Source organism: Phoenix dactylifera, unplaced genomic scaffold, assembly GCF_009389715.1.
Source record: "Phoenix dactylifera cultivar Barhee BC4 unplaced genomic scaffold, palm_55x_up_171113_PBpolish2nd_filt_p 000026F, whole genome shotgun sequence".
NCBI lineage: Eukaryota > Viridiplantae > Streptophyta > Magnoliopsida > Arecales > Arecaceae > Phoenix > Phoenix dactylifera.
The window spans coordinates 2,007,512-2,067,006 of NW_024067667.1; the positions used below are offsets into that span (position 1 = coordinate 2,007,512).

General features: G+C 37.5%; 1 protein-coding gene across 1 annotated transcript; it reads left to right on the plus strand.

Moving 5' to 3' along the window:
• Window positions 1-2,312: 2,312 nt before the first annotated feature.
• On the plus strand, window positions 2,313-56,157 carry LOC103712323 (exocyst complex component SEC8). The gene is made up of 27 exons (XM_039115888.1): window positions 2,313-2,694; window positions 2,937-3,009; window positions 4,215-4,427; window positions 4,522-4,695; window positions 7,120-7,224; window positions 12,449-12,558; window positions 12,929-13,099; window positions 16,831-16,999; window positions 17,107-17,213; window positions 18,665-18,969; window positions 19,065-19,231; window positions 19,387-19,502; window positions 25,441-25,508; window positions 30,377-30,495; window positions 30,587-30,636; window positions 36,880-36,980; window positions 37,600-37,712; window positions 37,794-37,901; window positions 39,828-40,025; window positions 41,184-41,269; window positions 53,012-53,210; window positions 53,304-53,381; window positions 54,735-54,836; window positions 54,933-55,007; window positions 55,417-55,512; window positions 55,591-55,640; window positions 55,717-56,157. Exons 2-27 carry the CDS (start codon window positions 2,947-2,949, stop codon window positions 55,802-55,804), a joined length of 3,231 nt encoding a protein of 1,076 aa, XP_038971816.1. The 5' UTR covers window positions 2,313-2,694; window positions 2,937-2,946; the 3' UTR covers window positions 55,805-56,157.
• The last annotated feature ends 3,338 nt before the right edge of the window (window positions 56,158-59,495 follow it).

The following is a 59,495-nucleotide window of genomic DNA, read 5'->3' on the forward strand; positions in this document are numbered from 1 at the left end:
CCCGTTTAATAAATAGGTTATGTGGGTTAAGTTAGGTTACATGTTTAACAAACAATTCGGATTCAGATCTAAATTTTGTATCAATTTAATGAATATGTTGGTTAATGAATTTTTAACTCGACCCAACCTGATTGCCAACTTCACATATTTAGGTTCCTTGGTTCTACATAAGTATCTAAAATCTATTTAGTGCATAGCTGATGTAGGATTAACTGTGTGTCTGTGTGGGTACTCATATTTGTGTTGAAACAAAAAAGAAAAGAAACTAAGTATTGTAAACTTATTGAATATGATCATTATGGCTCGTATAGTAAAACTTGATAACAATTGTAACATATATAATAATTATGAATCTACATATCATTTCATATGTGTATATGATAAAGGTGGCAAAATATTTGTAGTAATTGTCGCAATATCATGACATTATATTATGAATCTCTTTCATGCAGAAATAAGTCTAGCTCAATTGCTAATCCATCACCTAATCTCATTCACTTTGCAAAATGATCCACCTCTCTCTCTCCCTCTCTCTCTCTCTGTGTGTAAAAAATCCAATCTCCCTTTCCTCCTCACATGTACTGTTATCATCTACTAGTATGAGCTAGTAATACCTTGTAAAAATTAGTCTCCATCTAATGAGTTAGAGAAATAACTATTATTAAATGTTCTTTTATTATCAATGATCCTTATGGATGGTATAGTCCTACATGCTGCATTCCCGACAACTTGCTTTAAACTACAAGTATGAGCAGTAGTCCAATTAGTAGGCTTTTAGGGCTCGTTTGGTTCGCAGGAAAAGGAGGGGGGGAAAGTGTGGTCAACGGGAAAGTAATGAAATGCCTCTTGTTTGGTTGGAGTTTTCAAAGGAGAGAGATGGGAAAGTTGTATTCCCATGGGAATATGATTCCCACATTTTATGGGAAAGTCTTTCCCATGAGAAACATGGGAAAGTTACTTTCCCATGAGGTGGGAATCACTCCTTTTTTATTTTTTCCCAAAAAGACCCTTCAGCATTAAAGAAGCATTAAAGAGGCATTAAAGACCTAATTTTTATTAAGGGCATAATAGGAATTATACTTAACTTTCCTAGGAAAGTGGATGGTCAACCAAACATAAGCACTTTGGAAATTTGTCACTTTCCCATGGTTAACCAAACATGCCAAAAGTACTTTCCTAGGTATCCTCTTCCTAGGAATCTGATTCCCAGGAATCATATTCCTAGAAGGGAAAATACTTTCCGCGAACCAAACGAGCCCTTAATGCCTTAAACCTTTGCCAGAGAATTATGAACGTTCCGGGTGGTGGAAATATTAATGCAGCGGTAAAAACAATGGTGTTTTAGCAAATGCTTTTAAACATAAATTTTACTGACCATCATTTTTGTCATCAATTTATTCAATTACATAAACAAGTTGTAGTCTTTAGATGTCAGTCAAAACATAAGCTTCTTTGCAATTACCTTCAAGTAAAGGAGATTTAGCATTGTATTAGAGTATGTAACTGAAAGATCTCTGTGTAGCTAATGACTGACCTTTGATATGTTTCTGCATAAAAGCTATATGTTTTACTACTTTGAGTGGTGCATCTATTTGGTTTCACTTATGTAGAGTTCGAATTTTCTATTATTTCATTAAGATTTATCACTCCATGATGATAAAATTTTGTATTAGTGATTGGCTTGTTATTTTTTTCTTAAAGCCCCTACGCCCTATTTTGTGGTAAAGCTAAACTATATTTACTTGGCATATCATGCGATGATATAATATATATGCAACTACACATATATGTATGTATATATGTATTTACCTATCTATCAAGTATATATATATAATATATATCACACTTTAGACTATTACATGTTATATTTGTCTTTTTATAATTAGTCCTACTTCTCCGGCACGGCTAGAATGGCACTGTTTTTTTTTTTTTTTTTTTGATGCACCGCCATCTCACGGTATACAGATATGAGTACGTCATGAGAAATAAAAATACAAAATATAGGCTAGTTCCTGCAGAATAGAGCCAGTGCCATTTCAAGAGAAGGCTCCGGAATGATGTGCTGCAAAGAAAGCGATTTGAGCATTATTTGAGGTGGTTAGGATGATTGGTTTCGATTATTTTATTACCCTTTTCGGTTATTCTTGGTACATTTTTTTTTATTTTATTTTTCCGTGGTGCAGCAGCGGTTCGGGCCAAGCTGGGTCGTAGGCTGCCGCTGACTGGATTGGTTTGCTGTAAGAAAAATGACAACTCATCACATAAAAAACTACTAAAAACACGCCACGTAAGTTATTTTTACGCATCTTGATTCACAGGTACGAGGGGAGAAAAGGAAACCAACAGGGCTCTGCCATTTCCACGAGCAGCCGTCGCTCGCCTTCTCTATCCTCCTCCTGGGCCGTCGCCGTGCTGCCGGCGTCACCACTCCGTCGAGAAATCTTGCCTCCCTCCTACGCCCTAGAGCGGCCATCGCCACCATCTCCCAACCCCACTCCTAATTGATTCGGGCCGGATCTAAGTCGGGAACGGGACGATCGCCCTAATTTCCAAACCCTTCTTTCCCTCTTGGTGGATCTCGCGACCCTGCCGCCATTTTTACCTCCCAATCTTGAGCTCGCTCGCTTGGTCGATCGATCTTGGAATTCTCTCTGTCCTCTGGATGAGCTTGCTGGCCATCGACTAGATCTTGAGGTACCCTCGTGGGGTGTTGAATTCCATTTCTTACCCTCTCTCTCTTCTGATATGGATTTCTCGGTTCGTAATTAGCTTGTTTGGAGGCTGAGATCTCGGTTATGAGTGGTCTTTTTCTTGACAAATTTCTCGAACACGATGGAGTGTTTGCTCTCTCATGGAACCTGATTCTTATAGATTGATGAATTGCGCGTTCTTGAAGAATTTTTCTTTTGAGTGAGAATTAATGCGACTTATTTCAGGCTGGTCAACATGATGAGTTCCGGACGGAGTAAAGGTATTTTTGATGGGCTGCCCATTCCTGCTGATAAGTCTGTAAGTTCCAAATGCTGAGCAGTACTCTTACCCTATTGCTTTTCTTCATCGAGTTTTTAAATAACTTTCCATCATTTTATGGTCAAATTCTCATCCAGAATGTGGGTGATATAATTTGTGTGAATTCTTGTCAAGAAAGTCATTCTCTTATTGTATATAAGAGAATGTTACATGAACAAACAAAAGGGAACCAGTGAATTAACAGCTAATTCCAATAACAAAAGCAAGAGAGTGAACAAACTAATGGGCAAAGCACAAGGTCCCTGGTTTTATTGTTCATTAAGAGGGTTGGAACCTGTTGGTTCATTTTGGACCGTGGTTGCTTCGGCAGGGTTAGCACACACCCCCCAAAAAAGAGAAGAAGCCGGGCATCCTGTTACTGGGCTGACTGTGTGTTGATGTGGCATATAGGGAATAATTAAATTTGATCTATGGTTATTTACTTAAATATTTTAAGAATAATATCATTTTGATAAAAGCTTTTTTTGAAATGGTCATAATTGTTTAAATAGGAATTAGTTATGTATTCTCGAAAAGTGGAGGGTCTGGCAGAAAAAAATGATATACATAATCAAAATGAAATAATCTCTAAATTCAAAATTGTTGTTTTTGAAGATAGTATAGATTTGTTTATACATCCCTAGTCCTAGTTTTTGAGGTTGTGTTGTTGAATTCTTCTGGATCTTTATCATGTGTCCTGGTAATACTGGCCCATCTATCATGCATTTTGTATTGCCACTATCATATATTTACTTTTATCATATATTTTTTAAATCTTCTAGATGCATGCATAATCTTATAAAAGCTATCTACTATGTGCAAAATTTAAGACATAACCTATGAAGTTTATGTAACTATAGGATGCATATCAGCTACCATGGACTATATCTATTTTAATAATTTGTAATATGGATTTTTTTTTTTAAATTTCCACTTCGCATCCTACCACCCCCTCTTAGAAAAAATTGCTCTTCAAACGTCTTGAAGATTTCTGCATCCAATTCATGGGTGGATTCATATATTCAAATCTATGGCAAGATGTATCGTTCATACTTGCTTTTTTGGTCCTATTGGCTAGTATGTTTTAGCTTGAAATTATAATCATCATCATCAATACTAATTATAAGTCAGTTATGTAAGAAATCAGTACAGTGTTTATGAACATCATCCATTTCTTATCCTGGCTTCTGTCTTCAACTGTGCAGTATTTGAGAGAAGGGCTTTCTCAAACAGATGAAAGTTGGGCAGCTGCACGTTTTGATTCTCTGCCTCATGTTGTGCATATTTTAACATCGAAGGATCGCGAAGGTGAAATCCAGTTCTTGAAGGAACAAAGCGATCTCATCGAGGATGTTGTTGATGAAGTTGTACATTCATATCATCATGGTTTCAATAAAGCAATTCAAAACTACTCCCAAGTTAGTCAAAGGCTTTTCTTTTGGATAGCTAACCATTGGCACTTTTTTGAATTAAAACCATCAATACCAATATGCTTCTTTCTGCCTTCCCCAGATCCTGCGTTTGTTTAGTGAATCTGCTGAAAGCATTTCTGTGCTAAAGATCGATATGGCAGAGGCAAAGAAACTTCTAGGTTCTCGAAGCAAGCAGTTGCGTCAATTGTGGTATCGATCGCTTACACTACGTCACATTCTATCTCTGCTGGATCAAATCGAGGGTGTGGCCAAGGTCTGTATCTCTTGCATCCATTCCATCAGTTACAACAAATTATGCATGCAATTATAGAGAAATTACTAAGAATTGTTTTACAATCTGCAGGTCGATGTCAGAGCATGCATGCTAGTATATCTCTATTTACATTAAAGAGTGCTCTTAACTTTTGTGTGTGATGCTGCCCTTTTTGCTTCACGTAGTAGCTAGAATCTTCTATCTAGGATGCTTTACCCACTTCAAAACCTTAAATTTGCTCATGCACTCATGCTTATCCATCTTAAATCAGCAATCTCAAATTGCTACAACTTTTATGGATGCACAGTTTATTGTTCTTTAATCTTTTTGAATGTTTGAGTTGTGTATATTCCTTTAAACATTAACTAATACATATAATTTTTTTTCATAATAATATTTCCTAAGTTCTTTCTTATGTGAACTCTTTAGGACTTCACTTCCTTGCTATGGCACCCAGCTTCATTCCCACACCCATTCCCAATATAGGTAGCTATAATATTTCTTCTGTGTTCTGACATTGTGCTGTCATTTCCTTTGATATTGTTATGCATTGGTTCATATCTTAGCTCCCTTCTTCCAAGGATAGACTGTTGTAGTCTGAAGGGACATGGAGTCCGAGTATCACACAATGTAGTGGGTGTTTTGGAATTTGAGCTATCGAAGGGGTGCTAATTGAAGTTTTAGTGTCGAGAAGGTCCACAGATTTCATATCTTACGTAAAAGGAAGGTTTTGTTTTAGCCGTCTAGGAGTCCAATTCGGAGGTGCTAATTCTTTCTACTTTTTTCCTTTCTGTATTTTGAATTTTCATCTTGTAATCTTGTGTGAACTAACTAATTCTTGGGTTTCAAGTTCCTATATGCTGTCTGATTTTCCAAGGGCACTTTGTTTTCCTAGGATAAGAAATTTTGTATTTTTGTTTTCAATCCATCTTTTAGAATCTAGTAAAGTGGCAAATCAATATATCCTAAGTTCTTTCTTATCTGAACTCCTTAGGACTTCACTTCCTTGCTGTGGCACCCGGCTTCATTCCCACACCCATTCCCAATATAGGTAACTATAATATTTCTTCTGTGTTCTGACATTGTGCTGTCATTTCCTTTGATATTGTTATGCATTGGTTCATACTCCCTTTTTCCAAGGATAGACTGTTGTAGTCTGAAGGGACATGGAGTATCACACAATGTAGTGGGTGTTTTGGAATTTGAGCTATCGAAGGGGTGCTAATTGGAGTTTTAGTGTCGAGAAGGTCCACAGATTTCATATCTTACGTAAAAGGAAGGTTTTGGTTTAGCCGTCTAGGAGTCCAATTCGGCGGTGCTAATTCTTTCTACTTTTTTCCTTTCTATTTTTTGAATTTTCATCTTGTAATCTTGTGTGAAGGGCGTGCTAACTAATTCTCGGGTTTCAAGTTCCTATATGCTGTCTGATTTTCCAAAGACACTTTGTTTTCCTAGGATGAGAAATTTTGTATTTTCGTTTTCAATCCATCTTTTAGAATCTAATAAAGTGGAAAATCATTATTGATATTGATTTTTATTGGTTGGATTCTTTCCTTTCCATTTTGTTATTACCAATATTAGATTAGCTTTGGTCTATTTTAGTCTCTAGGTGGCTGAATGTATTTTAATATTTGAAACAACCTTGTGCAAAATGTTGATCCTCCATAAAACAATCACTTCTTCTTTGGGGGCATGCATCTCATTTCGAGTAAGCTCATACAAGAGTTAGATATATGCATCTCATCATGCGCATACATTGTCACTCCTTTGTAACTTTATGATATTTGGATTTCCAGTAGTTGAATGTTAGACTAATATTCTCTCTGTATATTAAAGATTCATTTCTCCTTCCACACACGTAGAGCTAGAATGAACTGAAAGGCTTCATGGCATACTGATATAACTGGAGCTACGAACAGAAATACAATTATATTGTGATCGCGAATGACAGTTTAATGACTGATCTCGAGGCCTTGGAGAAATTTTAAACAGACTCCAGATAACCCTTCCACTTCACCTTTAGCAGTCAGTCTGTCAACAATCAGGTCATTTGATTTTGGTGATAGTGTGCTACTTCTTCTGGCAAAGGCATTGTTATGAAGAGGAGACCAACCAGACACATCGACAGGTGGTTGTTTAATTCTCAGAAAACAAGTCTGTGAAGTTGGTTCTCTGTGTACTGCACCTCATGTGCAGCAGACAGATATATATGGACATATAATATTACTACATATACTCAATAAAACTGTTTACAATCATATGTATGTTAGTTTCTCTAATAGTTACACTGTCGTCTGAAAGAAACAAATCTTTTATTTGGGGCATTCAGATGTTTTCTTTCCATCTTGTCTATATCGAACACATAAGAACTGGTTGATGTAGCTATAGATACAGTGTACTTATTGCATATATGAATGTTCACAGGTTCCTGGTCGCATCGAGAAGCTGATCATAGAAAAACAGTTATATGCTGCTGTTCAGTTGCTTGTCCAGTCAACATTGATGCTAGAGAGGGAGGGCCTTCAAGTGGTTAGTTTCAACACTCTTAAAACAACCAATTGTTTGTCATCAGAATTTCATAATATGCTGGCCTAGCTTTACCTAAACCACAGTATACATATTCTCTAGCATGTGCTGATAAAAGTTATACTATCATGCTGACAAATAAAACAGGGGTCATCTCGTATCCTAATTTAAAAACTTTCAAGTGCAATTGCCTCTTGTTTTTGAGCAAGCATTAAAAACTATGAGAAGGTTGTCACTCCTTGAACTCAGAGCGTAATAGATACCGTATACCTGCAGGGTGGACCATACAAGCATGCAAGGCTACTGATCAAAGAGCAATAATAATAATTCTTCAATTCTTGTAAAATCAATTTAAGAAAGATCCAATCAAATTTTTCTCATAACTAAATATCCCAAAGTAGCATGAGTCATAATGTTTCAACCAATTGTTATCATTCAAACCGAATAAAATATCTAAAACTAAATTGAATTAAGCTAAACTAAACTATGCTAGAAGTCCGGATGACTCAAGTATCTCCAAGCAATCTAGCATACTCCCCCAAGTTTTGAGATGATTCAGGATCTGAAAATAAAACAAGAAAGAATAATGAGCTACATTAGCCAAGTGAGTAACATAACACATCAAAGTGGGATCGAAGCATGCCAAACAAACATATAATCAATTATTATAACACTAATTGGATGGAAATCAAATCTCGAATAATACATATTTTTTTCAAAATTTATTCTTTTTATAAAGTGATACTAGACCCAGCATCAAGCTATGATCACACAACCCAGTGGCATGGATCAGATAATAGATACAGGGTGCAGTCAGTGCTAGATAACGGATACCATTATTCTAATTAACAGTGGCTTGATGTTGAAATTAGTTTCTTAAATTACAAGTCGGCAAGACTAATGTATAATCTTCATTGGTAGGGCCAGATTATAGCCATGCTGAGAATATATATATAAAACGAATTTCATAAATTATCCTATCAAATTTTCCAAAATTCATCTTATAAGAATATCAAAATGCATAACATATTTCAAAACAATTATGACAGTAATAATAGTATGCTTAATTCACTTAATCAAATATAAACATAGATCATAACCAAATTTTATAAACTAATTGTAATTTTTCAATGGTTATGTAGAAATCAAACTTTGATGCACTAGGTTACTTACCTTTTCTTGCTTCGAAATTCTATTTCAGTTAGACGGGTCAATTTCTCCTATTCAATGTCATTAAAATAATAATTAATTTATTATTGTTTTAGAAGCCAAGTGAAGTTAAAAATTGAGGTACTACGGGGAATACAACTTCATGCCCGATAAGGATAAAAAAGGACAAGGCTAGTCGGGCGGGTTGGTCTGGTCAAGTTCATTCTATCCAATCAAAGGTCAAACCAGAGTACAGGTGATTCACAGTAATCGAGGATGGCCAGATCTAGTGGAATCCAACAAGGATTAAGGTGGAGCTAGTGCGCTACTTGGCGGCCAAGGGTCAGGACCGTTCTACCAAGAATAGTGTGTGTTATATGAGAGGAACCCCTTAGGGTCACACTAACTAGAGAGAGAAAAAGCTTGGGAAGAGAGAAAAGGAGAAATAGGAGAGAGAATGAGAGAGAACAAGAAAGAAGAAGAAGAAGAAGAAGAGTAAGAAGAAGAGGATGCGGCCAGGTGGCCGTGGTGGTGCTTGACAGCCCTCGACGACTGGCAATGGAAAAAGAGAAAGCAAACAAGGGGAATGACCAAAAACAGGGGTTTGGGTCCTTTTCTTCATATTTCCATGGTTCTTGGATGCTGGGTGTCGACGGTCTCGAACCATCACAAGGGATGGGTCCTGATCTCTTGCGACAAGTGTCGACAACAAAGAAGGCCGAGACAAAGGAACAAGGTTGATTTTCATATTTGAGAATAGAGGATTAAATAGAGCCAATTTTTCTTGCCTGATTCTTGCGTTTCATAGTGAGATCCTGGTTGGTGATGGCTACATGAGGCAGAGACAGGAGAGAGGGTGCTGGCGAGGTGATGATGCCTTGTCTCTGGCAAGGCTTTTGCGATTGCACGATGAGCCCAATAATTGGGCACGAGAAAAGAGAGAGAGAGAAGAGAGAGACGATGAAGAAAGAGAGAGGGCTCGGGTCATTAAATAGAGCGGAGGCTAGGGGTTTTCTAGCCTCTAGCGAAGTCCGAGGTGGAGGGGGATTCTTCCTTCTCCATCCAAGTTCGATTAGGGCTTTGCCTTGTTCGGTTTAGTGAAATGGCCTTCGGGCCTTGCTTGCTATAGGGCCAGGGCTAACAAAGGTTTTACATGACGGCTTTACAATGTACCCTGATGTTAATATTTTTAGGCAACTTAATGTTTTAATGAATTTTGCTTTTATATTATGACATTATATTGCACCTATAATTTATATTTGTTTGGATCATTTCTTCTTGTTTATTTTTTTGTGAACAATAATTTATTGCTTGAATTCTTTCATCATCATGATCATCATCATCATCATCGATTTAGATGGAACAAGTTGGGCACTCTTGTTTGATGAATTGTTTTAATAACAAAGAGGCTATTTCACGGAGAGCTAGAAGAACTTGAGTACTAAACCAACTTACAAAAGATTTATTGGAAGATCAATCCCATTATCACACAATTCTCTGCTTTAAAGCAGCAGCGTAGAACTTAAGAACTAAGAAGTAAATTTAAAAGGTGCAAGGAGTGCAATCTCCAGAAATATATAAAAAATAAAAATGATAGATTTATTTTGAGGAAGTAAATATGACGGAGTATTGATTATTTTTAGAGTAGTTCAAGCTGTTGACAATAATTACATTGACTTCTATGTTCATAGTTGAGGTTTAAACTGTGTGCAATTTGACGTTATCAATGGAGGCCAATTTTCACCACTGTCACTATAAGGACCCAAGTATGGAGGTTTGGGGAAGGTCAAAGAAATGAGAGGACAAGTAGGAGAGCTGTGCAAATTCAGAAATAGTGATGGAGAATTGGTTGAGATGATTTGAGCATTTACAGTGAAAATAGGAGGGGGCACATGTAAAGAGTAGTACTTCATAATTTTTATTGAAGGATGTAGAAAGAGTAGGGAATGACCTCATGTAACATGGAGGGAAGTTGTGAAAAAGGATGTAAAAAAAGTTTGAAATAACATCAGTTGTAGCCATAGATAAGAATTCTTAGCGAATGAGGTAAGGCCAGCCCCAAGCAGCTGGGAGAAGGTTTAATTGATTTAATTACGATTTTATTACTATTGCCATGGGGGTACTGATACCATAAGACACTTGTTGATGATTAGACCTCTTAATAGGATGGGCCGAGCTTTACCTAAAGGTCAACACTATTTGCCTGGCCTGGCCTGGCTTTCGGGCCTACCTTCCAGGCCCAAGCTTGGCCTTTGCTCAGGCTTGGGCATTTGGGTTGGGCCTCGGGCTTCATGGCCCTTTTTTTAATTTTTTTAAAATTGCCAAAAATGCTTAAAAATATTTTTAAAAATACTAAATATGAATAATTAAATATTTCCATCCAAGGTTCTTAAGTCCTGGTTGGATGAGGGGTGTCTTGGTTGTCCCATCTCCGAAACCCATACATATGGAGAAAGAAGGAAAAAAGAAACAAAGAAAGGAAGGAAAGATGAAGAAAAGGAAAAGTGAAAGGAAAGAGGAAGAAAGAGGAAAGAAAGAAAGGAAGGGAGAATAAAAAGAATGAAAGGAATGAAGGAAGAGAGGAAAGAGAAAGAAGAAGAAAAGGGAAAGAGAGAAGCAACGGAACGGATAAGGAAAAAAAGAAGAAAAAGGAAAGAAAGGTAAGGAAAAAGAGAGAAGAAGGAAGAAAGGAAAGATATGTAGTTTTTCTTTCCTTTCTCCAAGCATGAGCCAGGTCCCTAATACATACTTTCTAACAGCATAGGTTTTTCTTGGCTTACTGGTGTAACGACCTAGGACGCCACTTAAGAAGGTTAGTTGGAAGGTGTTATTTGAGTTTCTTGATCGTGTACAAGTATCCAAGATATTTCTTGTGCAAAATTAATGCATGACTCAATACATGCCCATATGGGTCCTCACATATTTTCTCTATTTAAGTCTTAGTATCCTCGCCAAGATAAGGGTCCAAATTTAGTTCAATCGACTCGTGGTGAAGCCCCAAAAAGGCCCATATTGCATTATCCCCTAGTTCACAAATGGGTCATGGGCTGAGTTCACTCTAATACCATTTAACCCAAGACCTCACCCGAAAAGGCTAGCTAGAAGCCTTGGCTCTGTTTAAGTATGAAAGATCTCCCCCAGCGCACAACTAATTTGGGACTAAACACATGCTTGCACGAGCTCTCACAATTGGAGTTAGAACCCAAGTATATTCATTTTTCACACAATTATTGATATATATTTTGGATTCTTAAGATGCATTATTAAGTGTGTGTCTTGGCACAACGATAAGGTTATTCCATTTGTGAACTTGGTGTCACAAGTCTAAAACATGGAAATAGCCTCTCCACGTGCGGGGTAAGAATGCATATATCTGACCCTCCTCAGACCCTATAGCAATAAGAGCCTTATGCACCGGGCCACCCTTTTTTTTAAAACGCATTGTTATGATTTATTTATCTTATAAAAGGTTTATTTTCCTACTATTGAGAGACCCTTCTCCTTTTCTTTTCTTTGTGTTTGGGTGGGAGGAGGGTGCTTACTTTCTTGAAATAGTTGGAAATTAGCTTTAACTCCAGTTAACCTGACCTATTCATAGCGTATCTTTATTCCCATCTTTTCTATTTCATGAATTTTGTTTCCTTTCCAAGTCTCAATTAGACGAAATAGATCATTACTATCTTTATCTTAATGACTTAACCTGACCCCTCCAAAAATATACAGCCGCATCTAGTATATGTCCGTATTTCTTTTCGCATTCGATTTCTTTCTACTGTGGTAACACATGAGTGGGCTGAGTGTTTGATGATGAATGGTCACAAAGTGCTCTTTATATATGTAATAATAGATATAGGTATGCATATGCATTATTGTGTGTAAAATCCATGAATTCTCACATGTTTCTACTTCTGATCATTTTGTAGTTTTTGATTACTAGTTCTAATTTTTCCTGGGTGCGTATGCCTGTGAATTTATCATGTATCTGCTATCTATTTGTGATCATTTTCTAGTTCTTCAAAACTAGTACTAGATATGGAAGTTAGCTAGATATCATTCATGTCTGATTAAAATTTTGCAGGTTGGTGCTCTTCAAGATGTTCGATCTGAATTAACAAAGTTGCGTGGGGTTTTGTTCTATAAAGTTCTTGAAGATTTGCACAATCATCTTTACAATAAGGGTGAATACAGGTAATTCTTCCCATACTTTTTATTGTGACATTGATTTAAATCTTAGTTTCTTCATTTGTTCTTTGGAGGACAGTCAATTCGTGGCTGCATTCCTGTCAGAATAAGGAACATGCTTACTTGTTTTTGTCTCCCTCTTGCCCTTCTGATGACTTGTTCATGGAGGAATGCATCATAGTTAAATGACAACTATTTTTGTTAGAGACATTTGTTTACATCTACATAAAATACATGTAATATTATATGAACTCATTTTTTCTTTCTTCAATTCACTGTGAATTTTGATATATGAGTTTTCTTACTTCTACCTTCTTGGTCATGCTTCGTTAGTTGTAATTAATTATATCATTTCCATGCTGATGGTTTTGTGCAGCTCAACTACATTGAGCATTCCTGAGAGAGATGATGAAATACCAACTACCACTGCCGTTGGGCTCTCAGTAAGCAGTTCACAGCCTCTATCTAGGAGAACCAGATCATTGAAAGGCGATAATCACATTGGTGGACCTGATGGATCTTACAGGCCAGGGTCTGTTGATGCCGGGTAGGACTTGAAATCTGCATTTTTTTTTCAATCGCTTACATTTTTTTTCTCCAAATCCATACCTTCTTCCTGAAAATTTGCTGCCAACTGTTGTAATTTTTCAAGCATGAGCCAGGTTCCAAAAGAAATTCTTCATGATCTCTTCTCCAAGAATCAGCGATGATTCTGAAGCCTAATTATTATACTATTTGAGCTCCCTGAATCATATCCCCTGCTTCATATTATCTTGAGAGTGTGATATTTTGTGCCCACCAGGATCGCCAAGCTAGTTTTCTAGATTCCAACTTACTAGGAAGGCAAAATTTGGAGGCCCCATTTTCACTAGGGATCCCTAGCATCCTATTTAGTAAATGTCTATTAAATACAAGAAAAAGATTCCATGACCTGAAACTTTGCTGCAAATTGCTGGAGTCAAATCTCAGTGAAGTAGGATATATGCAAGGTTCATATCTTCCTTGGTGCTTAAATCTCATTTATCGTTGAAAATTTGTCACTCTTCTCGGTGAAAGTCCAGCATGAGGAACAACTTCTGGGGCGTGATAGTCCTAACTCCTAAGTCCTGTACCTTGTGTGAAACTAAAATCTCTAGTTCTTCAAGGTGCGGGCTACACCTCTAATATGAGATTGAGATGAACACTACTCCCCCCTCCAAATTCTGTGGTCAACTTTCTTATATAAGAGAGTGGATCATGAGGAGAAAATGACGGAATGAAGAACCCTCTTCAATTCTTTGCCCTCATGCCCTGTCCAACTTAGGGCTCCTCATCTTGTTCCTGCTCTCTGGTCTTTATCCTAACCCAGTACCATCTCCAGAAGATTCAAGTCAAACTCGAGTAATTTGAGGATAAACAAAGGAACGACACACTCTCTGCATTAAAAATCAGTTTGAAAGCCTATCATATTACTATTTCTAACAAAACCGATTGCTTATATCTCATTTCACGCAAACAAGGTTCTTCCATAATTCAAGAACTGCAGAAAAAGCTGTCTAATTCCAGTTCCTTTGGATTATTTTTGTTTAATAGGTTATCTGCGTTTTCCTAACTTAGGCTGGGTCAAACACACTCAGACATAGACTTATAGTACAACTGAGAGTCGGAAATCATCACTTTCACAAAGCAAGCATACCTCCCCACCGACACAATTTGCTCTTCTGATTGTCAAGCTGTTTTTGAACGTTTAATCCACATCAATCATGATCATTCAGCTTCCATGATTAAGAGGCATAAGGAAATACTCGATAGATCATTCATTTACCTTTAACCCACGAGCTCCTCATGAAGCTCAAGTTTATTCTAGATCAAACGGACACCTAGGACTGCGTTCATGCTGAAGTGGGAACTTAAGCCTGATATCCATTCAAACAATCTTGGATTTCCAATATAATCACTTATTTATTTAGGTTACCTTGAAAGAGAGGAACAAAGGGTATAATTTATAAATGACAAAATGGACGGGATTCAAAAATCAATCTCTACTTAAAATCATTAATCAACCCTTCAAAAAATGAAGTATTCATATGGAATCCAAGACAGGAACTAGACGTTTTGAAAAATTTCTTTAGCCAACTTGAGCATGCTTGTAATTGATGAGGCAGATAAACTTCTAGATTTTGTAAAATGTGTACTGACTTGTTTATCTCTATGGTTATTTTTAAGGCTATTTAGAATCATCTATTTGTTATTTTATTGGGTTTTTTGCATGTATACCCTCCTAAATATATGAAATTGCATGAATATTCTCTTAAACTTACTATTTGCATGTATATCCTTCTTCTTTTTTGGCATATGTACCCGTACCATTTAACGTCGTTAAAAAATAAACAACTTAAAATTAAAATGATTGAAATACCCTTATGGGTAGATATGCAAATAAAGTTATAAGGGCATGCACGCAAATAGTAATTTTATGAGAGTATTCATGCAATTTCTCATAGTTAGAAGGATATACATTCAAAAAATTTATTTAAAAAATCAAATCTTGCCTAAAATTTGCTAAGGCTTTTATGATTCAGTTGGATCGATAAATCAAAAAAGATCGAATTACATTGTCAATTTTCTTTTTTAAGATCTCGACTTGGTCAAGTTGGAGTATTAGGTGATTATTTTGGTAATACTATTCTCCATTTGACTTTGATATAATTATCATTATTGAATTTATGACATTTATATATTCTTCATTCTTTTTAAAGATTAAAGCACATCGAATTTAAATTAATTATAGATGCTTAGATTTGTAAAATATTTTTTAGTGATTTGTAAATGTTGAGTTGTTTATTTTTGAGGCAAAAATTTTGTAAAAGCAACATGATTTATATTATATGAGTTGATGTTTACATGATTTAATCTTTTTTGTTATCTTTTTTTATTAATGAATTATCTTTACTAGATTTTGGTCATTTTTATTGAATTTTTTTAAAGTGTATAGTGTATACCCTCCTAAATATGCGTAATATGAATATCCTTGCGAAGTTGCTATTTGCATGTACATCCATATAAAGTTTTCTTTTTGCATGCCTACCTGTAAGGGTATTTCAATCATTTCAATTTTAAATTGTTTATTTTTTAACGACGTTAGATGGTATGGGTACATATATTAAAAAAAAGTAAAAGAAGGTACACATGCAAAATAAGTATTTTATGCGGGTATACATGTAAATAGCAATTTTACGAAGGTATTCATATAATTTTATAAATTTTGGAGGGTATACATGCAAAAAAAATTTATTTTATTTGGTTGTGCTTTTAGGCTTGACTAATTTGAGCAAAGACCGCCGTACCGCTCTGAATCGTCTAGTTTGGGGTGTATCGAGGGCTGAGCAGTACGATTCTGCCCTTAGTTCGAGAAACCAGCGAGGAAAGGGGAGAGGGAGAAGGAAAGAGAGAGAAAGAGAGAGAGGGAGGGAGGGAGGGAGTGGGAGGGGAGCGAGAGAGATGTTGGGAGAGGGTGAGAGAGGGGGCTCGGAGGCCCTCCTCTCCTCCGCTTGTCCACAGAACAAAACAAGGGCTCGACCCTGATTTTTATTTTTTCATCATTTCTTTAAGTGAAGTAGGCATAGAGGTTGCTTGTTTTTAATTTTTAATTTTTTTTCTCTTCTTTAAGTGAAGTCGGCAAACTCTGTGCCGACTTCACCTAAAAAAATGAAAAAAATTAAAAATCAGGGCCAGGCCTCTGTTTCGTTCGAAACATGGGCTCTACCAGTGCCCTTGTGGACGAGTGGAGGAGAGGAGGGCCTCCGAGCTCCCTCTCTCACCTTCTCCCGGCAGCTCTCATGCTCCCCTCCCTCCCTCCGTCCCTCTCTCTCTCTCTTCACCTAGAGCTCTTGTTCGAACGAAACAAGGGATCTACCTAGCAGCCCGAGCAGAGGAAGAGAGGAGGGCTTCGGAGTCCCCTCTCTCTCCCACTCCCAGCATCTCTCTCCCCCTCCCTCTCCCTCTTTGTTTTTCCTTTGTTGTTGCATGAGGGAACGGCATGGTACGGCATCGTACCGTACTGTACTGCTGGCCTACTGGCACGAGTGCTGGTTCCGGTACCGCGAACCTTGATTTTGACCTTCTTGGAAAATACATGCCTATACTAATGCATGATTTGCATGATCAACTTGTGGAACTTGCTTGTAGTTAGACAATATATAAATAGATACAGACATACACACTCATTACACACACACACACTTCATCCATTTTGGTCTTTTAAGCTGTAGCTTTACTAACCTGAGTGCACTTTTTTAGCTCTTCATTTGATGGTCACGATGATGAGAGTAGTATGGAGTTACTTGATGGTGGTGCCTCTGATGGTGTTCTTCAATCAGTGAAGGCCCATGCTGGTGATGGACATGTTAAGAGTATTTCTCGTCATATTCCAACATGGCTTTCATATGCCACACCAGATGAATTTCTTGTATGACTACGTATCTGAAAGAAAGAAATTGTTGCAATATTGTATAGTTTTAGTTTTCGTTTTTTCACTAATAGAACTGAACGTTTCAGGGTTACTTTTGATTGCAGGAATCAATGAAAAAGAGCAATGCCCCTACCCACGTGAAATATTTACATACGTTGGTAGAGTGCCTGTGTATGCTTGGCAAAGTTGCAGCTGCTGGTGCTATAATATGGTACTGTCTGTCAATTTATCATGCTGTATCTCCTATAAAGTAGGATTGTTGATCATGGGTTAAGTTCCTTCTAGATTTAGGCTTTGTTTCTTTTGGTGGTTGCCTAGATCATTTTTTGCCTTTTCCCGGTCATATTATCTACACTATAGTATGCTCTTGTTTAAAAAGAATAAGAAAGGAAAAGATTAATGAACTAGGGGAATATCACATGGTTTTTGATGATCTGTACCCCTTACACACACACACTTGGGCAGGGCTACATCATAAACTGGTGAATGGGAGTGTTTTATGCTCAATTGTCTAGTTTCCTGATTACTCTTGCTTTTATTCCCATTAGTTCATAGGGCAAAGATACTCTTGCAACTTAGCTGTGCACTGAATACGTCAAAAGGACTCATTGCATGTGGTCACAAGGTGATGTGACATATTTATTGCCCAATTAAATTGCAACAATAATTTATTCTTGTTAAAGTGCGTAGGAATGGAGGAAGGGAAATAAGGTGTTTTGGCCATGGGAGTAAACCTTTTGCATCTCTCCTGTTTTTGTTATAACCTTGTCCATACCAAGTGATATGCTTAGGTGGTCATTTACTGAGGCAAGATGACTAATAACCGCTCAATAAGCAGCACACTCCATTGTTCATTTAGAAAAGATTAACCCAGCATAGAATAAAGAATGTCAAATCATTCCTAGGTTGAAATAGTTGGACTGATGCTGATAATCAAGAATATTTCATCAGAGACTGCTAACCAATTTGCTGTCTTTGCATGAAGTGTCACTTTCTGTTACTTTGCTTCGTTGCCTGTAACAGAACCACAATTCATACCTCTATGCTTTGTCTTCTGCTGGAAAACATCAGTGGTTTCTATGTAACAAGTGGATGGTTGCTACGTGTTTTCTTTGGTTCTCATCTAATGGCTATCTAAATTTTGATGACAATTGCTCAACTGTAACCAGCACCTTGTAGCCACTTCATTGAGAAATAATGTGGTATGAATTGTGATTGTATACAGGAATTAATTGTTTGGGATTTAAACTTCTGTATGTTCATTAAACAGAAATAATTGGCATGGCAGCTATCTGTGCTTACTAATGGAATTAAATTAATGATTTTAGTAGTTTCCATTATCATCGGACTTTTTTGTCCTTGAAGAAAATTGAGATGCTTTGAACAATTTGTAACATAAAATGTTGATGTGAACTGGTTAGCACCGTATTGCTCTGGTAGATCTTTTCTTATACTTGATTTTTATTTTGTTTTGCTTATATTTAAATATCAGGACGTGTATTTAGGAATACTCCAGCAGACTGCTCATTATGTATAACATTCTGATTCTAATAAACTCTGCAAATTTTCATTTCTGATTTAGGTTATCATTTTTTAATTCTATTTCCAAATACTTATAATTATCTTGTTGATGATATTTACTTCCTCATAAATGTGAAACAGTCAAAGACTGCGTTCTACCATTCATGATGTGATTACTTCAAAAATAAAAGAACATGCAGTACAAAATTCATCGAGGTCATGCACGAGTCAGGTTACCAGAACAGCTACTTCTGACTCGTATTATTCTAAAGGATTGTTAGATAGCTACCATGTGCTGAAACAGAAGCATAGGAATGGGGCATCATCTGTGGGGACACAAATGGCTATTAGTCCAGTCTCTCCAGCAATGACACCTATGGGCACAGCACAGTCAGCAGCCAGCGAACTTCTTAGCTTGATATTAGATTCTGTCATTCGTATACTTGGTGAGATACTCTGAGAGTACTGGTTATATATTTTTCTCTGTTCGCTTAGACGTCTTTTCCAGGCTTGCTTAATCTTGGCTCTATAATACAATCAGAGAACCATATTATTGTTGGCGAGCTTCTGGAATCAAAATCATCTCAACAAGGTGACAGTATAAACACACCTAAATCCATAAGTGGTGACCCAAGCTGGAATCCAGATTCTGAATCTTCTCAAGTTACTGGAGGCTTTACTGTGGGCTTTTCCTTGACAGTCATACAGGTAGCTTATTAGCAGCTTATCTTTGTTGACTTAGGCAAAGGATTTTGATCATAAATTGTTTTAGTAAGTGGTTGATCGTAGTCATGCTTCAAATGGCAAGATTAGTTCACAATTATGTTTTTGGTTTCTTTTTTTCTTTTTCTTTGCGGAGAAAGAGTGAATGCCAACAACTCATATGTGAAGTTTTAAGGGCAACCCCGGAAGCTGCAACTGCAGATGCTGCTGTTCAAACAGCTAGACTTGCAAACAAGGCCCCTGTAAAGGAAAAAAGGCAAGCAAAAATGCATGCATATATACACAGATAGATGCATATGTACATACATTTTATGCACATACAGATACACAATTTATCAAGTGCCAGGACAGTTTTGATGGATTTTAGCATTAACTTCATTTATCAAGTTATTTAAGCTTATACAAGCAAACTTTAACACCCCCTCCACACACACACACACACACACACACAGAGAGAGAGAGAGAGAGAGAGAGAGAGAGAGAGAGAGTCTAATGAACATCTTTGTGCTAAAGAACAACAATTTTTTGTGTTGTTGCAATGGATAACACCGTATCAAACCATTAGATGCTAACTCCTTGAATATTGAAGCTGTTGTGTTACCCATGATAATATTTAAAAATCATTATTCTCACAAATTAATATTGCATCCTTCATATGTGACATTTAGCATTATCATATTGTATGAAAAATTAATGTATATATTTATGTTTCACCTTTACTTTCTCTGGCATGGACCATTGATTGATGACCTGTCAGATCGCTAATTGGTCACTTTAGCTGTCAGGCCTGTCACATGAGATTGTGGATTCTTTGACAAAATGCGGATAGGATTAAATTAACTTTGAATCCTGATAAACTTAAATTATCTAATCATTACCCTACTGTTTAATAAAAGAAACATACTTTCATTCAAAACAACAAAATTGATAAAAAAAGTCCCACTGGAGTGCAGCTCAGGATCTCAAAGTAACACAGATTAGTCTACTAGAGAAAACAAATTACAATGAACAATGGAATAAGATGACTGAGAAGTTCATGTTGATGGTGAGCTGGCTGATGCCTTCCTCCCTTCTTCAATCTGGCTTGAATAGCCTTCTCAATTGGCAACTGCCCATGCTGATACCAAAGACTCATGAACAGTTACACCAATGCTTCTCGCTTCTGCTTTCATGGTTACTTCCCAGGATGGGGCCCTTCTGTGGCCTTTGGAATTCGTGTGCCTAGCCAGTCCTGTGATCTGTGTGCTTAGTTCCCTTTTATCCAAACTTTTCTCATGTGACCGAGGGTGCTGTTTGCCTCAAGCATTATGGTACCACTTGAGGTAGCTTCCCTGTTCGCTCAAATCCTCTTCCACATGACTTGTTCTCATTGGCACCAGGGCTCTCCTACAGATGCTCAACTTTTAGCTGTCAACAATTTAAAATATTGATGTGGTCAGCTTCCATGGATATCTTACATTCTAATTACATGATAGGTTCCATGACTTTTTTTGATTTCAGCCTTTGCTTAGGTCTGAAACTCCATTCCTCGTGCTTAGCAGTGTCTAAATGTAGATATCAATATGGATTGCACTTGGGATAATATTGCAAAAAATGGTGCAAAAGGATTTAGAATTGGACTGGAACCGTATATTTGATTTTAGGGTTCGGATTTGAATTCTTCATTTCTAGATCTGAGAGTTTCATGTCAGTTTGCTGAATAATTTAGTAAGTGGGAAATGTCTGCACTCTAGAGGTGTCTTGTCAAGCCTCTAGTGGGAAAAAAACAACAGAAATTGTGAAGAAAGGGGAAATAGAGCTACATAAGAGCTATATCCAAACCGACCCACTTGCAGCCTACTTTCAAGTGCATCAGTTTATTTTCTTTTCGAACTATAATCTGAAAATCTTGATAGATCACTTGTACTTGAATATTATGTCTTCAACTTTTACTCATCATGTTTTAGTAGCTATTATATGTTGGTAAGGATGTAATAGAACTGGAGTGGGAATAGTAGTGGATCAACGAATGATAAAAAAATTGTACATGCAAATAGGAAAGTCATGGACAATGTTGGGGGAACCGGTACTAGTTGTCCAGTAGGATGAGTCGGTACGGGCCTGGTACGACACGGTGCAGGCCCGTATTGACATAGTAGAAAAGACGGAGGAGAGGGAGAACGAGAGAGGAAAAGAGAGAGCGGGGGAGGGAGGGAGAGGGAGAGGAAGGAAGAGAGGCCGGCTAGGGCCGGTTGGCGGAGGCCGGGGCGACGCGGAGGGGGGCTCCGCCTCCGGTCCTTTGTTTTGTTCGAAATAGGGGCCCGAAGGGGGCCCTTTTTATTTTTACATTTTTTAAGTTGTAGTCAGCAAATCCATTGCTAACTTCACTTAATTAAGGGGTTGACTTCAACTTAAAAAGGGCAAAAATTAAAGAGGCCCCCTCCGGGCCCCTGTTTCAAACAAAACAGGGGATCGGAGGCGGAGTCCCGCCTCCGCGTCTCCCTGGCCTCCGCCTCCTCCGCGCGGAGGCTCTCGAAGGCGGAGCCTCGCCTCGCGTCATCCCGTACTCTGCCTCCTCTGCGTGGAGGCTCCCCGGCCTCCGCCGGACAGCCTTTCTTCGTTCTTTTCCCTCTCCCTCGCGTTACTGCTTTCTCTCTCTTTTCTTTTTTTTCTTCTCCTTCTCTTCCGGCGACGACGTCTCGGTTTTAATGCTGGAACCGCCCCAGTCCGCTGCTGATACGGCCGGGACGCCTCGAACCGGACAGTTTGGGATGCTTCTGCAGACTTTGGTGACTAGTGATCTAAATAGGCATAGGAGATGAGTGAGTACTTAGGGGGTTTGATTTTGGAGATGAGAGCTAATGGAAGATTAGATCTTTAAATTCGCAGTAGCTTATGTTTCAGCAATTGCAAATATATAATTTAAGAAAAGAGATGAGCACTTAATAACCTTTAAGCACATATCAAATTTGTTACAAATAGGTTACTTTTTCACTGAGAGAAAAGAAAGATCAACATGTAACAATGATAAGGCAATACCACCTGAGAGTTTAACCACACAACATGGGTTGCTAGTTTTAGATGTTTAAGTGCAAGAAGAAAGGAAAAGAAATTAATAAACATTCAAACATAAGATAGTGGAATTTAAAAGGGGAAAATGTTATACCTTTCAGGGATAAATTATTAAGGGAGGAAAGTTAGAATTTAAGGACTAGACTGAACAAAATTTGGGACCAAATGGCCAACTATATTAAGAGGTAGCTAAAGATGTTTTACGAGAGTCAAAAGGGAAAAAGATGTATGCATAAAGAAACTTGGTGGTGGAATCATGGTTCGTTGAAATAGTATCGGGAGTTCGGGACCGATATTGGTCGGTGAGTGGTACGATACAATAGAGGTCCGTATCCGGCACTTTACGAGCTCTTTTTTTTATTTTCAAATTTGAACTGAAGTTGATAGACTGTTTGCCAGGTTCACTAAAGAAAAGTCGGCATGTACTTTGTTGGCTTCAATTCAAAATTTGAAACTAAAAAGAGTTCGAAACAAAGGATCGTGATTAAAAGTGAGGATAAAAATAGCTAAAACTAGAAAAGGAAAAGTAAAAATTTTGATCAAGCTAGATGTATTAAAAGTGAGGATAAAAGGTAATAAGAAAATTAGGAAATTAAAGAAAGATGGAGGCATTATTTAAAAAAAAATATTAAATGAGGATTCTACTAAAAATTTATTGAAAAAAATATAGTAAGGAAGAAGTCAAGGTTCTATTTGTACAATTCATAAAAGCAAAGTGTAGATAGCTTTGAAAAGATGCAAAAATATAAGGCATTGGGGCCAAATGAAATTCTTATCGGGGTTTAAAAAATCATGGGAGATATTGAGTAAAATTCACTTACTAACCTATTTAATAAAATTATGAAAACCAAGAAGATGCTATATGATTGGAGAAGTATTATAATAGCAATCTATAACAAGGTTCACTGAACTGGTATCGGAGGGTGTATCCGTTGGTGACAGATTTGGCGTGGTATAGATCCGTACTGTGCCGTTTCAAGTATACCAAAACAGAGAGAGCTAGAGACGAAGAGGGAGAGGTTGAAGGAGAGAGCAAAAGAGGGAGGGGGGAGAGAAGTCGAGAGAGAGGGAGAGGGCTGAGAGGCCATCATGGTCGAACGGGGGAGAGCCGGAGGGAGAGGGAGTGGGATAGGGAGGAAGGGAAGGAGAGAGGGAGAGGGAGGGAGAGGCCGTCGTTGTTGAGGAGGGAGAGAGAAAGGAGAGGAGAGAGAGACTTACCGAGGGAAACTTGTCGTTTGTGATGCTGTTATCATTGAGTGCCGAAGACGGAGGCCATTAAGGTTTCGAAGGAGGGGAATAGGTGAAGCCATGATTGAACGAAAAAACGAATGCATAGAGGGGCTGGGGCTAGAGTGAGCGAATATATACTAAACCAATATTATCGAAAGTGGGCCAGTAGCCGACTGGTCCAGTTTGATTGCCCCGAGTCGACCGGTTTGGCAAACCATAGTCTATAAGGATAAAGATGATATATGAAACTTTTCTAATTATCAAGGAATTGAGCTTGTGAGTCACTCTATAAAATTATGGGAAATGGTAATTGAACGAAGATTAAGAAAAATAATAACTGTTTCAGATAACCAATTTAGATTTGTGCCTAAAAGATCAACAATGGAGGTGGCCTTTTTACCTGGTCAAGTGATAAAAAATATAAAGAAAAAGGAAAAAGTCTGTATATGGTCTTTATTGATTTAACGAAAGATTATGATAAGATGCCAAGAAAAGTGATTTGGTGAGCTTTAAGGACGGATGTACATAAATGGTATATTGAAATAATCAGGGACATGTATGTGGGCTATCAACGAGTGTTTTTCTAGTCATATTAGACTTACATCAAGAATTAGCACTAGGCCCATATCATTTTGTATTATTATGGATGAACTCACATCTAATATTCAGGAAGATGTAACATGGTGTATAGTATTTGCAAATGATGTTATTGATTGACAGAAAGAAAACTAGTTTAAATACCAAATTGGAATTATAGAGGAAAACTTTAAAGGGTAAGGACTTAAAAAATAAGTAGAACAAAGACAATATATGGAATGCAAATTTAATAAGAATGGAAATGAAGTCGTAATATCAACTAAGTTTCATGAACAAGAGATACCACAAAGTGATCGATTTTGTTATTTAGAATCTATTATACAAAATAATCGGGGAACTGATGAAGATGTCAGTAATAGAATTAGAGCTGGTTGGACGAACTGAAGAGGTGTATATGGAATATTATGTTATAGACGCATACATGGGAGACTTAAGGAAAAATTTTATAAAACAACAATAAGGCTTGCAATATTGTATGACTCAGAATGCTGGGCAATAAAGAAAGCACATGAAAATAGTTCGAGTGTGACAAAAATAAGAATGTTAAGATGAATGTGTGGTACAACTAAAAAGGATCGAAATAGAATGCACATATTAGAGTTGTTGGAGTTGCTCAGGTTAAAGGCAAAGTGATGAAAAATTGATTGAGATGGTGTAGACATGTACAACGAAGATTTGAGGAAGCTCTTGTAAGGAAAGGTAGGTACTTTACTTTGTATATGAATATATTATAGTTGTCAAAGTTGCTCAGATTAAGGACAAAGTGATGAAAAACTGATTGAGATGGCATAGATAGTACAACAGAGATATGAGGAAGCTCCTATAAGGAATGATACATACTTTAGTTTGTATTGTAGGTTGTAAGAAAAAAAGAGGAATACCTAAATTAACATCGATGGAGGTTATCAGGAAGGCTAAGAAGAAACTAGGCATAACATCAGAGGTGGCCTTAGATAAGTTGGTGAATGAGGATCCATAAAGCCAGACTCAAGTAGCTGTGAAAAGGCTAGATGATTATGATGATTTTTTTTTTTTTTGAAGCAACATGATTTTTGGTACTTACAAGGTCGATAATCAATCTCCATTGTCCTTTTGAATTTTAGATCCTTGTACATTAAAGTATTCCAGTAATTTTTACTAATTTTAGGTGGTACATAAGTCAAACCATATTTCATTTAAAGTCATTCACATGTGAACACCTATTTCATGTAAACGCTATGCATGCTTATGGTATACATCTTTGATTACCTTATATACAGTTAGCTAGTTATTCTTATCAACGAGTTCATCTCAATATAGTTACTATTTGGTTATAGGGATGGATCAGAAGGCCTTTCTTTTGCCTTTCGATTTACAGATGCAGCTGTATCAATGCCTAACCAAGGTATACATCTAATCTACTCATGATTGGATGAGGCTATTTTTTTCTTTGTATTGGTAGCTGAAAATTTAATCTCAAGTGAATGCAATCTGTTTTTGAAGGCATGGTTGTATTAATTCTTATTTGTAGTAGTATTTGTTGTATTTGGGTCTTCGTAGTATTCGTTCGTCACGAAATCTGTTTATTGTTTCACTAGACTTTTGCTGAGTTATTGCACAAAATGTTGGTTGCTTTTTCACTGAGTTGCCAATTTATTACATAGGAGATATTCACATTGTTCTTCCAGAATTGTTTCTATTTTCTAAACTTGTTTCATTAAGTCCTACTTGTGCATGACCACTTACCACTTATCCTTTTCAATTATGGCAACCAACATCCTCAAAAAAATGCAATTTGATCTCAATCCTAATCCCAAGGGCACAGTCTTAGCAACATCCAAAGTAAACAAAAGCCACCCTCTCAATGTCCTAGCAATTATATTGCAACATATCAAAATATAACCTGGTTGAATTGCTAGAATTTACAAAATCCATTCTTGGTCTACAAAGAATTCATCGGAATGATAATAAAACCCAAAAACTGATTTTCAATATTTATTGGATCATTTATATTTCAAAGCAAAGCATGTGATTTGCGGTTTATAAGCTGAACTAATTTGAAGGTTTTCGCTATCCATGATTTTTTTTTTGCTAGAGTCTATCCATGATTTTTTTTTTGCTAGAGTCTATCCATGATTTTTAATTAGTTAAAATAGTTAAAATACATTAGATGCAAAGTATACTATTCAGAAATTTAGTTTGCTGTACTTTTATTGTACATAAATTAATATGTAGAATTCTTTATCTGCATAAACTAAGTTATAGAAGTATAATTTACAGAAATTTAATAACCAGATTTTGCTTTTCTGTTATTTCTGCATAGAAATTAAGAAATTTCTGTTTAAGAAACTGAGTTTTAGAAATAAATGTATGTGAAATTCAGGGGACTGTTATTTATTACGCAGAAATTTCTGCAGATTTTTTATTTTATTTTACAGAAAATTATGTTACAGAATTTTAGTATATCCAAATATAATATGCACAAATTTAAAACTAGGATGCAGCATTCAGAAAATTAATTTGCAGAAGGTCAGACTTCATTTTTTTGGAATGTAACTTTTGAGAATTTATTTTATGCAAATTTAGTTCTTGAAATGTAATATACAGAAATTTAATTTTCAGATGATCTAACATCCAGAAATTTTAAAACCAGAAAATTCTCAGAAAATTAAAACAGGTTTTGTATCAGAAATTACAGTATAGAGAATTTTTTAACTCTGAATATATATGCAGAAAATTAACTATATATATTTAGGATAAGAATAGAGAAAGAAGAAATTTAGGATATTAAATTATTAATAAATATTTATTTTATTAGAAACAGAAGCCTTGACTCTATACTGTTCACTTTTGCCAAGTCTCGGGACTTCCTCGTTGCTATCAAACTCCACATCATGGATGCCCACACTGAAGTACTTTGGATGCCAGACAAAAGCACTACTTATGTATAGACTTTTATGGTTATAGACTCTCTAGGACTCATGTCCTAGTTGTACCAGTATTAAAAGCCAATGTATGGGCTCCACCATCCTCTCAAAGTGAAAGTAGGAAATAACTTTTAACTCTAAGAGAAAATGTCCCAAGGTTTGGGAGTGCTCTATAAGTTTGTTTCCAAGTCGTATACCAATTTGAGCACTTCAGTATACTAATAATTGCAATCATGGTTTGCCGAACTGGACCGAATTGGCCGGTTTACCCCGTTCCAAACCGAATCGGCACGATTTGGCGTTGTTTTTCAGAAAATAGCATGAACTGCTCTGAATCGGACAGTTCGAAGCAGAATCGAGCGGTTCGCACCTGTTTGAACCGGTGGCCCTCCTTTTATAATATCTCAAAAGGCTTGAATTATGGTTCGTCGAACTGAGGTGAACCGAGCGAGGTGAACTGCCCAGTTCACCCCATACCAAACATGGTAATCGACCAGTACAAGACTCAGTACCGGTTCGGCTAATCTTGATCTCAGTCACTTCATAAGTTTTCATGTTGCTATGATAAATAGAAATCTTATTAGGAAATTATTATTAGGATCAAAATAAATCAAATAAGCATTGTCAACTTCCTAATATGATTGGGGATCAAACAAGGCCATGACAATAATTCCTAAAAATGGTATGGCACATAGGCTCTCATTTCTAGCTGATTATGGATTGTCAGTTCTCTTCCATGTCAAGCTGTGTGTGTGTGTTTTTTTTAAAATAAAAACCTGAATTCTTATAAATCTAATGATATTAAACTACTAGGATTGGTCTTAATATAATTTTGAATTCAATAAAATAAACATTGATCAAAACTTAACTTGAAAACTGTTACAAAATGACTAACAACAAGAGATTTTGATATAACTAAACTAAGCCCAATTCAAACTATTTACTACGCCAAAGATAATTAATTTTTCAAAATTTTCTCAATAACAAAGGCTTGGAGTATTACTTGTCAGAGATCTCAACTGACCTCTGGGAGCTTGTGGCGCAACAACCCCACCACCTAGCTTTGCCCTACTTGAATATTTTTATGTCAAGAAAGTGCATGTATTTGAACCAATGATTGCTGAACTGAGCTAAACCGCCCGGTTTAGCCCGAACCGAGCCGACCCGGTCTCCAACTGGATCAGTTCTCCAATGAAAAATGGTTCCAGCCTCCTAGGGGCCGAAACCTGATTGGATGTGGCCGGAACCGGCCAAAAATTGACGGAATTGGTCGGTTTCGTCCGATTCAAACTGGTACCGAACCGGTACCAAACCATACCGGTCGCCGACTGGTACAGGTCTCGGTACCAGTTCGATGAACTTTGATTTGAACCAATTGGATTATATTGATTCAAGGATTGCCGAACCGATATCGGGTACCGTACCGATCGTCCTCCGGTCCGGTTCGGTACTGGTTCTGACCGAATCGAACCGATACGGGACCAGATGGCTTGGTTCGGCAATTCTTGGCCTGGTTCATGCATCCACACGCCATATTTTTCATTTTTTTGGAAGTTCTCTCTCTTGTCGAACTTTTTTTTATGAATTTAAGTCTAATTTGATTTTTTTTATTTTCTTGATGTTTTTTTATGTTTTCTAATGTTTCGGTGGCAAAATTGACCGGACTCTGTGCAAACCGACTGGTTCGCATCGAGTCCTGACCGAATCGGATGGAACTGTCTGGTTCGCTCTTGTTCCAGCTGGAATTACTGTGGTTTTGGCCCCTTCTGTCCGGTTCCGTCTGGTTCGCTCTTGTTGCGGCTGGAATTACTGTAGCTCCGGCTCCGTAGGGGCCGGAACCGTTTTCGATGCACGAACCGACCCGATCAGAGACCGGATCGGCTTGGTTTGGTCCGAATCGGGCGGTATGACCCGGTTCGGTAATTGGTAGTCCGATTAGAGAACAATTTGTCTATTGATGAATTTGTTAGGTACTTTTATGAGATTAGTATATGGATATTGTATGAATGCTTTACATCAATTTTTGTGTTTTTATACTTAAACCTATCTATGCAAATAATGCTCTCTACGTGTTCTTGATCTAGTAGAATTCAATGAACTTTACAATGCTGACCTTTTGAGTTTAATGTGGATTAAACATGTTGAAAATATTACAGAAGCTTTTAAAGCATGATTTACATAATAACACTACTGAAGCCCTAAGTCAGCATGTTACTTTTTGAAACAAACCTGTTATATGGCTCAGATTGTACACAAGTATGTGACAGGAAAAATGCTGATATCGTAGAAGATTGAACTTCGAGAAAAATGATAGAGTCTAGATAAGTGACAGCCAGTTCCACTGCCTTCTTATATTTACTAGTTTCCTTTTTGGGATAAAATAAAAGTTTCCTCCTTTGTTGTGATTTCGTTGCATAAATATGATATCCTTGGCATATAAAATTACCATTTTGATCATAAATCATAATCACCAGGAAAACATGATGTAGCATGGAAACTCTCAGAATAATAAGAAAACTTAATCTGCATGACATAATTTGTCCAGACGATGTTACCCAACATCATTACAACTGAAGACAGTTAAGCATTAGACACGTTCTGGCATATTGGGAACAATACTTTTGTTAGTGTAAATATTAGTGGCTTTGAAATAATATTGCACACTTGGTCAGGATTTTGTCTGATCAGGTTCCTGTTTGACATGGACCTAGTCAGTGGATGTGTTCCTTGCTGGGTTGTCTTGTTTGACTTCAAAATGTTTACAGAAATAATGACTGCATAATAATGCCCTCAAGTGTAAGAATAAAGTACAATGCATGTGTATATGAACCTGCAACAATTTGGCCGTGGAACAATTCACTATGAATTACACCCACGTGTCAGCTGGAGTCATCACTCTGCTGCTTGGAGGTAGGCCCAGATGTATCAGACAACAGTCAATGGTGAATGTTTCTGGTGTAAAAGAAATAGTGCTCTTACTATGAACTGCCCAAGGGTGAAGACTTGTTCATCCAAAAATTACTGTCTGTTAGAGCCATCTTCCAACACCTTATCAATGTGTGACACACTCCTAGTTATGTAAATGCTCAGAATTGAACAAACACATTATGTTCAAATGTTCCTCATAACTGATAGGGTTTGTACAGAATATCTCTAATTCTGAAATTCTATTATTTCCACATGTTTTTGAATTTCTGATCTAAATAAGTAATTGTTCACTTCAAATTGATGAATAAAAGTCAAGTTTATTGTTTAGATGAATTGTTGTTCTTCTAAAATTTCATTATGCTGTTGATTTATTTATTATTATGACTTAATCATTTGTCGAGTTTCTTCAAAATTTTAGGTGCTGGTCAAGGATGGCGGAGGGGTTCAAATGTGCAACAAGAAGGATATGGAACTGCAGCTGTTCTTCCTGATCAGGGAATTTATCTAGCAGCATCAGTTTATCGCCCAGTTCTCCAGGTTACATGTGTACATAAGCTTTTTATTATGTCTGTATATTGTATTTTGCAGATAATTTTATTGATATTTGCTGATTTGTTGCTCTTTGCAGTTTACTGACAAAATTGCATCAATGCTGCCGAATAAGTATTCACAACTTGGGTATGTTAGAAGTTCAATTGCCATGCTCCACAGCTCCATTTTGAATATATAACTCATTTGCTGTTTGTTTTAATGCATCCACTTGTCATATCTTCTTATGCACAATCATTCTTGTGGTTTTGGTCTAACGAGTGTTTTCTCTGTTGTCCTCTGATCTTATGATTTATAGGCTGGTACTATGCTCCCACTTCTCTAACACATGCATGCACACAAAGTTGCCTTGCTGAAACAGCTATAAAAGTTTCTTTATTATTATTAAATATTTTTAATAATTTTCATCCTCTTTTACAGAACTTACATTTGCGGTTATTTAATCGAACCTTAAAATGAACCAAGAAACAAGTGCTATAATCACCAAATTAAACACTCTGTGGATCATATGGCTTTAGTATCTGCTTTCCACTTTATCATCATGACATGGGTATCTACTTTGATTTATTTTGTATGAGATGTTTTGTTCATTATAATTATTAGAACCTTATCAGCTATGTGACAACATTCAAATTTTTTATTCTCTACCTAATGTTAATGCTACATATAATATCTGCGCAGGAATTCAATTAAAATTACTACTAAGTGATGGATTGTAAAAGTTTTACTTGATTGCTATAAGAACTTCCTAGAGTCCAACAATACTCTAATATGACTCCATGAGCCTATGATTGGTGTGGAAATCGGTTGGGTTGGGTTGGGTTGAGTTGGAGATTGGCCCAAGCCCAACTCGAGACCCGAGACCTATGCCCAGAATCCAATCCAACGCAACTTGACCTTTACCTCGGGCTTCTCAACTTAAACCAACCCAACCTCAATTTTTTGAGCTTAAATACAAAATTGGGTTGGTGCAATTTGGGTCATGTGGGGTCAAGTTGGGTGGATTAGTTCAGCCAAGTTTACCTACAAACATGGTTCGCCGAACCGATACTGTGACTTGCACCGGTCGGCTACCGATATGGTATGGTACGAGTCCATACCATGACGTGTTGTAGTGTACTGAACAGGAAGAGGGAGGGGGAGCGGGAGGAGGGAGGGGGAGAGGAAGAAGGAAAGGGAGGGAGGGAGGGAAGTGGAGAGAGAGAGAGGGAGGGAGAGAGAACTCAAACCCTAACCCTAACCCTAGGGGGTTAGAGAGAGGAAGGGGAGAAAGGACGGGAAAGGGAGAAGGAAGGATGGGAAAGGGAATCTCCAGCAAAGATCAAGTGAGGTGGCATCCGAGAAAGATATTGAGCGAGGAAACCATGGAGGGTTGGGATTGGGCGAGGAGGTATCCGAGAGGGAGATCGAGCAAGGCGACCACTGGGGGTTGGGGGGGGCTCAAGGAGGCATCCAAGAGGGGAGGTCGAACAAGGCGATTACTTTGGGGGAGAGGGGGCTTGATTTTTTTTTTTAAGTGCCAAACCATCTGGATCATCCGAACCATTTCAGTTTTTGATTGGTTTGGTTTGATACGGCCCTAACCGCCTAGTTCGGGATGGTTTGGCTAACCTTGCCTACAAATGCTCCGATGCTATACGAATAAAACAAGATGAACTAGGGTTTGTAACATGAGTGTAATATGGATCCTAATTTCATCTAATTAAATGGACACTAATGTCATCATGGAAAATGGAGTTGCATTTAATATATGTATATTATAATTTATATGGGTTCGAGTTGCGTCATGTTGCTCGATATCTGAGTCCAAACCCAACATGAATTTGAATTGAGTTACAATTTCCACCCCAAACTCAACATTGGTCATGCCTAAACACGTCCAAGCCCGACCCAATTTTAGATTGGGCTAGGGTTGGGTTCAGGTTGACTTGCCCAATTTCCACTCCTAATTTTGTTTGTGTTTCTCCAAAGTTGATGGCAAAGCTCAAGTGCAAGAAGCTCTAATGCCATGTCACTCGAGGACCAATTGTTGAATCACTTGAATATATGGTCAACAATATTAAAGGAAAATGTCCAATTACATTCACTTATTGTAGGCCATAACGACATAATCTCTTATGTATAATAACATACGATGTTTGTGTACACATTATAAAATGTATAATAGGGTTATTTTATGAGTATTCAACTACACAAGGAGCTAGCTAGACATTACCTTCCAAGATTGCATCATCTTGTAGGATCCTCTAATTCATAATTTTGTATGGTGGATTCTACTTGAATCAGTAAGCTTTATGAGCTGACAATCAAGGTTTTAAATATTGGTAGGATAGCGGGGTTTCCCACCACCCCAAGTATCGGGATAGGACAAGTTAGGAAATGTACTAGGAGGGAATTCCATCATCCTGGATTTCAGCATGTGCGATGTCTCATTCCAAATCAAAACTAGGATGCCCCCATCCCATGAGACGTAAAACATGGTCCACAAAAATGGTTCCATAACCGGTATCGATCAAGTATTGGTTTGGTATGGTTTGATGCGTGATATGCAATAGGGTACCGATAAGAGTAGATTCACCAGTCTAGGGTTTGTCCTAGATTTTAAGAGAGGGGCAAGGAGGGGGGAGGCCGGCCTCCTATTGGTGGCTAGCAGAGGGTGGTGGAGATGGTGGTGGTGGATGTGGTGAAGGCTAGCATCTTACTAGCGGCCTAGGAGGATGAGGATGGGGAAGAGGTGCCAGGCTTACCTCAATCTAAGGGGTGGTTGGTTGAAGGTGCTCTAATGGTGAAGGATGAAAAATCTTCATTGGCGGATTGATAGAGGATCAAGAGAGAGAGAGAGAGCAAGTAAGCGAGCAATCGAGGAGAGAAAAGAGTGCATGTCATATGAGAGTGACAGGAGGGTTGGGGGTTTTATGTAAGGGGATCGATTTGGCCCCGAACCAATAGGTACTGGTGAGAACTGAACCAAAACAAGTAGAACCCGGTTCCACTCGGTTCAAATCAATTTTGCACCTATTTTGAGCCAATTTTAGGAACTATCCCAGTTCCATGTCTATTTGATTCGATATGCCCCAAAGCACGATGATTCGGGATGGTTCGATAGACCTTGATTTAAAACCTCACTGATTGTCCTAATTTTGTGGTCATCAACATCTAATACATGGTTTTAGTGGAAATGCTACTGCAAGTTAAGGCTCTCTATCCTTGATCTAACCATCCTAGGGGCGTGCAAAAAAAAGGGGCCGGACCGCAAACCCAATCCAAACCGATCCCTTTGGTTCGGTTTATATCAGTTTTTTAAAATTCTGTTTGGTATCGGTTTGAGAAAAGCATGAACTGAAAATTTTGGTTTGGTTTCGGTTTGAGTTCTTAAAAAATCAATTCAAACCGAACCAACCTGACCCAATATATATATATATTTATTTTAAATTTTTAAAATTTTCTTTATATTTTTTCTTATATCTAAAAATGAAATTTTTGTGTTTAGATTTAGTCCCTGCCCATTTAACCCAACCTATTGAACATCAACTCCATATAAAATGGAATTCTTATGTTTAGACTTAGCCAGCCCATTTCGCCCAGCCCACATAATATCAACTCGATAAGCCAAGCCGAATCAAACCGAATGTCAAGAGTCGGTTTCAAGTATTTTTTTAGATGGCCAATTCGATTCGGTTTCGGTTTTAAAAAACTGATTAAATTGGATCTATTTCAGCCTTTCAAGTATATCTCCAAACTGACCCAACCCTACATGTGCACACCCCAGGCCCACTAGCTAGGGCTGAAAATTGACCCATGCTAGAGCATCCCCAACTCTACTTCTCTTGACCTTACCCCAATCCAAAGAGACCTTAGGTTAGGATTTCTCTAATTGAACCCAACCCGACTCCCTAAGCTAAATTTGGCTTGGGTTAGGTAGTATCTAGTTGGGCTGGATTGTTTCACATAAATCAAGTTAGCTCAGGTCGTGTAGGAAATTTAATATTAAAGGTTCGGGGCATACTAAGCCGTATTGGGAGCAGGCTGGCATGGTTCCACCCTCGATTCGAGAAACCAGCGAGGGAGATGGAGAGGGAGAAGGAGAGAGGAAAAGAGAGACAGAGAGAGAGGGAGGGAGGGAGAGGGAGTGGAAGAGTGAGGGAGAGGGTAGTAGAGAGAGAGAGAGAGGCGAAGGGAGGGAGAGAGGGCTTTTGAAGCTCTCTCTCCTCCGCGGCACTGTAATTGGGGTAGGGCCTCTATTTTGAAACAATATAGGCCTATAGGGGCTTCGGCCACTTTTTTTTATTTTTTTAAGTGAAGTCGGCTGGCTGTGCCCCTATTACGATGCTGCGGACGAGGGAGGGCTTCGAAAGCCCTCTCTCGCCCTCCCTCCGCCTCTCTCTCTACCACCCTATCCCTCTTTTCCTCCCTCCCTCCCTCTCTCCCTCTAGCACTCCTCTCTCTTTTCCTCTCTGCTTCTCCCTCTCCCCCTCCCTCATCGGTTTTTGTCTGTCGGTGCGCGCCAGAGCCGCATGGCATGGTACTAAGACTCCAGCCAGCGCTCAACTAAAATCTTCGGTGAGCACCGTGAGCCAAAGATGTTAGACGCCAAGAGGAGAAAGAAATTGGCTGTAGTTTAGCGGTGGCAATTGGCAAAACCTTTCGGTAGTGACGCCAAGAGGAGAAAGAAATTGGCTATACTTAAATAGCCGTTGGAAGCTAGGTTTTCTAGCTATCATAGGATTTACTAATAACTTTCGGTCAAAATACTACTTTGTATTATGAACTACAAAGATCTAAAATATAAATTTTGAATTGAAGAGGAACTTTTAAATCTCGTCCCCAATATGCATCGGGCACATCCATCTAGATTAACCTTTGAGTCAGTTAACACATTCAAAACTATCATATGGGCCGGCTACTATAATTCAAACATGAATTAAATCTTTATTCTCTTATCAATTCAACTAGACGATTTCAAGTCAAACTCCTACATGTAAAAACAGTTGGAAGAATTTTCTCAATGCTCCACCAAGTTAGAAGGTATTAAATTAGCAGACATGAGTTAAATCGACTTAATCATCTCTCCTAGAGTTTCTTTCATCAAAGTATTTAGCATCTATAGAAAGCTTTCTATGATAATCATGTTAGCCTCTAAAATTCAAATTCTTCATGCAAAACTAGATTTCACCAGCAATCTCAACAACATTGACAAAAGATCCCTAGATCAATTTATAAATCCAAACTTTGAATTGAAGTTTTATGCACACCACATAGTCTCTGATGCTAGAAATCATATGATATTTAAATCAATCAAAGGAGTTCAATATTTTTGACCATGCATCATCATAATATTTCAAAATCAAGCATATTCAGTAATAAAATATCATTCATCAAATTCATGCATCGTGAATAGTATGATTCAAATTTATTAATATAATAATCTTATAATTTGCTGGTAAATCTAGAAATATGGTTACATTATCTACCTTGTGAACGAAACCAAACTATAGATTTAATTAATTTTGAGAATCTCTTTTAGAATCTAAGACTTCGGCATGCGCTCAACTGAAATCTTCGATGAGCAAGAGGAGAAGGAGAAAGGAACCAATGGTGGTTTAGTGGTGTCGATCAGCAAAATCTTTCGGCGATGAGGCAAAAGGGGGTGTGGGGATCTTTAAGCATCCGTTGGAAGCTAGGTTTCCTTATTCTTGTAAGAAATCGGGATGGAGGAGGCGTCCATCTCCTACTCCAAGCTAAAAGGGTTCTATTTTTTTTTTTTTTTTTCTATCTCCTACTCCAACTCTTACAACTGGGCCGATCAAGTGGACTAGGTCTAGTTTCTTATTAGCTGGGCTGGGTGTTACAATCATACTGTTGTTTGTATAGCTAGTAGTAGATCCATGTATAAGTTTGTTGATTGAGGTTCAGAGGACAGAATCAGTTAAGCTTTTTGAGGAGAGAAGTTGTATGAGGATATTGCTACATATTGCTACATTAATACAAAGTCGTATGCAGTTAATTTGTTTTCTGTCATAAGAGATCATATCTTAAATAAAAAATAACAAAGATTGAGTGGGTGAAGTTACACTATTGCTCACGATCGTTTAGAGCATGCCACTAAATTTAGATAAACATGCATTTGATGATTAGTTAGAGTCCCTTTTATTTTGTCAGGTGGATATGCTTTTCGTGTTTATTTCTTCTCAAGCATAAAAGTAGTCCTTTTTCAGATCATCATTGGTGCCTATTGTTGCTTTTCTAATGATTGCTACATTATTAGCTTTTATAAAATCCAAAGCTTCTCGGATCTATAATTGGATAGATTATTTATATTTGTGGATTTTAGTGGATCTTACTTTGTCTCACGTGGTTTGTTAAATTTTGCAGGAATGATGGTCTGTTAGTATTTGTAGAGAACTTTTTGAAGGATCATTTTTTGCCAGCAATGTTTGTCGATTACCGAAAATGTGTCCAACAGGCTATATCAAGTAAGCGTCCATGAACCTATGTTAGTGATATGCTCTTACATAAGGTACTTTATATAGCTTTGTAAATGAACCTATGTGCCTTTTTCTTCTTGGTATGTTGGATGTGCTGTTGTTATGATTTCTAATACACCTTTCTCTTTTATGGTAATGGTAGTTCCATGAAATATTCTCTCCTTCTGTCATATACAAGGTTGATAATTTAATGACAATTTGTTTCATGGAAATGCATTGCATCCCGCTTATTTGACTTTCCTGATGCAATAACATCCATGTACTTAGCTCAGACAACAGTTTTTTACTAGTTTCATCTTCTGTGCTATCTAGGAATATAGGCATGCATGTGTTTCCCACTTTCCCTCGATCTCATGTCCATACCTGCATGCGTGCATGCAATAATGATTTTAGTACTAAATAATAGTGAATATTATCAGCTGATTTTAGACAAAAGGATAACAAACCTGGATTGCAAACTTTGGTGAAAGACTTGATAGAAAGTGGAGCATATTCCATCTTGTTTTGCCTTTCACTTGCTAATCCAATATAATCCACACAAGTTGAAGTCTTCAATATCTTTTTTGTTTTATGCCATTCAACTTCAGTGCTTGTAATTTCTTTTCAGGTCCAGCAGCATTCAGGCCACGGGCTCATGCTGCTTCAGTGTATAGCCCAGTAGTCGATAGGGGCCGTCCTGTATTGCAAGGCCTTTTAGCTACTGATTTCTTAGCAAAAGAGGTTCATTCTCATCATGTCCTTGTAATTGATTATCAGCTAAGTTCTAAATTTACTCTGATTTCTTATATGTCATTACTGCAGGTGCTTGGCTGGGCACGTTTAATGCCAAAATATGCAGGGGAACTTGTTGAATATGTGCAAACATTCCTGGAACGTGCTTATGAAAGATGCCGAACTTCATACATGGAGGTAAATCATATATATGTTATCCAGAAACAAAGATATATCCTCCTAAGAACATCTCTAATGTTTTTGTTGGAGCATCCCATATCAATAATTGTGTAAATACTGAAACTGCAGTTAGTGTTCTGCTTAAATCGTAAAAAAAATATTTTGTGAAAATATCTCCAAATTCCTTATCATTTTTGTTTTGCCATGCTTTAGCCAACGTTTTGTTTCTCCGGTTCTAAATGCCTTGATCAGCTATTCAGCTTTTTGTCCAAATATTCACTTTCCCTTTCTTGATGGCGCTCAAGCCTCAACCAGAGCAAGAGAATTCTAAGAGAACAGTGGTAGAGGGGATCGTTTGTATTAGGCAAAGTCAGCCATGTTTCTATGGTTACATATGCTTGATTTAGATAAAAACTTGATTGTATTGCTTATTTTCTTTCTATATCCTAGTATAACGACATGCCTGTGATTTATAACTGAGTAATTGTATGAATAGATAAATTGCTCTGTTTGAAGCAGATCTTTGATTTTTATCATTTGAAGTTATATGTGGCAACAATATATTTGATGAATGCACAAGTAAGGTATTACTGATGGAAGGACAAGTCCATATGGGAAGCTTGAGATTTTAAGGATAAAGGGCTGGTTATTCAAAAGAGTATATTAATATAATGGAACCATTATTATTGTACAATGAGGCAACCTATATTTCATACGGAAGGGTAAGAAAAAAAAGGGGACACATGAAAGTTTGTGAAGGGACCAAAGGTTTTGATAGACAATATGACATACCAAGAATTATAGACTTGAACCCATGGTTGGTGGAATCGTTCTGAACCGCCCGATTTGAGGTGTATTGAGCCATACCCGCGGCAGCCTAGGATGGTTCCAGGCTTCTAGCAACTAAAACGAGAAACTGGCAATGGAGGGGGAGAAGGAGAAAGAAAAAGAGGAAAAGAGAGGGTGGGGGAGGGAGAGGGAGAGGGAGAGGGAAGGAGGGCTGTCGGAGCAGAGGCTCCACCCTCTGGACCCCTATTTCGATCGACCCTTTGCGGCCCTCCGGCACCCTCCAACGCTCTTCAGAGCCTGTTCTCTCTCCCTCGCCCCTCTCTCTCTTTTCCTCTCTCATTCTCCCTCACCCTCTATGCTGTGTTGGTACAGATCCAGCATAGAACAACATGGAGGCGTACCAAACCATGCCACGGGCCAACCTGTACTGGCTCTGGTACCGGCACGACAAACCTTGCTTGAACCTAATAGTAGAAGAATACTGCTTAAGCATGTTGGTATGTCTTAATTAGGGCTTTATAACAAAGCAGGCACATCGAAGATGTGAAAAGTACGGCCAGAAGTTAGAACAAAGATTGCTGAAGTTGAGGATCCCTTTTGCTATTTGAGGTGTTACTCCATTTTGCTACTAATCTTGGGTTAGTATAACATGAGCCTGGCCCTACCCAACTGGTAATTTAGGTTTGGTTGGGTCAATATGTACCTAACATAGGTTGGGCTGCGGCTAATAAGAAAGTCAACCTGACTTAAAGGTCAGGTGAGGTTTGGGTTGAGAGCTGGGGTGACCCATCTCAACCTGAGGACAAATAATGGGGGCAGGGAATTTGAAGTTTACTGAACAGATAGTACAAATTCTAAGAGAGCAAAAAATTGGTGGAAATGGACTTTGAAAACTGATAATAAAAAAATTGGTGAAGAATTCTTTCTTTTAATTTTGATTTTGTAATGTAATAAGGTGGCAAATTCTCTAAGTCATCAGATAAATACTTTCCCGCCTTGGAAGTTTCCTTTTGTGTATTTATTTCAGTACTTTGGAATACATATTAGTGATTTAGATTTAACTTACTGACCTCTAAACTTCAATTTTATTTATATACTTTGCTAGTTTATCTCAACTTATGCTGCTGATACATTTCAATTTTGAGAGATTCTCAGGCTGTTTTAGAAAAGCAGAGCTATATGCTTATTGGGAGGAACGATATCGAGAGCTTGATGCGACTTGACCCATCAAATGCTTATTTACGAAAATCCTCGGGGCAACCTTTTCTTGAAAACAATGTTCCGGATGCAGAAACTGTTGAAGTGGAGACAGAAATGAGTGACTTATTATTGAGCTTGCGTCCAATCAAGCAGGTATTATCTCATGACAGCTATTGCAGTAACTTGTTCCTTGTCTATGTGCATAGACCAATACTGGTGCATGAATGTATGCGTGTCTGTATGTGTGTATGCCTATGCACAAAGTATTGAGTTATATCATTATTCCCTATTTGTCATATCTACTATTTTATATTGAGAAAAACAGGTCACTGTTCACAAGCTAATACATATTCATATGGTTATCTCTTCAAGAAGCATTGAGAATCTGCATGGAGCTAACCTATTGCCACAAATTTTGATTCATCAAGTACAAAATTTAAAGATGGGTGGGATATGGGGAACACATACCTGACTTTGTGGTTAGTGGACCATAGGTTGTCCACATATGGCCCACTGATTATACACATTACATACAAGTCACTTCATCAATGAACCCCCACTCCAAGATTAAAAGCAAAAATAAATGCATTAAACATTTGGAGTGCAGTCCCTAGCTCTCTTTCAATTTCTGTCCTCTTTATTACATATTTGCATTCATATATAAAATTTCTTCCACAATAAATAGGACTAGAGGCCCAACCTTTTTGATCTAGTTGTAATATTGTGCATTTGGGACTGATTTTTGTGGAGATATTTACTTAATCAAACTTTTCCTTTCTTCTATACTGGAGAGCTCTGTCTCCACTAGGTGAGTCCCCATTTTTCCTACCAATACTTGGCAATTCCAAGCTTATCATTTCCATCGGATGTGGATCAAGGAGGAAGAATGGGGTGGTGATTGAGGAATTGGGAGAGGATTTAGAGGGTAATTATGGGTTTTTAGAGGTTGAGCAATGGTTGTAGATGTGATCGGAGTTTTCATGTAGGTAGCACAAAGTAAGGTTGATAATTGGTAAGGAAGAATAAAGAAGGGGGAGGATGAACAAGGGATAATGCTGATAGAGTGGACCATACAGAAAGGGTGCGTGGAACGAACTTCAGAATTTTTTTGGCCATTATCAGGGTTGATTCAACGATGTTTGAATTGGTAAATTATCCACGAAACCTATCGAAAGCTTTCTTGCCAATCTCAGTCTCACTCTTCTGTTCTTTTCTAGATAGTTGATTCATAAGAGCTATGTAACTCAAGGTAAAATATTCTTCAATTTTTGTGTGCTGTAATTATTTCATGTCATTTCTGGTGTTCTGCAGGAAAACTTAATCCGTGATGATCATAAACTCATTTTGTTGGCATCTCTTAGCGATTCTTTGGAATGTCTAGCGGATTCCATTGAAAGGTAAAGCTCATCTGTCAAATTTGGTCTATGAATGAGTTTCAGCAGTTTTTTAATTCTAAAATAAACACTGCCTATTAAAATTGCATTTGAGGACAACAAACATCAGTACATGGAGTAATGCCCATTTTGGAGTAATATTATTTTTTGAATCATACCTCTAAAACTAAGTTTGGTTTAATTTAATGTTGGAAGAAATATTTTCCTTTTTGTTTTCCCTGTAATATTTTGCTTTGTTATATTTGAGTTATTAAACAATGAGTTTTTCTTATAGAGGTTTGGTCTGAATTTTCAAACTATATGTGAAAGGATCATGCTTGTGAGCTATGGATTGAGCTAGAAAATGGTTAATATGTCTCAAATAGCTGAGGCCCTTGGATATTTGGAGTTAGGGCTGCAAGGGTGTCAGGTTGGATCAGGGGCGCGCAACGGCGACCTAAATGTATTTGAGCTGGGCTAGAAGAATTAAATCGAAACTGAATCCAATTCCGTTCGGGTTGGATTGGATTGGATTTAGTATAATTTTGTCAATCTATTGGATTTATTTTGGTATCAAATGTTGTCAAAAGTAATCCAAACAGAAACCATTATAAACAAGTATAAGTTGATTACTTAATTATATCATAAAAGTATTATAAATAAAAAAGTTGTAAACAACATGTATACATGATCGAAAAAATTCTACATAAGATTTGAATGATTACTACATAATTATAATCAACAACACAAATTATTAATAGATTATATCATGAAAAGAAAGCTAATTTCTCGTATTCAAAGAGGGTTTTGAAATATATCATATACTAGCTTTGGATCGGTTGGGGTTCGGGGGAATTTTTGATGCAAATCCAATCTATATTTGAAACAGCTCCTGTTTTTGCATCCAAATCTAATCCAAATAATTTTGTGTCTGTTTGGACTGGACTAATTTGGATCAGTTCCAGATTGGAGCAGGTTAATCTAATCCACTTACAGCCTTATCTAGGGTTAGCTATCTTGTTTTTTTTTTTTAATTAACTGCTACACCTTACCTGATCAGTATATTACGCCATATTACATGGATATAATATCAGAATTTAAATGCTAAAAATTCGATCAGTAGTTTGATCCAACATCTGAGCAGCCAATCATTTAAAGCTCTGTTCATGTTCCATGTTTTGAGCATCAAATAATCTATATGTTTGCACTTTGCAGTGCTAATCTCCTTGATTGTCAAACATTCAATAAATTCTGATTATTTTTATTCATCATTGTTTTTTACAAACACTGATTCATACTTGCAGCTATCCTGTTACAATCAATTCACTTGCATGTTGGTTCAGGCTGGATCACTATATAAACCTACCTGTTTGCTTTGAGATCAATGTAAAGTTTTGAAGCTAGTTTTAAAAATCAATTGCTTTAGAAAAGTTTTATTGTGTTCATTCTACGTGGGATCTGGTTAGATATTCTCAAAATTAGTTGAGAGGGGTTTTCATGAGAAACCCCAGGCCAAAGAAGATCTTTCTTTAGTTTTATATTACTAGGCGAGTAGAGTCGATCATGGTCGTCTGGGATATAAATTGATCAACCAATGACTTCAACAAGCCTAGCCAGTCGTCAAGAAAGCGATCACGCTCATCTCATCTCTACATTAATTAAAAAAAAAGATGGAATACTGCAGCAAGGGATACAAAAAAGAGAGATTCAACTAGCTTGACTTGAACGAGCTTTTTTCAAGGTCAAATAGACTCATTGATTAATATCAAAAAGGACTTGACTTGCAACATAGATGACCTTGGTAGGGAGTACAGGCCAAAAGAAGAACAGCTTCAGTTGGAATTTCATTAAATAAGAAGAATTTATAGTGGTAAGTTGCATATTCCTGGAGAGTGGCCTTGTACCGGTGCGAACCAGACTGGTTCGTAATGATCCGCCTTCAGTTTGCCACAACGCCGTGTGTGTGGCCTTTTTGACCCAAAGTTGTCGACAGTGCATGCGCTGTGGCCATTTCGGATCAAAAAGGCTAATTAAGTTATGCTTTTCTTTTCGCTATCTTTTTTCTTTAATATTTTTGTAAGGGGTTAGAAAAAATAGCTCAAAAATTGCAAAATAAGAGAAAATCATGCCAAATTTTTCGATTTGGGCATTTTTTTTTATATGTTGTAGATCTATGGAGGATGAGCATGTTGACATAAATATTTTTTTCCAAAATATTATTATTTAAAAATTATTTTTAAATTTAAAATATAATAAAAAATATAATAAAATTGAAAAAAATGAAAAAATAGTAGTACGTTCTACATAATTTAGAAGTAATTTTTGAGGTAGAAATATTCTTTTTTTGAATTTACAATAATTAAAAAAAATTTTGAATTAGAAATTTTAAAAAATTAAAAAATAAATAAAAAAATAAAAAATTATCATTCTTGTAGGGATGGAACCATCAAGGAAAACCAATCTCCACAGCCTGATATTGGCCAGGAGCATGAGCAAATGCTCGAGGGCCGGCACCAGTTTTAGTGCAACTGGTGCCACAAGTGCTTCAAGAGAGGAGTAACCAGGTTGAAGCAGCACTTAATTGGTAATTCTAGTGAGGTAGCTACATGCCCGAAAGCCCACTAAAGGTTTGGTTGCTGATGAGGAAGAGCCTCGCTGAAATCAAAGAAGCAAAGAAAATGGCTGCTAAGAAGAAGAAAAAGCTAGAACGTCGAGCGACAGAGCCATCTTTCTATTACTTCAGAAAGTCAAAGAAGGTCGAGGGTCTAGATGTGGAGGAGAAACAGTTCTAAGTTGCCATGCAGGTGAGTCTGGAACTCTGAATGATCAGTGGCAGCAGGAGGGGATGGCTAGGCATATGACTTGATTTCGGCCCTTGTCGTACGAGTCAGATTTCAGTTCTGCGAGCAGCAGGCAAGATCCAAAGTTCATGAGGACATCCTCAGGGAGGGCGTTCGCAGAGGCGGTGGCCGGATTGCATCTATCCTGGATTCTTTTGATGGCCGAAAGAAGTCATCCAGAAGGATTCCATCAGGAGCGGCAATCCATGATTTAGATCCGCATGCCTTTTTCAGCAAAGGGTTGACTCAATGCTGAAGAAGAATAAGTAGGATATGTGGCGAGCTATTGGATTCTGGTTCCACTTCAGTCATATTCCAGCGAATGTGGCAGACAACACGTACGATAGGTCTGTTATTTTTGCCATACAGGCTACCGGTCCGGGTGTAGATCCTTCAGACCCGAAGGACATCTACGGTGAGCTTCTTAATAGTAATAAGGAGCTAGAGAAATGGATTGCTTTCTACAAGAGCAAGTGGCCCATATATGGACTGATTGTGATGTGCGATAGTTGGACTGGTCCTACCAAGTAGAGTATCAACTTTCTGACATACTATAATACGAAGACTTTCTTCCACAAGTCGGTTGATGCTTCGGATCAGGTGCACGACGCCGCGTAGATCGTCGAACTTTTGGAGGAGGTGATTGATCAGGTAGGAGAGGAGAATATTGTGCAGGTCGTCACTGATAATGAGCCGCAATATAAAGCCGCCAAAGAGATCTTAATGGAGCGACAACCACATATTTTTTGGATCCCATGTGCTGCATATTGTATCGATTTCATATTGATGGATATTGGAAAGATCCGTCAGGTGCAACATATGGTGGATACAGCCCAACACATCACCAGGTACATTTATAACCATATCTGGGTCTTTTCATTGATGAGAAAGTTTGCAGGGAGAGATTCCGAGACCAAGAGTTATACGGTTTGCCACCAACTACATTGCACTTGATAGCCTTCTCGAGAAGAAAGAAACTCTACGTTAGATATGCTCAGGCTGAAAAGTAGATATCAGTCAGTTTCGAGTGGCAGAAAAGTAGATATGCTCAGGCTGACACTGAAGGAAGCAATATGGAAGACTTGGTGACCAAAAATTTTAAGCAGATAGTTATCCGAATTCTTTTCCAAACGGTCTTCTCGAGTGGCTGTGAGCGCAACTGGTCCACCTTCGTTCTCATCCACAGCAAGTAAAGAAACCGTTTGACACAGAAGTGTCTTAATGACTTTGTATATGTGCACTACAATCTGTAGTTGAGGCTCAAGTGCATTCAGAAGAAAGTGAAGCTCAAGTATGCAGATCCGATATATAGGGCTTCCAATGATGATGACGATGATCCTATGGTTGGCTGGCTTGTGGGCCAGCATCAGGAGCCGGAGCTTGACGAGCCAAGATCGTCTCCACGACCAGCCAATTTCATAGCCAGCAAGGCTAAAGTCGATCTAGAGCAATGAGCTGGGCGCAATATTTCATGCACTCCCACAGCTGATCAGCTGCAGCCACAGGAGAGCCAGTCACCACATGACTGGTATGAGACACTCTCTTAGAGATGATTGAGAGATGCTCAAACGAGGACACTATGGTACCCAGTCGACTCGATCAAGAGGGTGACAGTCAGGTAGAGAGGAGCATGAAGGGTAAGAAGGCAGTTGCCCAGCAAACCAAAAAAAAACAAAGGGCCCTAATAGAGAGTGTTGAGGAGACCTAGAGCAACAACGATAAAGGTTCTGGTGGTGATGGATCTGCTAGCCATGGAGTGGAGGACAGTATGGTACTGTTTATGAGACAGCCAGAGGCTAGTCTTCGATACACTGGTGAGTCTCAGTTTACGCGTGCTACACAGAATAGGGACCACAGTCGCCCATGTTATAGAGCTTGCGAGGATACCATTGTATATAGGAGACGGGCTCCTCGAGGTCATTCAGGAGGACAGGATGTAGCTGCATATGACCTCGCATGTGGAGTAGGATTCATAGACGTATTAGAATTCGAGTCATATACTAGATCCTATTGTCCACAGCCTCAGGTAGCCCATGACCTATACGGTTATGGATATGGATATGGTGTATCAGAGGCATCTTTCGGTGGCTACTATCCTACGTAGTCCGGAGTATCTCACAGGTTGGATTTTGCTGCTGCCATGTTCGGATGGATCTCTCTACAATTAGAAAACACCGCTTCGAGCCAAAGCTTGAGCGAGAGATCCGAAAGTTCTTATAACCCGATGCGCGTTCCTTCTGGGATGAGCAGACAAGACTACAACGCTGCTTGGTTAGAAGGGTGTGTTGATCTGCCTTCTCTTGACTATACTTATGATTCGGATATCTACGAGAGCCATCGCCACTCATCCCAATTTTAGATGTCTGAGAGTGCTTTAAAAGTATGTAATTGAATGTATCTTGATTTGAAGATATTTTATATTGTTCATTTTATGATTTGTATCATTTGGAATTGAAAGTAATAAGATACATCATCTAGCTTAAACCCTAAACATAGAAACATAAAAAAACATGAAAAAACATTAAGAAAACAACAAAAAAAACATCAAATTAAACTTAAATGCATAGAAAAAGATCCAAAAGAGAGAACTCCCGAACAACAAAACCGCGCGGTATTTGGCCGAACCAGTGGTACCGGTTCGATATCGGTTCGATACGGTACCGAACCGGTCCAGTAGGCCTCCGGTATGCCTACCGGTACCGGTTCGGCTGGCATTGGTCAAGGCTCTTTATTTTTTCCATTGTTTATTATATACACATCTTCATGCATCCAAAGCAATGAGTGGGGTTCTTTTTTCTCCGGCATATATTTGTTCCTTGCATATGAATGAAATGATCATTTTGTTGATGCCACTTATGATTCATCCATTCATCTCCAAGTTGAACTCGTCCAAGTCTGAAGATGTGGCAACTGTAGTTGATTGAAATTAACATTAAAGTTCATTAATTCTCAAAATAAACAATACAATCAAGTAGAGCATGACTAAAGTTGTATTATAATCCATAACTCTTAAACAAAATTAGCTTACAAACTTAATCATATCCTTTTATACACAATATTATACCTTCAAAAATACAAACAAAATACAAATTACTAAGCCACTAGTTCCGCTTCCATGATCACTAGATTCATAGAGGCAACTTCAAGTTACCAAGTCCACTTCTTTCGAAAGGTCCAACATAGCCCCTCATCACTATGAAAAATTTTGTGGATTAAAATTTTTAATGAGACTAAGATACTATAAAAACTTCATAACACAAGTTAAGGAAAAGGGTTCAAATAGTTCATATAAAATCATGTCAAATAATTGCCCAAATCAAATGACAAAGTACACTGTTGTGTTTCGGTATCTCTTTTGTATTTTATGTAGTTTTTTATTTTCTCGCAAAGGTTGTTCACTTATACCCTTGAGGTCACATAGATCCTTATTATTCATCAAGATAAGGTCTTATAAATCTTTTCTGCTAATGCAGGTAAGGCCATATAAATCCATGAGGTCTACAAATACCACTTAAACTGAGGATCTAGATACACCCTTATTGGTAATTCCAAATGAGTCTCTCATTGATAAATTGAATAAGGTCACTCATATGCCGCTTGGACTAGGGTCTGCTCATGTTCAAGTATGACACCTTTTTTCGATCAAATAAAAATTCACATATGATCCAGTAGGAAGCAAATACTTCATTTCAAGATTGATGTAAAGAAAATTTTGATGAGGACATAATTTTAAGTTAGAATTTTGATGAGAACCTAATTTTAAGTTAGAAGACAAGTATGACTTCAAGATAGCAATTTTGAAATTCGCATAAAATAGACAACGAGAATAATTTCAAACTAATTAAGTCTAGATTCCAAATAAGAATAGGTAAGGGTTTGACAATTAACTATTAGTTTCAGAATATTTTTAAGATTGAATCCAATCATAGGTCAACATTTTAAAGATCATAAACTTTGGAAACAATTGACCGCTTAGAACTTCAAAATGGCATAGCTTGATGTCAAAAACAAGTTTCAAGGGTGCCAACAAAACTTAATTCAAGGAAACATGGAAGAATTCCTTGCAAGGGAGTCCTTGGATTTTTGAAAGGTTGGCAAGGTTATTTAAACTTGAAACTAGCTCATTGGCTCAAAGATGGAAAAGAAGTCTTACATTGTCAATTTCTAAAGGTATGCAAGAGTCACTTACAAGGGAATCCATAGATTTTTGGAAAAGAGCATATGTTTTAGAGTATCTAAAAGCATGAGTTTGATTGGTTACAAGATTCAAAAGTACAACTTAAATTCAAGATGCATGGAGAGGCTACTTATTGAATGTTTCAAATGAAACCACAACAAGGTATCTAAGCTTCCCTTTTGTCATTGTCGTCGTCGTCAGCATCTTCTTCATCTTCTCCTCCTCCTCTAAGCTATCTCCCTTTTCTTTCTCTTTCCTTTTGCTATCCTCCTCATCTCTATTTAAAAGCAAGGGGAGGTGGTTTACAGTATTTGGGGCCCACAAGGTTGGTTCGAGGTTTGTCAACCCCCCATCCTAGACAAAGTAAGTTGATTGGTTTTATAAGTCTAGCAAGTTGAGTATTTGACACAGTAGGCAGACCACAAGACAAGCAAGCAAACATGCCTTATTTTCATTTATTTTTATATCCATGTAGTTAAGATATATATATTGAAGGTTATACAAACATATGCAAGGTTAAAAATCTTGTGGGACAGGGTTGTCCTGGTTTCTCCATGGATGGGATGCCCCAGCATCTCGCCATACCCTAACAACCATCCCACTAGATGCCCGCCATCTCTATCCCCTTCTTCTTTTCTTTTCTTTTTTCTTTGTTTGTGTTTTTTGTTCTTTCTTTCTTCTTTTTTTCCTTTTTCTTTCTTTTCTTTCCCTTTTTCCTTCCTTCCTTCCTTTCTTTCTATTTCTTATCCCTTCCTTTCTTTCTTTCCTTTTTCTTCATCTTTCTTTCCTTTCTTTCTTCTTTCCATCTTTTTTCTTCTCCACTCCTTCCTTTCTTCTTTCCTTTTTCTACTTCTTTCCTTCCTTTCTTTCTTTGTGTCATCTTTGTTCTCCTTTCTCCATCTGGATGGATTTCGGAGTCCTATCCCTGTTCTGGTCTTGTTTTCTTATAGGAACAGGACAGGACGGCCAAGATGCTCCCCATCCCAATAAGTTTTAAAATACATGTGTGTGTGTGTAATGCTTTTCTATTATAGCTTGGGTTGTTGCTTCCTCTCCTTTTGGTTTCATATAGCAAGGCTTGATGTTAAGATGCCACACTAGCTGCCATATGATGTTGACAAAATCTTAACCCATCGAACATCACTATAGTGCTCTCTTTATGCTTCCCATTTGTTGGATCTAGGGTTTTCTATGTAATGATGTAAGGTTGGGGAGGGAGAGGGCTAAGCAAGCCTGTTGTTATACTCATTTTTTTGAAAGGCCAAGAATGTAATTATTTCTCAACTCATCATTGTAAATATGATGGCACTATCTGACCAAAGGGTTGATAGTAGTGGAGAGGGCAGAAAAGAGTGACAAGAGAGGAAGGCGGTACCTAGAAGGTGGCAATGTTGGATAACAAGCGAGTAATGATCCTACTGTAGATCATTGCCTTTGTTGAACATGAGGTGGAGGTTTTGGAAGAAACACTTAGTGGGAATTGACAAAATAATTGCTTACACCCTAGGTTGAGGGCTTGTTGGGCACAAAGGTCAATTCATTGTTGAGGCAAAATTTCTACTTGCTTCTTGTCTTGGGCTTTGAAGGAGTTTGTAATGTAGAGGGGTAGAACAAAACAATGCTACTGTAGCATTGTGGGTTTTAATCATAAGGTGACTGGGTAGTGACATAGAGTAACTTTTTTTTTCGAAGATATATACATAAAACTAAAGTTTAGGTTAAATTTACTTACAAGATTGATATGACCGTAAATTAATAGATTAGATTGATTGATAAGCATTATGATGAAATCCTTGCATCTGCATCGACATTGAAGCAATATCACTACAAAATCCACCCCACTTAGAGGTAGTATTCTTGGATGGAGTTTGAAATTTATCTTTAAGTTCAAATAATGGGATTGAGATTTAGATCAAAAGTCCTAACTAAAAGGCTAGGATTTGCAAAATACCCCATATCTCAGCATTATTGCTTTTTTATTACTTTAACAATTTGATGCAGCACTTGGTTGTTTAGAATGCTTAGGATTGTGTTCATGTATAGTTGGGTTTGGATTTCCTTGTTTGTGTTTTTTTATTTTTTATTTGGGATTCCTAGTGTATTTTGATTGTGCACTACGTTGCCTTGCTTTGTTGTAATTGTTACTTTTCATTAACTTGATGAGTGCCAATTAGGTCCTTAGGCATCTATTTTTATTCAAAAAGAAAAGGAAAGAAATTGACACTGCAAGTTTGATTTGGAAGCAATTAACTTCAACTCTTAAGTTTCTTATTTTAGGTAATCATATTACACAAATAATATATTCAAAATAAGGCCCACCACTAATGCATGTAGATCGTTTTTACCCTAACTGCAATTATTGGGCCCTGATCCTTGAAGCATTGTCAGGCGGAGGTGAATTGGTGCTTGCTCCAATTGTCACACTCCTTTGCATAGCAACCAGTGGTTTTGGTTCAGTTCTTGGGTGGTACATCCTCAAAAACTTGGACCTGAGCAATCGTAGTACGAGTGGTCTTCCTCCATTTCTCATAAAAAATTCATTGTTAGGAGTCCACATTTACGTTGAATGCAAAATAGGTGTTCTATGTAGGAAAAGCCAAGTGGTTAGGGCCCTCATTATTTGATTTTGAACCCCAAAAGTAATCAAAGTCTAAACTGATGTTTACCTTTAGAAAAAAATAAAAGGCCATTTCTCCGCAACATAGAGGAGGGATACAAGGAGGTGGTTGGCTTCTTCAGGGTCATTATAATAAACATTTAGGAATGAGATATTTGGTATGAACTATGAAGGATGTGGAATCTGAAAGCCTGGCTTCAAGGAGGTTTTTATTGGAAGTGGGACTGTGGAAAGTGGTCTAGGAAGCCGCAAGGTCTGAACAAAGGACGTCTATAGGAAGTTTTGAAGGTTTATGGGTCACGAGTCCCCCTTTAGATCCATCCTTAGATGCATTGAGATGATATTAGATCCACTATAGATGCTTTGGGATGTAGGAGATTTGTAGATAATGGGAAATCAAAGAGAGAGACATGAATGGAAATGTTTGATTGTTTATTTTTACCTTTTTTAGTTCTTGAATTCATGTTGTTAAGCCTAATATCTATTGTTGATCCTTTCCCTATTGGTTTAAGCTTTTGAGTGTGGTGGTTAGTTAACATGGTATCAAGCTTAGGTTTTCTGGAGATCATGAGTTCGAAAGTATCTGTTATCTTGATCATGGTTTGTCCTGACTTAGTTACCTCTCCACGTGCGTAATCGGGGCTACCCATTGAAGGGGTAGGTGTTAAGTTTGGTGGACATTGTTGATCTGTTCCTTACTAGTCTAACCTTTTAGGCTCTAGTGGTTAGTTACCACCACTCCATGAACACTGAGCAATAAGCATGATTTTCTAAAATAATTTCTAATAGCTATCCAAACATCACAATTTGGAATTGAAATCTTGTGAAGCATCTATGCAGTCTATGTGGTCTCTTCCTTCCCAAGTCTTGGGCACTTAGTAATTAATATGTCTCTCTGACGGGCTCCAAAGTAATTGGCTGATAAATATTAGTTTTTTTGTCTTTTCTGGAACTAAGACAGGAGGAAGCCCAGTTGAAATCAAGGTGCAGGATTGAACCTAGGTTGTTGGTATCCAACACAACATTACCAACTCAATCAGTTGACGGCTGTCTTGAAGAAAGCTGATAGATTTTTGGCAGAAGGTTGAAAATTAGGCTGATGTCATTGTCGATGTAGATGAGCAGTAGGAATAGCTTATCCCACAGCATGTATTCAGAGTGCAGAATAAATTTGAAAGTATAAGTAAAAAAGGAAGCAACATTTAAATAAAAACATGAAAGAAATAAAATAAAGTGAATTTAGAGATTTTAGAATGAAACCAAAAGGTTATTGAAGGTGTCGCACCTCCCATCGTGTTGAACTGTTGATGTTTCACCTTCAATTTTCACGTAGCCTCAGTTAAAGAATCCAAGCATCATACTAGTATCTCCTCCCGAACCATAGAATCATAGCATAGGCTCTCATGCAATGTTTAACTGCATAAGAAAACTCAAGAGAACTCAAAGAGAGAATATTATTGGTTGATTGTGAAAACTAAAAGAGTACAACATTAATTTGTTAGCATTTCTGGGTCCTTGTACATATTGGAATCTTTGGGGCCTCAATAACTAGGACTAGGAAAACATGTGAAAGAAAAGCTCAAATCCACAAATCTAATGGCTGTTTTATAAGTTGGAGAATAGGACTCTCACTATTAGGAGTTGGAAAGCTATATCTGCCATTAGACAACTCTGACTCCAATTGGGTTGGAGCTGCTGATGTCAGGAGAGCTGGACTCTGGGTTTCTCACAATTAGAAGGAATTGAAGAGTAAAGTCTCTATCAGGAGTTGGACGGCTTTATCTGTCATTTGACAACTCTGACTCCAATTGGGTTGGAGCTGTTGATGTTAGGAGAGCTAGACTGTGGTTTTTTCACAATTATATGGAATTAAACAGTAAAGCCTCTACTATCAGAGTCCGACTTCAATTTGGATTTGGAGGTTGTCATGAGTTTCAATTTTCAACCAATCAAATCTCCTTCATTCTCTCATTTTAACTAGTCAGCCTGACACTCTCACATTGTAAACATCTGTTTTATCAAGTCAAGCTTTAGCAACATCTATAAACTGCTTCTTTTTTTATTATTTTTATGACAGTATCTTTTCATTGTATGGCTTACTTTGGTGCCTGTCTTCTTTGAAAAATATTCAGGCTTGGAGAGTCTTTTGTAGGAGTGCCCACTGATGCAGATGAGAAGACCCGTGCTAAGCCAGCTAATCACCCTGAACGGACTACAAGTGCAATTCCTAAAAACCTTGCATCTCTTGCTGATGAATATAAGAGATTGGCGATTGATTGTCTCAAGGTTCTACGATTGGAAATGCAATTAGAAACAATTTTTCACATGCAGGTATGTTGTGTGTATGTAGGATATGTATATGGATCTTGTTTTGATCATAATTGCTGTGATGTAGACCTTCAAAATTAACATGGATTGATGCAGGAAATGACCAATAGGGAGTATGTGGAAGATCAAGATGCAGAAGAACCTGATGATTTTATTATTTCACTTACAGCACAGGTCTATTTTTTATTTTTTTAATAGTGTAGCCTATCAAAAAAAAACATGATTTTGTGCTATTTGAGTTCTTTGTTACCATTCAGTAACTGTCTTTCAGAATTTTCGTTATGTGACTGATGCTGGTGGTTGGCATGATAACATACTGTCTCATGCCAACATGAGCCAGATTATTTGAGAATGATGCTTAAGGCTGAAGGTTGCTCAATTAGTATGCTAACATATTCACTTATCCTGTTTTTAGATTCTAATCAATAGGGGAGTAAACATGCTTTCCTTTCCACATATGTATTCCTGATCAATCTAAAACCAGTCTATTATATCAAAACATACTAAGATCCTGGTTATTGATGATCATGTCCTGAACTTAGGCACTACTATTTATCAAGTTTAAACCATAAACTAATATAAGTTAGCACTATATCTAAATAAAAAACAGATAAAAAGTAAGGAAGTTTACTCTTGTAATGAAGCAACAATATAATACCATATGATTGCTCAAAGATAAATATGAAGAGATGGATGTGGGGTTGGAACCACTTACAAAGTAAATATGTTACAACAATGGATGCATGAATATACCTCTACTGATGCAGCAAAGTGGAAGTTGAAGTGGAAATAGACATCATTTGCAATATGTGGTACATATGGATATAAGGAGAAATCTTATTTACAAGTGACACCATATACTGTACCATATCTTATGTGGTCCACGTACTCCAGAATTTGATGGTCAGAAGCTGTAATACTTGATACTATTGCTACTATAGAGAGATAGAAGTTTGTTGCTAGTTAAATGGCAGGGCACTCTCTTTCATTTTCTATCTGAAGGTCTTCGACTCTAAATTCTACACTTTGCTGCCGCTTGAGTTACTATGATTTGCAGGTGTTTTATAAACCTTCTACTCTGCAAAACACCCCATAGGAGGCATAGTATTCCAGGAACCCCCTAGTTGTGCAGTCAGTATTTTGGTGATTAATTCAAGCACCTGTGTCAGTCTTATCTTAATTGATGCATCCTCAATAATACATCTAGATTTTATTTACTATTTTATACTATTCCACATCTTTGTCATAATTTTGGCACCTTAATGGCTCTCTTCGTTTTTCCTTCTAGTGACATATCTTGTTTTTATGTTGTTAGAAAGTTATCTCCTACTGTTCCATGCTTCAATGTTTTACAGTTTTATTTCTAAAAAAATTGTAAACCTGTGCATTTCCTGCATTTATCTGAACTGGCTAGTCTTTAAGACTTTGTTAAGTAGATACAAACCATTCCCCATAGCTTGTTTATCTGATATGGTTATTCCTGTTGGTATTTTAAAGTCATGATGAGCTTATTCCATATATGCACAGATTACTCGTTGGGATGAGGAAATAGCACCATTTGTTGGAGAGTCAAAGAGGAATTATATATTTGGTGGAATATGTAGTGTTGCAGCAAGTGCATCTATCAAGGTTCAACTATATATTAATGGTTTGCTTATGAATAAATGTTTTTCTTCCCCGTTTCATGTATGAATTTACTCATTGAGATGTGAAATTTTCAATTAGGCTCTAGCTGAAATGAAATCCATTAACCTATTGGGAGTCCAGCAGATATGCAGAAATTCCATTGCATTGGAACAGGTTGGACGTTCTTCTATTTCTCTTTTGCTGCTCTCTTTCTCCGATTTGAGCAACAGGTTTAGCAACTTTGTATCTTAGTTCTTAAAGCTAAAAGTTTGTTACCAAAAAAGAATCTCTAATGGTCATACATATGATCCCTGAACTGAACTGAATCTTGCACTTAATGATAGGATACTGCTTCCTAAGGTTATATATATCCTTTTTCTTATTATATAGCTGAGAGTTCTTTGTGTTAGCTTGCTCTGTGTTCTTGCTTGCTCAGATTTCTTGTCCCCTCAAATCATAATCGCCTTTCATATTTGTCTACATAGAGAAGCATGAATGCAATCGCCATGTTGACCAACTAAAATGTGGGCTTAGCTTTTAAAAGAAACAGCAGAATATTTCCTAATAATTGTTGATTTTGCAGGCTCTGGCAGCCATACCTCCGATAGACAATGAAGCAGTCCAACAGAGACTAGATCGTGTTCGGACATACTATGAGCTTTTAAATCTGCCATTCGAGGCATTATCTTAACTCTGAAACACTGTTTCCTTTGAGCATTCTTTACTCAAGATTATTGACCCTGTTCTTCATATTCAGGCCTTGCTTGCATTTATCACAGAACATGAGTACCTCTTTACAGCAAAAGAGTGAGTTGAACATCAACAAAGCAAACTTACATTCATATTAATGAGAGAATTGATTCATATATTGGTGGTTTAACAGGTATTCCAGCCTCCTAAAGATCGATGTCCCAGGCAGAGAAATTCCAGCTGATGCAGAGCAGCGTCTCAATGAAATCTTGAGTCAATAGTCTTTCTGACAGAATTGAAGCTGGATTTGTCATTTCATAAGCCTGCATGAGCTTTGCATGCGATACAGATCAATGTGATGATAACAATATGGCAAGCACCTGCCATGCATAAGCAGCAGCATTTATGCAGACCACTTGGACTACAAGTCGATAGCTACATATCTGAAAATTTTAAATTTTTTCTGCATCTTGTTGTCCATATTGATTTTATTCTCTGAAGTATTGATATAAGGTTAATGTTATTTTTGTTTTTGACATATTCTTTTGTCATTGTCATTAAGTACTGCTTTGGTTGTATTCAATGTCGATTCATTTCTTCACTACGGTTTTCAGTGGGGATTTTTTGTTGGTAACAAGAGGGAACAGTATATGATGAATGACCCTCTCGCATGAGTTGGATGGGCTTTTGGGTGCCTAAGATTTGCATGTTGAGGATTAAGAAATTTGTTGAGTGGAATGAGCGACTAGGTTGATAAGATGTGTTCCTTAATTCTGAACTATGAATGTCTAGCTAATAACACAGATTAATATGAGTTGCTTGAAACCAACATATCTTATAATTGTATCATGTATCTTTTACCAGTAAATATCAATAATTACGTATCTTTCTGTTGATGAATGGTTTACTTGTATAGTCTTGCATTTTATGAAAATCTGAGGTGTCTATATTTTCGTCGTACTTTCATAATATTGGATATTTTGTTTTAGTTGCTACTTGTGTAAGATATCAGCTATATCCAAGAGCCATAAGTAAGAAATTCAATCTCTGAAGTCAGTTTTTTCAATAGTTGATAATTTCTCCTTACCCTGGTGACATGAGAAAAGTAGTAAAGCTATCAAATCAGCTAATTAGTTTGCTTTAAGTAGCGAATGTTAACCCTTCATTGTTCAGATTGCCAACACTTCCTTGTAGTGTCCTATGTGACCAGCATCATTCCTTGAGCAAGCAGTCTGAGGTCATAGCAGAAAGCAACCATTCAGTAATTTCTGCAGATCATTTCAACTCATCCTAGTTCCTGCGTAAGACCAGAAAAGGGGGAACATAAAGCACAGGCGGATCCCATTTGACTTCAATTCATCTTCGTTCTGGGATGAAGGGGAAAGTCATATCAGTTCTCCTGTTACATGTGAAACTTAAAGGTCCATCTAGCTGTCTCAAGTAAGCTCCCAACTAATGTTAGCAGAGTGCAAGGATTCGTTGAGAAATCTTTTATGCACATTCTTTATTAAATTTGATACAGATGCTTTATCCTCTCTGGTATGGAGATCTTTATTGTGGACAGACAGAAACTACTAAGGTGTGCGTGCATTGTGGATGTATGAAAAGCAGGGCAACCACCAGTTCACCTTATTCACCAGTTTAATTTTTGCGTGTCTTTTGAAGGTAAGATTCTGGGCAAATTCAATTGTTACTTCGAGCATTCATAGTACACTTGTAATACTATAGAGTTTTGTCTTCTTTCAATGGAAAGTCCTTATCATTAAAGCAAAATGCTGCAGTCGTAAGCAAGTCCCGTTACAACCTTTACACCGTCATATAGGATTTTATTATAATGGTTCCGTCAAGTCAATATGGTGGCATTCAGCTTGGAAGAAAAGCTGGTATTAGGCTTGGAATGAGCTCTATGCCCTTAAAAAACAGATAAAAGAAAGAAATACTTAACTTCCTTACTTCAGGGGTGATAACCCATCATGCGCTTGAATCAATATACATGTATACAAAATTGGAATATGAACCATACTTTCAATGCCTGAAGTGCTAAGTAGTAGCAATAATGCTAATTTGACCTAATCTTAAAATTCTCGAATTTGAAGTTAGGAAATCAACTCTTTATTCTTAAAAATTTGAATTTTGAGATTGTTATTAAACTCGGATGTGGTGTTCCTTATTTACATGTAATGAATGGAAAGATATGTATTTACAAGTAAAGTCAAAAGCGCAAAAAAAATAGAAAGCTTGTCTACAGTATCTTGCCTATGTATAGGTCTATTTTGTCTTTACAGCAGTCTGCACGCTGAAGTCTTAGACCTAACTGACCCAATCGAGCTACCCATTTATTTGTACTGACCCACTTAATATATTACCGACCTAGGTAACCGATCTCAGTAGATAAACAAACTCGGCGGGTCCCACTTGTTCGATTAGCATTATTTGTCCATAACGAGAGGTAAGAAAAAGACAAGGGAAGGTGGATAGGATACAAAGAGGAGGAGAAGGGTAGGAGAGGAGGAACTTGGAGAAGGTTCTTAGGGTTTTGGAGCAACTATAAAGTGACATCCCCCTCTTTTCAATAAAGAATTACATTTTTAAAGTTTTTTGTTGATTTTGAAAGCGAGGTTAAGTCAGATTGTTTTTTCTACAAATCTAGAATTCAATATTACGCTTATTTCTTCTTTTGAAATCCTAAAATTCAACTACTTTTTAAAAACATTTTTGAAACCCAAAAGGTTAAATATTCCTTGAATCTTTAAATAGATTTGTGTGCATCACCTCCAGAGAGGCCGCAGGCTGCAAAACCCAGTGTGATCGTTACAAATAATATAAAGTGGAATTGATACTAGGGCCACTGTAGCATGGGTCCTTTAGGATTAACCATAGATTGATCATGGTATTTATGATTGGATTGAATTTGGACTCTTAGTCTCGTGATACTAAGGCTTAAATAAAGTATGTAAGAGCCTGTGTTAGCATATATTTAGTCATACATTAATTGTGTCCTGAAAATATATTGGATGCTTATAAACATCTAAGGAATCTAAATAATATCTTTCAGCTATCTTGTTGGGATGAGGTCATTGATCGTTACAAACTAATTCAAGAAAATGCTTCAGCATGACTCCAGTCCACTTAATGCATTCACCTTTTATATATCCAAGATTGATCTCTATTTATTGTCATCTTATTGAGATTTCTCAATTATTATCATCAATTTATGGAGGTCTTCATCTAAACAAACCTCATGTTGCAATCCCTTCTTTTCCATTAGAGAAGAATCTTTCATCGTGAAACCAATTTGTGAAGAATAAAAATTAGATCCACTCTGAGCGAAGTGGTGGGAATACTGCATGCATTTTAATTACTTAATGGGTTGCATATAAATCAAGGACAAGAAACCCGCGGACAAAAAAGGGACGAAAGAGCAAGGTACACAAGTAAAGACTCCTAACCATCATAGATTAACTGAAATTCCTTCCTTCTGATTATAAAATTTTTTAAGGCCCTATTTAGATTCATAAGGGTGACGTCTCGTATCCAAATCTGGTTTATAAGTCCCAATAGTACTTTCCTTAGGTATACGTTTTGATGAATAGTACTTTTTTCAAGATGAATTTTGATGGCAGTGCTGCTAGGCGAGGTAAGAGGGGAGTGTGAGCTTTGTCATCAGAGATCACCACTTCAGATTTGTGACGACTTGCGATCGACGGATCTACAGTACCTCTATCATTGTAGCGGAGCTGCGGACGACATGGGAGAGAGCTTTTCCTATGCGAGACGCTATCTGAGTGTAAAGTGCATCCACATGGAGGGCGACTCGACCTTGTGATCGAGAGGATATGCGGGCGACTCTCCAAGTCGGATGGGCAATCCTTGCTCCTTGATATACGACGGATGGCAGGAGATTATTGTTCATTCAGAGCCACATATGTTTATCGGAAGGCTAACATAGCTACCGAGTAAACTAGGTGGCCT

Coding starts and splice junctions, on each gene's coding strand:
- LOC103712323 (XM_039115888.1), top strand. CDS start 2,947: ATGATGAGTTCCGGACGGAGTAAAGGTATTTTTGATGGGCTGCCCATT. Junction 18,970..19,064: donor TTCTGTCATTCGTATACTTG/GTGAGATACTCT, acceptor TAATACAATCAG/AGAACCATATTATTGTTGGC. Junction 37,713..37,793: donor CTGATTTCTTAGCAAAAGAG/GTTCATTCTCAT, acceptor TCATTACTGCAG/GTGCTTGGCTGGGCACGTTT.